General features: G+C 33.2%; 4 protein-coding genes across 10 annotated transcripts in view; 3 read left to right on the top strand and 1 right to left on the bottom strand.

The window, feature by feature from the left end:
* Nucleotides 1-631, top strand: part of LOC126659621 (probable RNA-binding protein ARP1) — a 3,255-nt gene extending 2,624 nt beyond the window's left edge. The window contains exon 6 of one of the 2 annotated variants that reach the window (XM_050352932.2): nucleotides 214-631. In XM_050352932.2, the coding sequence (XP_050208889.1) occupies nucleotides 214-233 (20 nt within the window). In that variant the 3' untranslated portion in view covers nucleotides 234-631. The remainder of the gene's footprint in view (nucleotides 1-213) is intronic. The other variant, XM_050352933.2, reaches the window with a different exon arrangement.
* Nucleotides 632-13,824: 13,193 nt separating this feature from the next.
* Nucleotides 13,825-19,643, top strand: LOC126661264 (uncharacterized). 4 transcript variants are annotated; one of them, XR_007635594.2, is made up of 4 exons: nucleotides 13,825-13,981; nucleotides 14,159-17,912; nucleotides 18,591-18,685; nucleotides 19,099-19,643. XR_007635594.2 is itself a non-coding variant. In XM_050355090.2 (4 exons), exons 2-3 carry the CDS (start codon nucleotides 14,172-14,174, stop codon nucleotides 17,883-17,885), a joined length of 3,603 nt encoding a protein of 1,200 aa, XP_050211047.1. In that variant the 5' UTR covers nucleotides 13,825-13,981; nucleotides 14,159-14,171; the 3' UTR covers nucleotides 17,886-17,912; nucleotides 18,591-19,003. The 4 variants fall into 4 exon arrangements, 3 of the variants coding, with proteins under 3 accessions (XP_050211047.1, XP_050211048.1, XP_050211046.1); XM_050355090.2 differs by lacking the exon at nucleotides 19,099-19,643 and having other exon boundaries at nucleotides 14,159-15,303; nucleotides 15,415-17,912; nucleotides 18,591-19,003; XM_050355091.2 differs by lacking the exon at nucleotides 19,099-19,643 and having other exon boundaries at nucleotides 14,159-15,612; nucleotides 15,757-17,912; nucleotides 18,591-19,003.
* Nucleotides 19,644-20,336: 693 nt separating this feature from the next.
* Nucleotides 20,337-25,573, top strand: LOC126661265 (uncharacterized). 3 transcript variants are annotated; one of them, XM_050355094.2, is made up of 8 exons: nucleotides 20,337-21,107; nucleotides 22,063-22,176; nucleotides 22,616-22,807; nucleotides 23,269-23,538; nucleotides 24,037-24,071; nucleotides 24,212-24,365; nucleotides 24,445-25,064; nucleotides 25,134-25,573. In XM_050355094.2, the coding sequence occupies exons 2-8, from the start codon at nucleotides 22,092-22,094 to the stop codon at nucleotides 25,383-25,385; spliced, it is 1,608 nt and encodes a 535-aa protein (XP_050211051.1). In that variant the 5' UTR covers nucleotides 20,337-21,107; nucleotides 22,063-22,091; the 3' UTR covers nucleotides 25,386-25,573. The 3 variants fall into 3 exon arrangements, with proteins under 3 accessions (XP_050211051.1, XP_050211050.1, XP_050211049.1); XM_050355093.2 differs by lacking the exon at nucleotides 20,337-21,107 and adding an exon at nucleotides 21,535-21,862 and having other exon boundaries at nucleotides 24,037-24,065; XM_050355092.2 differs by lacking the exon at nucleotides 20,337-21,107 and adding an exon at nucleotides 21,538-21,862.
* Nucleotides 25,574-30,583: 5,010 nt separating this feature from the next.
* On the bottom strand, nucleotides 30,584-34,750 carry LOC126661266 (uncharacterized). The gene is made up of 7 exons (XM_050355095.2): nucleotides 34,089-34,750; nucleotides 33,673-33,790; nucleotides 32,919-33,040; nucleotides 32,447-32,532; nucleotides 31,649-31,745; nucleotides 31,540-31,572; nucleotides 30,584-30,856 (listed from the first exon to the last, which is right to left on the bottom strand). The coding sequence occupies exons 1-6, from the start codon at nucleotides 34,658-34,660 to the stop codon at nucleotides 31,557-31,559; spliced, it is 1,011 nt and encodes a 336-aa protein (XP_050211052.1). The 5' UTR covers nucleotides 34,661-34,750; the 3' UTR covers nucleotides 30,584-30,856; nucleotides 31,540-31,556.
* Between the last annotated feature and the right edge of the window lie 37,339 nt (nucleotides 34,751-72,089).

The following is a 72,089-nucleotide window of genomic DNA, read 5'->3' as shown; positions in this document are numbered from 1 at the left end:
ATCAAACCAAGTCACGTCAAATTTGTTGGTTTTGGCTCGTTTTTTTTTTTTTTGATCGGTTTTTGTTCACTTCTAGCGGCTGCCTACCATACCGCTTTCCGCTCTTATTCATAATAATTTATGCTATTTTTTTTTTGGAATTATAGCAAATATATAAACTATGTTAAATTGATGATTAATTATAGTAAATGTGAACTGATGTTACAGAAACAGTTTGTTTGGCTGTTGAATAGGTACAGTTGGCAAGCTTTAAAAAGGATGGATAAAACCAATAAAAGGAACAAGAAAGCAAAAACATAGTTGGCAAATGGAAGAAAAGCTGCTGCACAACAACATTATTTTCTTATCTGTTGTCTCTTTTTTTCCAATTTATTATTAATTTTAATTTTAATTTAATAATTCTTTTCATAAATTATTAATAATTTAGGTGTTTCATCAGATTCTTTTATTTACATTATCTATCTTATCTCTAACATCTCAGCTTGAGCTGTGAATTATTAGAAAAAAAGACAAAAAAGAATTAATTATTTATTTGTAACTGAGAAATCAGTGTACTCTAATGTATGTTTGCCCATTTCTTATGGGTGGCTTTTTATGGTATATCAACCAACTTTGCCTGCCTGTTTATTCATATTATAATGACTCCTGATCTTTTTCTTATAAGCATATGTACTTCACTTTAATTAATTTTTTCAATTTAAGTACCGGAATTCGACCCATCGCTTTTGAAATGGGTGATTAACAATTCGGTTTAACTAAATTAATTGAATTAACCGGCTAATTTGGTTAGTCCGTTTTATAATTTTAAGAATTTGATTAAAGAGAGATGATAATTTGGTTAGATTTGTGGATTTTTAAACCGAATCAACCATACTGTATGTATTCATTTTACTATATTCTGTAAATATATTCAATTTGTATCACTAAAAGATATTGTTTCAGAAAATACTATTCATCGTCGTGATAGAATTTGTAGGCGGATGATTTTTGAATAATTTCTCCATTTCCGAATAAATTTAATAAGTTATTTTCTTTTAAAGTGAGGCTATCAGTGAAACTTCATGCTACTATGCTTTAAAATTGTGTAAATGGAAACTATATAAATTTTAAGAAAAAACTGGTACACCAAGTCATCTGTAAATTGAGTTTATTATTTTAAAATATATTATGAAATATATAAATTTTTTGACAAAAATTTATATTAATGCCATTATTTAAGGATGTGTTTTAAAATAGAGTTAATGTCATAAAAATCCATCAACTTTACACGTTTTCTCAATTTAATCACGTTCTTTAAAATTTCTCATAAATATACACCAACTTTTATTTTTTCCCGAATTCATACACGGTGCTGACGTGTCACTCATTCATTGGTTAAAAATGACTTACTTCTCAGGAAATTATACCATAGAATGAGTGCCACGTCAGCACCGTGTATGAAATTTGGGAAAAATGAAAGTTGGTGTATTGTTATGAGAAGTTTTAAAAAACGTAATTAAATTGAAAAAACGTGTAAAGTTGGTGAATTTTTATGATATTACCGCTTTAAAATAATTAAATTTGTGACTGAATTTACAGATAACAGAACCCCCCCCCCCCCCTAACTCATCCGCTAATTCTTTAACATCAGTCGGTTTGAACCTTCACTTAGTTTCACCCAAACTTCATCCTGGTCATGGATAGATCACCAAAAAAAAAAGCAATGATGAAGTGGGTCTTATTTGCTGCACAAAGAGGAAAGTGTTGAAAGAATTTAATTAGCATGATCCAAAAATGGTAAAATAATTAAAAATTAGATTAGTTGGTTGCTATGTCGTAGCTCACTTAGGTGGAGAATTAATACATTTTTGTGGTAGATATGTCTTGTGACATCAAAGGCATGAAAAGTTATGGGATTACAAGTTCATTAATTAATATGATTGTATACTTTCATATCAAAGTATAAAATTAAAATATAAATTGTTAATTAATATGATTGTATACTTTCATATCAAAGTATAAAATTAAAATATAAATAAATTATATTTGGTCGATGCAAGCAATGGTAAGTTGTTTAAGTAAGAGCCAATTAATAAAAAAAAATCTAATTTGAGAATGTTATTTTTTCAGTCTTTTTTCAAATTTTAGGGTGTTATTTTAATAGTCCTATTTAAATGTTATAAATAAATTTTAAATTTTGATATTAATTTTTTTTATTTTGACAATTTAAAACACAGACTATTAATTTTATACAATTCAAAACAATAAACAATTGTTCCATGTAAACATACTAATGTGAACGTGACAATAAGCAATCAACCTTTATTTTGCAATTTTTCGTTTTGGATTTCAAATTGGGTAATTCCAGCATTTGGTTCAACTATGGGCTGGATTTACCAACTGTCATATTTACGCGTAGAGCCCAAAGAGCTAGGCATCATTGAAAGCCCATTGGACTACGAGCACACAAGACATTTTGGAAAAATTACAAAAAATTCAATTTTTTTTTACAAAAATACATACTTTCTAAAATATTTACATTTAATACATAAAAAAATTACAAAAATATGAAATAGATTTTCACTCTTTACATACTGTATTAGAAATGTTTTGATAATGTATTAAATATGTATCAAACATGTATTAAAAATATATTTTTTTATAATAAAAAAATACATAAATTATATAAAGTTTTTTATTTTTTTAGATAAAATGGAATTTTTTTTGACTGAATAGGTACTTTTATAAATTAAGTAATTTTTAGAGTAGTTTTGTAGTTGTCCCAAGCATATTTTAGGTTCAATGTATTTTCAGGACTAAAATTGACCTCTTTTATTAGTTTAAAAGTTGTTGTTTGGGAGCAATCCCGTGTATGGGCGTTTGGGTTTTATATGAAATCGAGCAAAACCAACAAACTAAAATTTATTAAAATTTTAAAGTAAATTATGGATTATAGGTTCAAATTAAATCAAACTAAACTGGTCTCACTTGGTTCGTTTTATAGTAATTTTCGAAAAAGTAACTTTCCGAAAAATATAGTTTCTGAAAAATTAACTTTCCATAAAGTTTAATATATATTTTTTGTTTCGATTTATACTTCCATAAAATATAAAGTTAATTTTAATGTAATGTATCATATTTTAATTAAAAAGCATAAATGTCCTTTTATAAATATTATATCGTTAAATAGATAAATATTATCTTTTTTTAAGTACAACAATGACTAAATTTATCATTGTTTATTGACTCTTATCTTACGATCATTTGAGTGAGTTTTTAAATATTAAATTAAAAAATTGAAAATTTATAGTTTGGCTGTACATATAATATAAAATTTGTCTACAATAATATTAGATAATAATATTTAATTTTATTATGAACAGTAATTATAAAATAAAATAGGTATATTTTATATAAATTTTAAAAAGTTGAAAAAAATTTAGTTAATGATAAATTAGAAAAAAATCATAAAAATGCTAGATACGTTTTATTTATCTGAATTTTGTTATGGAAGTCACTTCTCTAATTAAAGAGAAATCAGACACTTAACTATCCGGTCTTCGGAAAGTAAAATTCATATATTGAACCAAGTAGGAAGTAAAACTTTCCTAATTTATTTATCCTCAACTAAGCGAGCCCTGATTTTTTTCAATTTGTTCAGTTCAGTTGAAAAAACTCATTAATCATTTTATAATTTTAATTAGCGTTAAATAAAAATATTATTTTTTAAATATATATGAATTTTATTATAATATAATTAATCATTTTATTATTTAATTTTAAAATTAGTTTTAATCACCAAAAAATACCAAACCTATACATTTTGTGTCAATTATAGTCAAACCTTTAAAAATCACCAGATTTAGCCAAAACTTATATGTTCTGTTTCTTTTTTAACCATTTTTGAATCGAACCGGTTTTTCTAACACCGTGTCGTCCACGTCACCGCCAACTAAGCAATTGGCTGGCATATCAGCTGAAATATTTTAACAAAGTTTGGCTATAAATGACACAAAATGAATAGGTTTGGTATTTTTTGGTGAATAAAACTAATTTTAAAATTAAATAATAAAATGATTAATTATATTATAATAAAATTCATATATATTTAAAAAATAATATTTTTATTTAACGCTAATTAAAATTAATTTATTTTTTACTAAATTTAAATAATTCTAATAATTTTTTTATATATTTGAGGGATATATAATTAATTTAAATTCTAATAAAAACAAAAAAATGTCATATTCATCTTAATTTTTTTTTAAATTCCAGTCGTCGGTTCTTTGACACCGCCGCCGTTTGAGACCCAATTGTTCGTCTTCCGACGAACAATCTGAGAGTAATATACACAACAAACATACGACAGTGTTCATAATTCAATTATACACACATAAATATAAAAATAATTACTGAATAAACTTTTTATTTAAAGAACGAGTTTAATTATTTTCTCATTTTTTTTCTTTAAAAAGTGAAAATCATTGTGATGTAATCAATATATATCATGATGTTTATAAGCATAAACGCATATGTCATTTTACTCGGCATAGCCAATAAATTATCTTAATTTACACATAACTATTTTATTTATTACCTAAACCCATTCATAACAAGATATCAACAACATTAAAAATAATAAATCAAGTTCAAAATCATCATGAACATTAAATCCTTTCACCAAATTTAATTCTATATTAATTCCTAAGTAATACATTAATTCATTTTTTTAATATTTATTAAAATATATTATAATATAAATTTATTAGATTTAATTAGGTTAATAAAAACTAAAATTAATTTTAATTGGTATTAAATAGGAAATATTAATTATTTTTAAATATATATAAATTTCATAAATGATATAATTAATTTACTAATTATTAAATTTAAAAATTGGCTTGAATTTAAAATTAAGTTTATTCACCCAAAAAATACCAAACCTATATTTTTTGTGTCAGTTATAGCCAAACTTTATTTAAATATTTCAGCAGCCATGCCAGCCAATTGCTTAGTTGGCGGTGACGTGGACGACACAGTGTCAGAAAAATCGGTTCGATTCAAAAATGGCTAAAAAAAACAGAACATATAAGGTTTGGCTAAATCTGGTGATTTTTAAAGGTTTGGCTATAATTGACACAAAACGTATATGTTTGGCATTTTTTAGTGATTAAGCCTTTATTTATCCTCAACTAAGCGAGCCCTGATTTTTTTCAATTTGTTCAGTTCAGTTGAAAAAACTCATTTTTTTACCTTTTACTTTTAAAATTAACTTAAATATTAAAATGTTATCATCTAATAAGTTTTCTTATATGATTATCACATGTATGTGATTTATTTATTTATTTAGTATATTTAAAAATGACGACTAAATTTAAAATTTTGAATGTTGCTTATTTAATTAGAATTTTGAAAAAAATAAAAATTCCTTCATATTCCATAAATGAATAATTTATAATTTGAATTTCATAATTAAATATTGCAATGCGGGCATTACATATTAAGGCTGCAGTATTTAAGAAAAATATAAAAAAATCAACTTACTATAAATAAAATATTAGTAAACAATTACTTACATATTAGGAGTGAGCATTCGACCAGTTTTGTCAAAATCAAACAGGCAACTTTTTAACCAAATTAACCATTTGACTGAATATCCAAAAGTAAACTGACCGAATTGGAAAATTTTAATTAAAAAACTGAATCGACCAAATAAAAAAAAAGTTCAAAACTAAACTGAGCGAATAGGTTGGTTGAATTGGTGTAACCAACAAAAATATGAAAAAAGCATAAAAAAATTCAATTTTTTTGGTTAATTTGGATAATTAAAATTTAAACAGAGCCGGTAACCGAAAAATCAAGTTTTTTTATATTTCAAACCGACCAAACCAAAAAATTTAACCAAACCGACTGAAAGTCATCGGTTTAGTCGATTAATTCGGTGGGCTGATTTTTTCCTCACCTCTATTGCATATACGTTTTTAAATAAAATAGGGTGTTTTTAGAAAAATACCTAAAAGACATGAATAATTACAAAATTTAACTTTAAAATCAAAACTTGAAAGTTATACTCCATCATGTTTGAAGTTTATTTTTTCTTTATGCTTGTATTTTGAATTTTTACTCCAAAATCTAGTTTCATCATTGCTTTTTTTTTTTAAAAATGGTTTCAAATAGTTTTTAAAACCCAAATGATTAATAAAGGCCAAACCTTACATGAAAGTTTTAAAAGTTCAAACTTTTTAATTTTATCCGATTTATCCCGTAACGTGTGATTTCGTTTCAACTTTGTCGAATTATATAATTTTTCTCATGTGGTGCCTACGGTGCGCCGATGTGGCTATGCCACACATCAGCGCCACATAAGCAAAATGTGTAGTAGGACAAAATTGAAACGAAATCATGCGTTTCAGAACAAATTGGATAAAATTGAAAGATTTGGATTTTTGTGAAACTTTCATAAAAGATTTGACCTTTTTTGGTTATTTAGTCTTTTAAAACACACTTTAACAAATGTTTTCAAATATATTTTACAAAAGAACATCAAATGGAATCTAAAATACAGTTTTGCTACCGTTTTAAAAATAATTTATAAAAAGGTATCAAACAATTTTTAAAAATACAATAAATAAATTATTTAAAAAAACAGTTTGAAGCGGTTTTTAAAATACACTTTGACAACGCTTTTTAAAAGACTATTTAAAAAGTATTTCAAACAGTTTTTAAAATTCAATTTTACAACAATTCTTAAAAAACGGTTATCAAACAATTTTCAAAAACGCAATTTACAATTTTTTATCTAAAAATAGTTTCAAACAGTTAAATAAAAACAATTTTAAATAGTGTGCAAGAAGTTTCAAACAGTTTTTAAGTTTCAAACATTCACAAAAAAATAGTTTCCAACAACTACTAAACAACAACTTTCAATAATTTATAAAACAGTTTCTAAATAATAATTTTAAATAGTTCCAAATTGTTTCAAACATTTTAAACGTTGTAAATGATACGCTTAATTTGTATAGTACCTTTTCTAAGTATAATATGCGTATTTTATATTATTTTGAGGATATTATGTGTGGAAAGGTGTTATTTTGTAGGTGGTTTATGCAAGAAATCCATGAGACAAGAATCAAAGGAAATTGCAAAAAAACGAAGAAATTATATCAAATTGATCCTTGTTCATGAAGTAGTTGTTTTGTCCTTCTTCAAGACCTCAAATGAGAAAGAGTTCTTCATATGAATTGTAGTAGACATCCTAAACTTTCCAAAACATCAAGAGTTACATCATTCGGAGTTTTCTAGCTCAGATTATGAAGTTTTGAAGATTGACAAAACTGCACGTTGCTTTAGTTTACTTACAGATTTGACCCTTCTGCCTTTATTAGATATTTCGGAATACTTAGAGACCTCTGATGAATTTATGTTAGTAATATGAAATAAACTAGACATCTCAAGCTTTCCAATGAATCAGGAACCAACTCATTTGGATGTGCATGCAAAGAGTTATGGCTTTCCGAAGTTGCTGGTTGTGCAGAAATCCTGCCGGGCGGCAGGAATGAGTACCGCGGCAAAAATCACTTCTGGAAAGAGGTCCTGCCGAGGTAACCAGATCCTGCCGGGCGGCAGGAATGGCTTGGGCGGCAGGAATCACGGCTGAACATAGAAAAAGTCATCTGGAACGCGCTAAATTCATCGGGGATCGATCCTAGTTCGACCTGGACTTATTTTGCAACATGAAAGGTGGAATCTTCTACTTCTAGAAGATTGAGAGCATCAAAGATCAAAGTCCAATTGGATTAGGAGTGTTTCTCTACACATTCAACACCTAGTCTTAATCCTAAAAGGATATTGACTTAGGGCAACACTCAAGTTTCAAGACCTCTATAAATAGAGCTGAGCTCAAGGCTATTCATTCATTCAATTCATTATGTAAATACATTATTCTATTCTCTATTTATTAGTTTAGTTTATTTTTAGTTTTTAGAATAGTTGTTCTTTAACTTAGCTTGTAAAATCATCCAAGCACAATTTCGATTTCAAGATTTCATTGAAGAAGATTATTTTCAAACCAAATCAAGTTTGATTTCTTCTTCCTTCTCTTTAATTATGAAATTGTTATTTGTTTACTTGTTTTCTTTTACCATGTATAGCTAAATTTCTTGACTTAGAATATTATGAGTACTATGAATGCTAGGTTTAAATTCTGAAAACTAAGTTATATATCTTTCTTTGTTAATGCAATTCTTCGTTATTGAGAGTAATGCTTGTGATTACTTGATCAACAATCACATGAACTTAGAATAAATTGTGAGGAGGGGACTTAAGCAATTTAATTGGAAAAGGGTAACCAAGGCATAATTACAAAGTATTGTCCGACCACCATGTTTGCGTTATGTGGTCTATGTGGATAACTAATCGATAATGCGTTGATTATAAATTGCTGTTTATCTTCTATCGTTCTGTAAGCCGTGACAGTAAGGGTGATTCGGGGTAACGGGTTATAATCAATAGGCTAGCAACATTATAGGAATATTGAGCTAGTATCTTTGATCTATCCTCCATTGCATGTAACAATTAAAATTGATTGATATGATTTAGATTTGTAAGGCATCGATAATCCATATGAAAGCAATATTCTAGGTTGTTTGTTATTATTGTTAATTCTTTTTATTTAGTATTTTCTGTTTTCATAAGTTTAATTTAAAATACAAAAACACCTCGTCTTTGATTGCTCAAATAATAGTTTAGCTAATTATTTTGGCACTAGATTCATTCCTCGTGGATTCGACACTCTACTTACTCTATTACTTATTCACGATATTGTATACTTGCAATTTTGTGCATCAGTAAAGGTTCAAACAATTTATAAAAAAATAGTTTCAAACGGTTCAAAACGGTTTCATAAGATTTTTAAAATTATTTTCAAAAACGTTTCTAAACCAAGTCAAAGCGTTATTCATGAAAAAATGACGACTTCATAAAATATTTCTTGAAAATTTGTTAGAGAAGCGCTGATATTTTTCAAAAACGACACTAGAACAATTGAAAATAATATACTGATTAATTTTCACGAAAAAGGGTGAATCCATCGATTAAAAAAAAAGAAATATGAACAAAATCATTAATGATAATTGATAATTAACAGTTAAAAAAGTAGAGGAAGAAAAAGATCATGAATAAGAGGATGCAGCGATGGCGATAACTGATTTTTTTCTGTCTCAATTGCTCTGAGCCAGATGCGCTAAGATCTTTCATCAGCGATTTTTTTGTCTCATTGTTTTCATTGTTTGTGTTATGGATTGAAAATATTAAAAAAATTATAGAAAAATTACAGAGTATTTGCGAAGAATTATCATTGAGATGAATTAAAAAAAAAGAAAAAGAAAAAAGACGAAAAAAAAGAAAATACATGTATTTAAATACAAAAAATTTACATGTTAATAAGTTAGATTTAAATTAGAATATTATTCAAAATAATAGGAAAATAAAATAAAATTATAATTTTTTTAAAAATGAGATAAATATTAAAAATACTATTAAAAAAAATATTTTATGCAAATTCTTCTATAAAAAGATACAGTTAATATATGCAATTGTTTTTTAAATTTTTACTAAAACTTACATATGCATGTAATTAATTTTTTTTTAAAAGTAATTTCTCTCTGAGAATTAATTAATATTTTGAAAATTTAATTTAATTTTTTCTTTGAACATTAATTAATATTTTAAAAATTTTGGACACTTCAAATTCTTTTATTGAATATCGACCAATTACACTTGAAGACTTGGCCCAGTTGGCCAAGCTCTAATGATATTTGTATGAGGTTGAGGGTTCGACCCTCAACACTCACGGGCAGTGTGCCTATTTAAAAAAGAGGAAATTACATCGTATATCTCAATTTTTCTAAAACTATACATTAGTGACTCAACAAAAAAATTTATGCAGAAATCTCTCAATTGATTTTAAAACTTTTCATTTATACCTCAAAATAGTTTTACCCCTATTTTACCCCTTGTTTGTCATGCATTACACTTGTTTATAGTCATCTTCTCTTCTGCCTTACCTGGGTTCATAAACCAAAATTGATTTAAGCGACTAACCACCACTACTACCATCAACAATCACCTCCTTCATCATGTTCACGACCACCGCCATCATAGTCCGATCCACAGCCTAACCCGCTCACAACATCAAAGGGTCTCCATGTTCTCCACCACCACCGCCGACAACGTCAAAGTAGACGTTAAACACTACTGATACTAAAACAAAAATTGGTGGCTGTTTCTTTTAAATTATGCAAATTCTAGGTCTCCGGTTATTGGGTACGTGAGAGAGCTTGACAAATTGAAGAAGATCTTGGCAAGTTGGCTTTTTCTTTTTTTATTTTTAAATTCATGATTCTGCAAATGCTTTTGAATCTGGGTTTTGTGTTTTTTGTAGGTTGATGTGGTTTCTTTTGATTAATGTACCAATAGTCTTCAGGTCCAATTTCAATATGAATTCGAACTCGCATTTTATGGGTTTTTATAAAAGGATAATGCTAAAGCTAAGGTTTCTTTGATCAACGTTAAAAGTTTGGTTCTATTGATTTTATTCTTTTATGTTTGTGTACTGATTTAATTCAATGGTTTGATATAATTCTTCATTTAATATGTAAAGAAATAAGCTTGGATTTGTTAACCTCTTCAGTTTTAATTGTTGATTACTGTGTTTGATCATACTGTTATTTAAGTTTTTTTTTATTATATTGTTAATTATTTATGATGTTGAAGTTTAATGTGTTTTTAATTAAGATTTTTCCATTTTCTAAATGGGTAGTGAAGAATGGAGATGTTGGTGACCCTTGAATGTTTAAATGTTGTAGTTGAGATTTCTAGAAAAGTGGCACGTGCTTCTAATTTTTAAAATTAAAATTTATTTCAATTTTTATTAAGGATATTTGAATTTGCCAAAAAAAATTGTTATTGCATTCTATTCTCTACACAAAAACCTCACATCTTCAATTGGAGGTAATATTGCATCCATTTAATGGTTGGATGTTGTGGATGAATTAAATGACGGCATCACTTGCATCATCCCTTCAAATTTATATAAAAAAAGTACTCATCAATGAATCAAACATGAAAATGCATATTACATTACAAAAGTTTTTTTTAGAGATGTATAAAATTTATTATCAACCATAAATAAACTTTAAATCAACTCTTATTTATTTACTATTTATAAATAATTAATAAATTTCAAATCAATTAGACATCAAATTGAAAATCAATCAAATATCAATCAATTATCAACTAAATATTAACTAATTGACTTTTATTTTTCTCCCGCGATACGGTTCAAAACTGTTATTACCATTGTCTCCCTTCTTAAGATTGACAAATGTCGATTCTCACTATTTTAATGAGTTCTATTTAATTTGTTGAAACTTTTACTTTGTAATTTGGCCAAATCTTAAATATCAATCAAATGTCAACCAGAAATCAACCAAATGTCAACTCATTATTAACTGTAAAATATACATAATTAGTGTTCATGTAACCATGAATCAACTTGTTGTCAACTTTAAATTTTAAATATATATTTATTAGTTTATCATGCTTTTTTGTAACCATGAAGCAACTCAATATCAACTTTAGATTTTATATATACATTTACTAGTTATTCATTAATTTTTTTAACCATGAATCCGCTTATCACTACTTAAAGATTGCATACTACCAGTATCACCACAATCCATATCGAGTAATCAAGATTGTCACAAAAATCATATATAGAAAAAGAACTAAATCAAACATTTTGTTGTAACTTATTATCAACCTTATATAAACTTTAAATCAACTCTTAGTTATTTATCATTATAATTAATAATTTTTGTTTCTATATTTTATTTGATTATACTTTAAATAAAATTATAATAACTAGTTTTAAAATTGACTTTAAATTCTATTGAATTTTTTTATTAGAAGTAACCATAAATCAACTCGATGTCAAATTTAAATTTTAAATAGAAATTTATTAAAGTAAATTAAATATAAAATTAAAGTAAACTACACATAAATTTGACACACACTATAAATTTAAATTAACTCAATAATTTAATATAAACTCAATGTAAACTGAATCTAAATTTAAAGTAAACGAGCCTAAATAAAATTCTTAATAATGTGATTATGAATCTAAAATCAATTTTGTCTAATTAAAATAATTTATTAAAATTTTATAATACCAAAAATGGTGGATAATTTACATACTTAAACTCTCAATAAATTTTTATTATTATTATTTATTTAATTAGTCTATAGATGCAATAATGTTTAATTTTATATAAATTTGATGTCAACTTGAACTCAACTATATGTAAATTTGATATACGCCATATATAACATCAAATTAAGTTTCAATAATTCAATATTACAACTGATTAAGTTTTTTTTAATAATAAAGTAAATTTATTTTAAAATTAATTAAAGCAAACTTCAAGTAACAATGAAAAAATTAATCGAGAATTTACATCAAGTATGAAGGTAAACTGCTATAACAGATCAAGGCATCACCTTAATCAAATCAAAGAAAAAATATTGCATAAATTTTCTTTCCATGCTTAGCCATTTTTCTTTACCACATAATGCATAAAGTGGACTTGACGCAGAATGGATTTTAAGGCTAGAGCCAATTATGCATAATATCTCATTATTGTTGTCTCATATATGCGCCTAACCCATCATCCCACCATTAGAACTGACCCTAATTTCTGAAACCCATTTAAAGCGGCAAAAATGTCACCTTGAGGAGCTCAGATGACGGGAAGCCTCCAAACCACAAGAAACACCTCTCAACTGGGTAAAGATAAGGCAAATCCTAAAATAAATCAAAATACAGATGGCATAAAACATAAATTTGAAGGCATCCTTACTACAGTTTAACAGATTTTATAAATTCAACACCCCCACCACCAATCACTCCCAAAATTTCCATGAAAATAACTGTCATCAAAGCAACATCCTCTACTATCCCAACCCTACCGTCTTTTAACAGCCGTCGTCGAACAATTGACTGTTTGATTGTCGCCGGCGGTGGAGATCTCTCTCTGCAAAGTCGTGCAGTTAATAAAATTGAACGGTATTAAAGGAAGAGAGGATATTAAATAAGGGCTAAACTTGTCCTATTTCAATATTAAGTTAGCTTATTTTGAGCGTGAGGTATATATGAAATTTTTATTTTCTTTTGAGAGATTTCTGCATTTTATTATTTTGTGAGGCATAAACGTTAATCACTTGACCTTTTAGGGGATTTGTGAATTTAGCCCTTTAAAAAATGTCTAACATTAACTCCCGCTAACCCCGCTAACAATTAGAGTAGGCTATCTTTGAAAAAAAAAATATCGACCAATTCTTTAAAGGTAAAAATACTGAAAACTCTCCACCTTTGATTTTTTTTTCAATTCCACCACCACCTAGAAAAATTTCTCAATTGTACCCTATTTAGGGTTTTCAGTTTTCATATGTACCCCAAAGTAAAGAAAATTGATAATTTAATTAATTTAATGATAAAATTATTAAAACCAACTAAATAGAGGGATTGTATCATTATTTTTTCCATTTGAAAAAAACAAATAAATTAGTATATGAAAGATTAATTTAAACTTTTTTTAAAATAAAAAGAGGTCATTTTAGTCAATTGGGGTACAAACGAAAACTGAAAACCCTAAATAGGGTGTAATTGAAAATTCTCCTACGTAGTGGTGCAATTGAAAATAAAGTCAAAAGTGGGGGGTTTTTAAATATTTTTGCCTTCTTTAAATAAAAGAAATGCTGACTCTCGAATGAAAAGTGAAAAAACGACAACAACCCCATTACATTCGGCTCTTGTGTACTTCCTTAAACTAAAAGAACTCGAACTTGTTATGTTATGCCCCAAAACTAACTATTTTTCTCTCTAAAACCCAATTTTTTTTGAACAGAAAACCCTCAGTTTCAATTTCTTGCAAGATCTGTCCAGGTAAATTAACTTTCTTTTAATAATTTAATGCATAAAGCTTGTTTCTTTATTATCCTATTTATTCATGGTTTTATTCTGTTCAGTTTTAGTTCTTAGGGTTTATCAGTTTCTTTATTTTTTTAGTTTCTTTTTTTGTGACAAAAGATTGTGTCTTTGTTGAATTTGAAATTGAACCAGATAAAAATACTCCATGGATGATGTTTGTGGTGGCACTGTTGTAGAATCTTGTATAGAGACAGTGGTAGGTGATTTTGTAGTGAGTGGGGAGAGTGCGAAATCCCAAGTTATTGAGAGAGTTGGGGCAGCAGAAGGTGGGTCTTGTAATGGGGAGGAAGTTATGGTTGCGGCTACGGGTTCTGATGGACATGTGGATGGTGTTCGTATTCCTGATTCCGGGGATGGTGGCTGTGGGGGAAATTCTAGTCAGGGTGGTCCGAATGAGCGGGATTCAGAGAAAGATTGGAAGGATTTAGGTGTTGGAGGCCAGTCTGGCGATTCTGATTTGGTGGCGTTGGATTTGGGAACTGGTAATGAGGCTGGGAAGTCTTCTGTTTTTCCAGAATTTAATGAAGGGAAATTGGAGGAGGGTGCGACAGCAATTATGGAGATTAGTGATGTTGGTAATGGCACTGCTGAATGTAGTACCCCCCGGGGAGTTGAGGGTGGGGATGAGTCGGACGTAAGAGTTGGAAGTGCAGTTGAAGGTTCCATTAGTGGTGACATCCAGGCTGTGGATGAAAAAATGGAAATAGTTGCGGAGGAAGGAAGTTTGGAGGGAGAATTGGAGAAGGAGGATGTAATTACTCGGGAAATTAAGCCATCAGAGAATGAAACACAGGATCAAAGAGTTAAACTTGAAAACGGTGTAGGAGGTTCTTCAGCAGTTGTTGATTCTTTAGTAGGTGAAACACAGATTTCTATTGCTGCAGAGAATTCTGAACTGGCTGAGACGGCTACTAATCAGCCTAAGGAAATAAATGGCAATGGTGGGAATGCCCTTCAGGTGTTGGAGACACAAAAGGTTGGTGTTTTGCATGATGAAGTTTGGAATCCAGGAATTGAAATTACTGATGCAGCAGCGTCTTCAGCTGTGGTGGAAGATTTACGTGCAGATACCCAAATTATTGAAAAGGAATCTGCAGTTTCAAATCCAAAAGTTGAAGAAGCTTTGGAGGAGATTCACAATGATAATTTGGTTTCAACGGAAAAGGATAGCATTGCTGATGCAACCTTCAAATCCTTAGATGGGCAAACACAAGTTGCTGTCGATGGAGAAATTGCATCAATGGACAATGAAGATATTGGGAGTCCTAACATTGAAGGTATGGGCACTGATATTTTTAATGAAAATTTTTGTTTTTCAGTGGAAGAACTGCAGGCAACATTTGAGACAGCCAACGGAAGCACTGAAAATCACTATGATGCATTTGCAGATTTGCAATTTTCACAACAGCCAACTCAGGTAGTTGGAGGTGACATAATGGGCACAGAGGACAAGTTGCATCTGAATTCTGAAACAGATATATTAATATCTACAGGCTGCTCAGACCAGAGACAGTCTCATACTTATGCTCGGGTTCATTCGGATGTAGGATCAAAAAGAGCCGAGCAAGCTAGTGATGCTGAGCAAGGTAAGCTTGAGACTTATTATGATAGTACTATCAATCAAAGCAGGATATGTTCAGATTTGACAACTTCATGTCAGCCTGCTCAAAGTAACGAAGGTGCATATATGGATGAGAAGGTTCAATTACATCCTAATTGTAAGGGTTCAGTTCACGTGCAGTTGGATGGGACATTATCTTCCTCGAGGGATAATCAGCACTTAAAGACAGGGACGGAGTATCAGGAAACAAATACCCAAAATGCGTCAGCCAGTGCAGATGCCCCTCAGATTGGCTTGCACGAAGAGCAAGAAATTGAAGCTGAAGAACATGACTCTGAATTTGAACAGCAAAAAACCACCGATCGTAAATCTGCTAAACAAGCAGCTCTAAACTCGGGAGATACAGTAAAAGCAATTCAAGCTAGGTATCAGTTCCCACTTGATGATGAAGGTGAATACGGTGTATCTGATTTAGTCTGGGGTAAAGTGAGGAGCCATCCATGGTGGCCTGGACAGATTTTTGATCCTTCAGATGCCTCTGAGAAAGCAATGAAGTATCATAAAAGGGACTGCTTTTTGGTATCATATTTTGGGGATCGAACATTTGCATGGAACGATGCATCCCTGCTAAAACCTTTCAGGTCACACTTCTCCCAGGTTGAGAAGCAGAGCAATTCAGACACATTTCATAATGCTGTTGACTGTGCTTTGGAAGAAGTCTCAAGAAGGATAGAGTTTGGAATGGCTTGCCCATGCATTCCAGGGGACACATATGAGAAACTTAAATTTCAGATAGTGGAAAACGCCGGAATCCGACAAGAATTACGTGTAATTGAGAGTGTGGACAAATCCTTGAGGGCTGATTTATTTGAATCTGCTAAGATCGTGGATTATATAAAAGCATTAGCACAATCTCCAGCTGGTGGGGCTGATCGCCTGGAGCTTACAATTGCTACGTCTCAATTGCTTTCATTTTATCGCTTGAAGGGTTATTCTCAACTGCCTGAATATCAATCTTGTGGCGGGTTGTTAGAGACTTCGGACACTTTACACTCTGAGGATGCTACTCCTGATAACAAGTATGATGGGCAAAGTTCATCTGCTCAGGAGACGTTACAGACTCGAAGAAGTTCCTACCACAAGCGTAAACATAATTTAACGGATACTAACCACCATAGGAAGAAAGAGAAAAATGTGTCTGAATCAATGGGTGACCCATGGGACTCTGTAGATGATGAATTTGATCCTGATTGGAAAGCTAACAGTAAAGTAATATCACCATCTTCTGGGAAGAAGAGGAGGGTCTCTGATTCATTTCCTGATGACTCGTCTATGGTTGAAGGTAGGAAAACTATCTCTCTAGCAAAAGTGTCCACGCCTACTCTTCCTAAGCCTTCCTTCAAGATTGGTGACTGCCTTCGTAGAGTTGCTAGCCAGATGACTGGGTCCCCCTCTATAATGAAATCTAATAGCCAGAAGCCAGATGGAGGCGTTGATTCACGTGTTGTTGAAGGATCTGATGCCGCGGTTCAGCAATCTGAGGATCCTGACACGAGGAGAATAAATGATCCAGAATACTCGTCGTTAGATGAACTACTATCACAGCTTCAGTTGGCAGCTCTAGATCCCTTGAAAGGATATAATTTCTTGACTGTCATTGTTAGCTTTTTCTCTGATTTCCGAAACACAGTGATTATGGAGAAGCATGATAAAGTAGGTGGTAAAAGGAGACAAGATTCCCGTATACTTGGTTCACCTGAAACATTTGAGTTTGAGGATATGAATGATACTTATTGGACAGACCGTGTTATTGAAAATGGTTCAGAAGAGCAGCCACCGCGTAAAAGTAGAAAAAGAGAGAATCAGATTAGGTCCGATGACCTGGATAAGCCTTCTAAAAGATCAAATTCTAGGAAGCGTTATTCTGATGGAAATGGTGGTCTGTTAGCAGAGAAACCAGTTACTTATATAGATGAGAATGCACCAGCAGAATTAGTAATGCATTTCCCCGTGGTGGATTCTGTTCCTTCAGAAATGAGCCTCAATAAGATATTCAAGCGTTTCGGTCCTTTAAGAGAATATGAGACGGAAACAGATAAGGATACCAACCGCGCCAGAGTTGTTTTCAAAAAGTATTCTGATGCAGAAGCTGCTTATGGGAGTGCGCCAAAGTTCAACATTTTTGGTTCAACTCTTGTAAATTACCAGCTCAATAATACTATATCTGTGCCATTTAAAACTCAACCAGTGGCCACGTTCTTAGGAGTGGAAGATGAATCACTTTTTCTACAGTTTTGAAGAAGTGGGCCTGACTTGAATATTTAGGTAAGCGTTTTCACGAAAAGAATATTCCAACATAATGTCATTAGATTTTCTTGATTTCACATTTACATATTTTTTACTTGTAGCTTACAGCTATTTTTGGGTTTTGATGTGAGGTTATCTTAATGCATGAAATGTAAAAAAAGAGGGTTTTTGATACATTTTTATATTCATTTTTGGCTCGTTAAGTGGTAATAGTTGAATTTGTTGACAAGGGTAGAGGAAGTATTGAAAAGCTAAAAATGGATTAAGGAAACAAAAATAGGGGCTGATGGAAAATACTCTGATGAATATGAAATAGAAGACTTTCGAGTGGAATCGTGTTTGTATATATATACTCAAATTTTCTTTCTAGATATGCTCTTAATGTGATGGGAAGTACCATTTAGTCGTCCAAACTGGGGATCTTTTTAAAGTCACGACTCTCCATTTGAATAAATGTAATTCACTTTTTTCTCGGTTTGGTTTGCAATCAAATTATTATTACATCCTTATGAAATCGGCTTTAGGTATAGTTACAACCTTCTAGGTGTTACTAGTATATCTCAACTAGCTCTTGAAGTTAGATTGCACCACCGTTTTCCATTATCTGATGCTTAAATTCTTTTATATTTCATGTGGTCGTAAAATTTGGAAGCTGTACAGGTATGTCGTATGGTTACTATTTTCTTTTCATGATAGGTGACTGGAGAAGTTGAAATATTGGGGCAGACACAATACGCTTGCGCTGTTGCTCTTATAAATGTTCAACTTGTAGCGTCGCTTAAGGAAAGAAGGTAACCGAGCTGTCAATCCTTTTAGTTATCTGGCATTATCTTACAAAGGAGGCTTTTTTGCCGGCCTTTATGCAGAGGGATACTGCTGTTCTGAAATCTCAGTAGGCTCAGTTAGTGCATTGTATAGTGACATTCGCTGATAATTTGTAGTTGCTATCCTCGATGAGAATGAGGTTTAATCCCTCAATCTCGTTTCTTTTTTATTATATATTATTCAACCATCTACTAGTTTCCAAATGCATTTTATTCTGTATCAAATCACAAGAAAGGTAGAAAGATTGCTTTTTTTTCCATATGCCGAAAGTGTCGGCAAGTTAACCTTGGTGTTATTGAGGCACACTCATCAACATGTGTCTTAGTCTTGAGATCATTCACATTTTATCATGGTTTCTAATGTTTTGCTTTTTTGATAGTCTGTTACGCTGCATTACCCCGGTTCTGTAAAGAGCTCACGAGGTTGGTCGTCGGAACAGTCTTCTCAATATCCATGTTTTGTTGATGCTGTTTGTATAGATTGACTTGCCAGGGGAATAATTCTTTTATTCCTCTTTTTTTCGCTGATGCAATAGAAGGAAGTTGTCTATGTATGGTGAATGTTACTACCTATTAGTTTATTTAGATATTTTGCATGATTTTTTTTTTTGTCAAAATAGCTTACGACTCTTAGAGTCTCAATTTGTTAGTTGTTAGTTACGGTTACGGAGGCAGGATTCAAACCCATGACCTTTTGATGCACTTGGAGACGCCTTAACAATCTGGGCTAGGCCCACACAGGCATGTTTTGCATGATTGATCAGAGCAATAATGAATCTCCAGAAGAAGTAAGGGTAAGAAAAAATCTGTTGACATAACCTTCAGTAGTTGCCTGTCTGTAGTTTGCCTTGAGACTATGGCTTGTTGGAAGATGATCTTCCGGAAAGTTTGGTATTTCTTTAATCAGAACAAGGTTCGAATCTAACATTAACATTTATTATTCGTTTATTATTAGGGCATGCATGCAGTAACTGAAAAAAGTTAATTTTCGTCCGGTTCTTTTGGTATGCGAGTATCCTCATGTTTACCATGACCAGATTATCATTTTTTTTTTAAGATGAAATTATCAATCAGATTACTCTGAATAGTATTGTGTTTGATATAATATTAGCTCTGACAGATAGTGTCAAATATATGCCCATTCTTTCTTGTAATATACTGAAAAAATAAGTGGCTTGATTGCCTGCTATTTGCATATCAATATCATTACATGTCACATTAATAGTGGGGCGATATTTTTAATTTTTATCAAAATTCAAAACTAATTTTAAATCATGTCAATTTCTGTTACATGGTAAGAAATGCCTGAAAAAACATCAAGCTATAGGAAATTGGTAAGAGATGTATGAAAAATGTCAACCTATTTCTACTGGTATGATATAGAACGATATATCGTTTTATAAATTGAAAAGATAAGTTATTTAATTGTTTTGATTTTTTTTAATTCCACCATTATCTTCATTCTTTATGGAAAGCATGCTACAGGATAACGATTTCATTGAGAAATTTTTATGTAGACTCGGTCTACCACGTCATCCGTTGACTAAGCTAATTATATCATAACACCTCATTAAAATGAGGGTATTCTTGTAATATTATTATTCAGAAGTGTATGCAAATAAATAATAATATTACAAGAATATCCTCATTTTAATGAGGTGTTATGATATGATTGGCTTAGTCACGGATGACGTGGTAGACCGAGTCTACGTAAAAATTTCTCCGATTTCATGATATCAACTATTCTTTGTCAAATATTTCCTAAAGCGAATTTTGAATGAAGCAAGAAGAAAGTATTCATACGAGGAAAGATTTGTGAGATCATGTCATTTAATTTAAGTAATGCTATATAACCCAACTCTTTTAACCCACCTTCTTGTACCGCCTGACGTGTCAGTTAAAGAGTGGATGCATTAAATTTTATTTCTTGAGATATACATTTTTGGGTGGGTATTGGACGAATGAAATCCTGCCACGTAAGGTGGGTTAAATAGGTGGGTTATAAAGCATTTTCTTTAATTTAATTGACTTACCCTAGTCTTTGAATGAAAAAAAGAATTTTCAATCGACTTTTAGATTAAGCAAGAGTGTAACCCATTTTAAAGTGTAAGGAGATATTATTAAAAATAAAAATAAAAATAAACATTAATTAATTATTTGTTATTTGTTGGTTTTTTTACTATATTTAAAGTAAGAGTGTTGAATTTTAAATAATACATTTTTAGTAACAAATCTATTTTTGTGCTGACATTGCCAACTTTTTGAACTACCGGAGGAGAAAGGGCAGAATGTGAGCTCTCGAGTTAGAGCACAAGCTAACTAAGAGAGTATTTCATTTGAGGCGAAGCTGAATGGACGGGCACAAGCAGTCTAGTGTCCGAGCTAATAGGTCGGGACGACGACTACTTCACTTATTAGATTAGCAGTAGTTATCTACCCAAAATGAAATTGGACGGAACAAAAAAATGCAAAACGCTAGCATTAGAAATACTATTGGTTTAGGGTTTCTTCACAAATTTATTTCGACTATAATTTATAACTACCGAATCTCCCGGTCTGTCTAAAATTTATGCGGATTTCGGCTCGAGATGAATGGGGTAAAAAAGGTTGAACCCCACCCAATAGTAATGCACTGAGTCTAATATTTTCACTCACATGTTTTATATTTTATTCTATTTTATAATAATTACTTGAGAATAAAAATAATATACTTAATAAATAAAGAAACCGTAGCAACTACTTTCTGAGGTCATACCATAATTAGACAAACAAAATCCCCCTAATTAAGTAACGCAATGGAAATCCAAAAACTAGTACTACTACTAATATTCTTTGTAGGTGATGAATGTTATATCACTGTCAGTCTGTCTCAGTCTCTGATAAAGAAAGAAAATTAAATTTGATTGGAAAATTAAAACGCTCCAAAAACAGCACAAACATAACAGTCGTTTTAAAATTACCATAATTAATCAATTAATTCCTATTTTGAATTTCTCATTCGTTCCTCTCAAATTTTAAATTTTCCCTCCTCTGCCTACATTTTTATTTTTCTTTATACAACAACAGAATCTTGATTCTTCAAAGAAAAACAATTTCCGACCAACATGTCATCTAAATTTGATTTTCAAGAATTTCAATTCCCAGGTAAATTTTCCATTTCCTTAGCATCAAGAAAATTCGAAAATTCTTTATAGTTGATTCACGGAATCAAGAATTTGTTTTGGAATTTCTTTGAAGATGATAATTTTAAATTGTGTTCTTGAATTGTTTGTTTCAAGAAATAAACAGTTCTTGATTTTAATTAGAACCCGTTTTAAATATGAATTTGATTGATGTTGAAGCAGACAACAGAAGGAAGGTTGATTTTCAGAACATGGAGAAAGGCTCGTTCAGATGTAAACCGGTTTGCGATTTGCGCAAGAGTTTGGCTTGGGATAGTGCATTTCTTAATAGTCCAGGTTCGGTTTATGGTTCGATTCTTTTCGGTTTGATTTGATCATATTTAAAACATACCATTCTTGCAATTTAATTTGGTTGACCAGAATTTATAATCTTTGTAGTTTAATTTGGTTCCATTCATGTAAATAATAGAATTGCAAATGATAATTGAATAAATAATAGATATGTAGATTATTTTAATGTACAATATATATGTTGAAATGGTGTATTTTTAAATTCGGTTTTTAGTCGGTTTGGTTAATTAATAGTAGAACCAACCAAACCGAATTTTCTACTCATTAACATCCGAAATAATCTTTACTAACTGTTTTAACAGAATTAGAATGAATTTTGGTTTGATCTGATTTGGAAAAAATGATATATTTCAGCTTAGTCCTATATATAGTATGAATTTTTAATTTTTTTAACTTGGTATTGATATGTTCTGCTCTTGTTCAGGAGTTCTTGATCCAGAAGAGTTGTTCGAGACTCTTAATTTACAAGTAGCAAACGATGGAGAAGATTTGAGTATGAGCATGGACAGGAAACAAATGCCATTACATTCTGAATCCATAGAACCAGCAAGAGCCAGTGGAATCAGTAATATGCGCAAAAGTTTAGCTTGGGATACCGCCTTCTTCACAAGTGCAGGTACTTTTACTTGCTTTACAAGTCTTATGATTTATCATCTATGTCGCTGGGAAACAGAATACGCTTAATTGGAAAACATTGCCACGGAAAAAAACTGAATAACATTTCTATGTTGCATAGAGATTTTTCGAGTTCTACCTTCCATTGTTTATCTTTCATTTCTGAAAACATTTCCCAAAACTCGAAAACTCTATCTTTATAACACAAATTTGCAAAAACATAGTTTCGACGTTTCTTATTTCAATAGTTTTCATTTCGGCTTTTCTGTTTCGGTGTTTCATAGCAATTTTGTTTGACAAGAATAGGTTCTAGCTATAAGTTAACAAATAGGAACGGAAGTTTAAATGTAGGACTAGACAAGTTTCCATGCAATATGGTATATAATTATTACCTTCTTGCGGAGAGTTTGTGGCTGTTTGGTTCATGTAATGTTTAAAATTGTTAAATTTTGTATTCCTTAGGAGTTCTGGATGCTGAAGAGTTGTCTGTTGTAAATAGAGGATTTAAAAAGTCTGAAAAGTTCTTGCTTCCTGGGGTTGAAGAGGATAATATCTGGAGATCTGCTGAATCAAATTCTACAGTAACTAGTGATGGTTACTCTCTTGCTAGTCTCGAACTTGATCTTTTCGACGATATAAGAGCATCTATACGTCAGAAACGTGACGCTTCATCAAATGAGCCAAGTTTAACTCCCAAACTGAATAGAGAAAAAGGCAGGCAAAATGGCTACGGTGAGTGTAGTTTAGTTTTTTTTGTAAGTTTGTTGTTTGCTGTGAATTTATGCTTCTTAATTTGTTGTATATATAGATCATTTGTGCTTGAGCTCATGTAGTAGCAATTTTAGACACGGATTCGAACATGTTTAGATTTGATATAAATAGACTTGATATAAACATGTTTAGATTTAAGCTTCTTTTTTGTCTATATAACTCCCGAACTCTATGTTTTAGATGTTAATGAGTCAATTTGTGTTATATTAAACTTATTTACTACTCAAATGAATCACCGAGTTCAAACATATTATGTTAAGGAAATGTTTATGTTGCATAATTTGTGTCATAAGCATGTTGTATTGTAATTTTATAAATCAAATACGATTGTCAATCGTGTTCGTGTTTAGACTAATCATGTCATGAAAGTAGATCCACACGATCCATTTATGATATGTATAAACGAAGTGCGAGGTCTAATGTCTACTCTTTCATCTAATTCTTTTGTACTCTTTGCAGTTTCTAGAAGACCGGATGATTCATCTCAAGTAAGAGTAAGCTCTTGAAATTTTCTTTCTTTTAATTTTTTTCACAAATTGCGCTTGTGCATCAGCTTCACCTGAATTTGTCTTCACTTAAATTTTCAGTAATACTAACAATCTGATAATGCTGAAAAACTTTTGGTCATTTACAGCCTTCGGCTTCAGGAGGAGGATCCAATCCTTCGTCGCGTAAGCCACCGAAGATATCGAACCGTGCTAGTCCTTTACCGATACTTCCTTCCAAAAGAGCTTCTTTAAGTGCAAGTCATGTTAAAATGGATAATAAATTTACAAAATCTGCTGATGGTGAAATTTTAGACTCATCTTCCACTTAAAAGGTTTACTTTTTCATTATTGTCGACATCTAAATATATGATTGTTACAGGCAAAACTATTGGCATGTCAAAGAAAATGTGTTTGCGGAATTTGCCTTCTTCAGTTTTGCCTGCTGCAGTTGATGAGTATGCAAGGTTTTGTTCTGCTTCTGCTGACTTCACTGGTAAATCTCCTTCAAACTTCGCAAGGAGAACGAAGGATTCCCGTCCAGGTGCTTCTACTTCTTCTACTTCGACCTTACGAACCCCTCTGAGATACTCAACTAGAAACAAAACCGAGTTGGTAAATTCCAGTGCTTCTATTCGTTTCTTCTCAACGCCTGATAAATCCTCCATTTCTAAATCTCCTTCTAGTTCCTTTGATGGATGGTCCTCAGGATCATCATCATACACATCTCTCAAGCAAAGATACAATAGCTATGCTGCCAGTCCTTTAAATAGTACTCCTCTGAAAGAGATTTTTGACCGTGATTCCTTCAAATCATCGTGTTCTGAGAGGCATCGTTGTGGTCAATCCTGTTCCGAACATGAAATTTCGGAATTCAAGTTATGGAATTCACATAACTATGATATCCCAATGTGCACCACTCCTGCTCCTACCGATGTTTCAAGAAAACTGAAACCTTCAGGTCTGAAGATGCCATCACCAAAAATAGGATACTTTGACACGGTGAGTTACAAAATAGCATTCGTTTTCGCTCCATATTTTTGATGGTACTGATAACCTTTCTGTTTGCAGGAAAGTTCCACAGGTCCTGTCAGCAAAGCTAAGTTACCTGCTAACAGAACGAAATACGGAAGGCATCGATCAGCAGGAGGCGTAGCAGGATCTGTGGGTAAGTCGGGCTCGAAGAAGCAACCTCTGAGGGAGCTGAGTTATATCAAGGGACATGTTCCTGGTGAGGGTAACAAAGAAAATATAATCAGTTTTGAGAATCAAGTTGATGATCTGAGTAAACGTATGGGAACCATTGGTTTTAGTAGGGTCTAAAGGAAACAAAAGGTTTTTTTAAGCTTAGCTATGTAGAATGTTATTAAGTTCATCTTTAGTGAATGAACTCTTTTGATAGTACTCATGTCGTTTTAAATTTTTATATGACTCGTCAATTTATATTTAATTAATTTATTATAAAAATTAAAAGTAATTTAATAATCTTATGATCTAAAGTTATGGATCTATTTGACTTTCTTCTGAAAAATAATTTAATAATATTATGATTTAAAGTTATGGTTCTATTTGACATTTTTTTGATCAAAGAATGCCTTTCTTTAAAAACTCACTCTTGCTTATAGGCGTTTGTACACACAATTTGCTGGCTAGAACGGAAGTGTTTAAATATAACCAAAAAGTTCAGTTTAGGTGTGCAATTATAAACGGTTATGTCAATATTAAGATGTTTAAGTGATTAATCTATTAAGTTCAAGAGCATAAATGATCATTTGTCTTATAAGATACTAATACAAGGCATACTTGCAAAATAAATCTAAACCTTTTGCGGAGTGTTGTAACTTTTAATTTTTGCAATAATGTCATGATTATATTATTTCGATGTAATTCTAGCCAATTTTTTCTAATCAATTTAGTTGTTCCAATTTTTAGTTGAATTTATAAATTAATTTCATAATTAGTAAAATTCATTTTTCAAGATTTTTAAAATTTAACTTTTACTATTATAAAAAATAAAAATATATTGTTAAAATTTAATTTCAAATTCTCTAATTTTTTCAGCGTGGTCTAGCAAAAAAAAAATGAATTTGAAGTTAAAGATGACCAAAAAGTCAAATAAAAGCAGTTGGTATAGCCTTGTTTGGCTAAAACTATTTTAAGGTCCCTAAACTATACATTTTTTGTTCATTAACTCCCTCAACTTTTATTTGGCTTCCTCAAATCTCTAAACTTATATCTTTTGGTTCATCAGGTCCCTCAACTTTTATTTGGCTTCCTCAGATCCCTAAACTTTTGTTTTTTGGTTTCTTAGATTCTTAAACTTTTGTTTTTTTACTTCATTAAGTCCTTAAATGGATCTTCCTTAAAAGACCTAATGAACCAAAAAAACAAAAGATTAGGGATCTGAGGAAGTCAAATAGAAATTGAGGGACCTGATGAACCGAAAAATAAAAGTTTAGGTATCGAAGAAAGCCAAATGAAAGTTTAGAGATCTGATAAACCAAAATAGTATAGTTTAAGGATCTCAAAATGGGTTTAGCCTTGTTTTTTCGCTGAGGTGAAAATAACTAAAACCACGAAGGTTTAAGTGTCAAAAGTAAACTAAAAGAATTTAAGTGTTCCTCTCAAAAGAATTATAAAATGTTTTTGCAACGTTGAAAAACGTTAAGGACTTAAGTGGTAAAAAATACTAAAATAATTTATATGATCCTTTTTAAATAACTTGAAAGCTATATTTAAACCTTTGGCCATAATAATAGATCAACCAGAGTTTGTACAAGTCATAGAAAGAAAGCAACAAAGAGTTTACTGATCATATGAATAAGTCAGTGAAATACAATCATGCATATATTTCTCTTAAAAGTTTCAATGCATTCGTACATACATGTAAATCATACAACTAAGAGATGCTAAGCCGGACACAATCTTGGTAGGGCAAGTCCTTGTAAATCATCTATCACTAAGTCCAGGATATTCTGATTTAGAGGATGATCAGATTCAATTATATTACCGGGAGTGAGACTGACTCCAAAATTAGCTAAGCCATCCGCAACCCTATTTCCTTCTCTATACTGATGTTGCACTCTCACACACCATTCTCTCCCTAACATCTCATCGATTGAGCTAAGCAAAATGGCCCGCTTCTCATCTCCGCCACAGTTCTTTCGCCGGCGACTGTTAATTGCATCGACCGCAATTTTACAGTCGCTCTCGAGAATGACAAACCTGTAGCCCTTCTCCCATGCAACCCTCAAGCCCGTCATGATTCCACAAAGCTCAGCTAGAATGGCAGAGGAACAGTCGGCAAGGTTCATTGCGAAACCGAGCCGCCATTGTCCAGCGCTGTCGCGTATCACTCCGCCTGCGGTAGCAATGCCCAAGGATGGTTTCCATGCGCCGTCAGTGTTTATCTTGACCCATCCGTGCTGCGGACGATGCCAGGAAACCATCTTCAGAGTCTTGTGTTGATGGTTGTGGATCGGTGAGTAAAGAAAGTGTTGGGTGGAGGGAGGAAAGGCAAGAAGGATGGGTGTGGGACTAGCCAACATTATTCAGTGACTAAATTCTTTCTGATTATCAAAGTATGAAAAGGTGAGTGGGCAGTGGAGATTGTGGAAGGTAAGAAAGAAGAATAAGTATAAGAAAGAAGAGTGAACAAGTGATGATGATGGGTATTTATTTAGGTTTAGGTTTAGGTTTAGGTTTTCAGTAGTCAAATGTATTTCTTATACGGAAAAGGATTTTGTAATTTAGGAAGCATATGTCAACACAATTGTTATACAATAATTTAGGAAACACATTTTAATTTTATATATCGTATTATATGACATGTCACTTAATTTGAACCTCAATATTTATTTACACATCTTCGTAGAGTTATAAGCTAAGATATTATCTTAGTGGCCAATTTCTAATATTTGAATTATCTTCTGGACCGACCTCAATAGTGCTGAATGGTTCGGTTCAATTTGGCTTGATTTGATCATATTTAAAACATACGATTCTTTCAAAAAATAGGATGAGAATCTAACAAAGTTAGATGTTTATATAAAATGTCAGTTTGCTAACCAAATTAACAGTTTTGCTTGGGACAGTGCCTTCTTCACAAGTGCAGATACTTTTACTTGCTTTACAAGTCTTACAATTTAAGGATAATTCAAATCTATGTCAAAGTTTGCAAATAACGCACCGAACTGAAAAATTGAAACGAGTTGACAAAATCTATTTGGTTCGGTTTGTACCGACCGCTCACCACAAATTTTCAAGAAAAAAATATAAAATATTCTTAATATCTAAATACTGCTTTAAACAATATTATCCTTTTTATTAATATAACATAATAACTTACATGGATTTGTAAGATATATATTAATATTAATAAGATATTTATAAACTGTTACACTAGTAAAAGTTTCATTGATTTATATTTAGAAAAATAAAAATTTATAGAATTTAAATTGTGTTTTCTTTGAAAAAATTATGTTATTTTTAGAAATAGTAATCACCCCATTGTTATAATAAAAATTAAATTTGAATCTAATTAACCTCATTATAAAAAGTTATGGAATTAATCACCTTTTTTCTGACAAAAAAATTGCATTATTTAAGGACTCATGACTTGCTTATAGGCTGTTTGAATTTGATGAAAATATGATGAAAGATAAAAAAACGGTCATTGTCGAAATTGAGATGATTAATTGATTAATCTATTATGTTCAAGGGCATAAATATTCATTTAGCTTTGCAAAACTCTATTTATTTTTCCATGAAATAAAATTTATTAAATTTTTCTGCTCAATTAGATGTTTAGGGGCATGTTCACCAAAATCTGAATTTTTTCATCAACATGTTCAAGACAAGATGTATATAATCGCAATATAATCACAAGTATTAGTGATTTGTTCACAAGTGTAAGTACTTTTACTTGCTTTACAAGTCTTACGGTCATTTATCATCTATGTTGCACGGAAATAAAAACGCTCAAGCAGAAAATGTTGCTATAGAAAACGACCGAATTATATTTTTATATTGCATAGAAACTTAACGAATTCAACAATTCGGCGTTTTGATTTTGTTTCTGAAAACGCTTCTTAAAGCTTCATCGATCTTTGTAACATATTTTCTCAGAAACTCAATCTTTAGAGTTTGCAATAGTTTCACAGTTTCTCATTTCAATCATTTCGGCTTTTCTTTTTCAGTGTTATATATCGATTTTTATTTACAAGAATATGTTATTGGGTTATAGCTATAAAAAGAAGTTAAATGTAATTGACACGTTTCAGTGTAATATAGTTCATCGATGAGAGAAATTGATGATGATGAGAGAGAAAATAATTTTGTTTATGAGGATTGGTTTGAGAGGAGAAGTATATATATATCCGTATAAAAATTATAATTTAGATAGTGTATGGTAGTTTTGATAATGGAAACATGTGTCTGTATAAAAGCAATAATATGATAAATGTTGGTTGTTTATGAAAAAGCCCTATTAATATTGAATGTGTCCTTATCATATATTCAAAAAAGATTAAATATAAAAAAAAAAGGCTTAATCACCAAAAAAACCCTCACCTTTTAGCCCCTTTTCAAATGCACCCTGACGTTGCAATTTTGTCAGTTGCACCCTAATTCGCACCTTTGGTTTTCAATTCCACCTTCAAGTACTAAATTGATCTCTTTTTCATTTAAAAAAAGTTAAAATAAGTCATCAACTTTTAACTTTTTATGTGGAAAAGAGTTCAAACGAGTACTTTATAAGGGTTTTTATGAATTTTTTCCGAGTGAAAAAAGTCCAAATTGATTTTGAGGGTGGAATTGAAAACCAAAGGTGCAAATTAGGGTGCAACTGACAAAATTGCAACGTCAGGGTGCAACTGAAAAGGGGCTAAAAGGTGAGGGTTTTTTTGGTGACTAAACCAAAAAATAATATATATATATATATATATATATATATATTACATTTTGTGCTATCGACAACTTTGGCTATGTGTAGGAGTGTAATCGCTCTCAAATATAACTCAACAAATAACCACAAAATCTTCATATTATTCAACAAAATAATTGTACCACATCATTCATGCAACAAATTAATAAGACATTCGTAATATTAAGATATTTATAAAAAAATAAACAATAATCAAATATTATCACAAACATTCACTGCCTTATAAAAATAACGTAGCATAACCCATTATATAGAATAATCAACTTCTTTTCCAAAATAATTTCATAACAAACATTAGTAGTCTTTTTTTAATTATTAATAAAATTATGCTAATTTCCAAAAATAAAATAAAAAATAAACAGTTAATTATGATATTGTAATTTTGTATGAAGAAAGTTCACGAGTGATATAAATACTTCCTTAAGCTTAATTTTTATTAATTCTGATAATTTTAATTTACTTTTATTTTTCATTTTTGAAAAAAATAATTTATGTTTATAATATTTAAAGATTAAAAAATTACTAATTACTACCTATAACTAGTGCACCCTCAGTTATTATGTCTATTAAGTAAAAATGATAAATTTGAGGATGAATAATAAGCATTTTAATCATCAAATGGCAGACAAATAGAACTCTAGATTTGAGCAGGATAAGTAAATACATTTTGCTCATAACTGCAGTCTGCAAGGCTTTGTAAACATTGTTCCATAAACATCATACACAGCTGCAAAATACTCTACCTAAGAGACCTAACCAGCCGAAATGGTATAAAATGCCAAGAACCATTCATGTGCTAAGAGAGCTATAACAGATATCCTTCAAGACGAGCCTTCTCCATAATCTCTTTCTGAACAGAAAAAACGTAAATAAGCGGGAGAAATCATTCCAAAATTCCCATATGATAATTACACTATATAGCATGAGATATGGAAGTAAATATTCTTGCGTTTATTGCAACTGCCTCATTCATTCCTGTTCCAAGATAATCTTCACCAACATCCCTCAACATCTTTTCCTCAATAAAAATTCTTAGTCGACAGTCTAACTGTAATTTTGGATTACATGGCGATCTATTGAACATGAAGTCTATATGAATAACAAAACTATTTTTTTAATTTATATATCAGCATGTCTCATATTAAGACCATGTGACGCCATATCAGTCGGTGATGATGTGGCGCCACGTGATCTTAATATGTGACAGGTGATTTGATACAATTTTTTTAAAAGATATTATCTATGTCGAGCTCATAGTCACGTCGTCTAAACTTAAGTAATTAGAGCCTACAAGAACTTTTAGGTGCTATAAAATCAAAGTTGGGGCATTTTATTGTTACATATCAAAGAAAAAAGGACACGATGAGAGATGGAAGTTGAAGGACTGTCACTGTAAATTACCCCGTGAATCCGGCTATATAATTTATTACGGTATCCCAAAATTACTTTCTACAGAAACCGGCTAGCTATAAAAAAACAGTTCCTCTATGCGCACTAGTTGGATGCGAAAGAAATTGCAGAACATGACATTACCTGGATAATTGCTGTAATCATCCCAGGATCCTCCTATAAAGAACAAAAGAGAACTGCAGTCAAGAAGAAAATGAGACTGATTGAGTCAATGAGCATTAGATTCACTCACCAAAAAATGCTTCTCCTCTCGAAAGTTTTTTGTTTTATTAATTCCCATGAAGTTGGAACTTGAATTTTCTCCACATGCTGTACAATTCTCAAGCTATCTGCAATGTAAAACCTCTTCAGTAATATACTTGAATCAAAAGGTAAAAGAAATTATAATAATTCCAACAATCATGGTAAAGCAGCCTTAATTACAAAAACATTCAAAATTGGAATGGTTAGCAAATCAAGGTCATTTTCCACTGGTGAAAAATCATTAAATAACACATGATTGAGGCTCTCATGGTGACATTTAAGTTGCACCACAACCAAAATGCCCAGAGAATAGTTTAATCAGTGTGAGAATGAACTTAAGAAACATGAGGCAATGGTAGAGTCTTCTGCAAACCATGAAAAAAAAAGGATAGCAAATGACCGGGAATTTTCATCCTCTTTTTCACAAGAAAACTGGAATAAAAGATTTACATCTATGTTTAACGAAAACGAAAAATGCTGATATGGAAAATGGAGAATCAACATTTTTAACAGGAATAGGTTATAAATATAAAGTTCGGAGTTTTAGAAGCATTTTCCAAAACAAAAATGGAACACCGAAAACATAACAATCAATAAGTTTTCATACAACATAGATCTACATGAATGAGACTTCCAGCTTAAACACCCAGGAAGTATAAGATTTATCCTCAGCCAAGGCCAAGATTTTATTGCATGCGGAGCTTGAATTCTTTAGATGCAAAATTTATTTATTTAATAAAAAAATAATCTCAGCGGTCAAAAGAACAAGAAATAGTCAAGGGCTTACTTGTAATAAAAGCCTCTTTCCAAGAATCCCGCGCAGACCACGATGGTGCAACTTCCCGAACAGGAATTCCTTTGCTTAAACACACTCTGCACCAGAATGCAAATGCCACAATGAACCATCTTCAGATAAAACTAAAAAGTGTACTGCTTCTTTCAGCTAATCAAATTGGGGTACATTGCTTTAAATCCCGATAGAGTTGAACAGTGAGATTGAAGAAGTCGAATTAGTGCTGTCAAAGTTCCTAACTCTGTAACTTTACTAGATGCATGCATTTTCATTCAATGATTAAATCATGTTTCAGGCAATTAAATGGAACAAACAATCAGTTATTATCCAGTTTTGACTAGATGCTAGCAGAATAAGTTCATGCAAACTTATCCGTAATAAAAAATGGAACACTAAAATTGCATAAGGGAGTGTTACCAGTAGATTTCCATCCCACTTCCAACGTATTGAAGGAGGAAAAACTTACTCAATGACCAGTTGGCGAATAATTCCAGGAAGGACACCATCGCTAATTGGGGCTGTCTGCACTTCAAATTGAACTTTATTGCCATCCTCGTAAAAGCAGTCCCTCTTGACTTCCTTGCTGTCCTGAAATCACCTAGAGCAAACAATACTTAGCAAATCAACTATAAACACAAAGGAACCCAAGTAAATCCAGAAGAAAAAAAAAAGCAATGCCGTATGAGGATTTAAAGAGCCCCAATTCCTTTATAAGACTCGTATCAAAGAACACATCAATATGCCTAAAATTACAATGTTGCTTCTAAAGCTTGCTAAAGTTTATAGTTGTCCTCTGCCGGTTGACGAGCAGACACAAACCAGATATAAAGATAAATTCTTGTAATGCACAAAAATGTAAAAGACGCGGACTAACTTTTTTATGAAATTTCATGCTAACCATTAACGCAACTCAAATTAATAAATTTAAAATGTTAATAGACAATATTGCATTGCATTGTCAACTAAGACGTTAACGCCATATTTTAAGATTTTCAGTATAGGGGCCACACTCCTAGTCCTACTAAAACTAATTTTGTGCATGCAACCACAAGGACGCAAGTTTACAATTATAGGAATAGTTTGAGATACCTAAACCAAAACCATAGGAATTGGCATTCATAGAAAATAACTCGTCAATAACAAATAAACCAACCACATTCAAATTCTAACCCATTCTCAAGTAGATTATGTGAAGATTGCAAGTTAAACATTTCAGATACCTTGTAGCAAACGACAAAGAAATTGGTGACACAACCTTCAAGTATATGATCACCATCGTCGGATAACAAAAGCTCAGTCACTGAAGGAGGCCTCAATTTCTCCAAAGGGTTCCTTAACCTACACATAAAACACAACAGAATAAAATCAACCAAGTCACATAATGAACAAAAAATAGTAATCACCACAACATCACTCAAAATCAAAAAACATAATCAAAACCAAACTAAAATGGCCACACTTGAAATTTAAATGATCATATAAACAAATACTTATATTACCCACGAATTGGGCAGCATTCTGCCAAAGTCGAGAGTTTTATTCCTCTCACGAGCGCTCTCCTCCAGTTAACTTTATATAAAAAAAAACTTAAATTTCTCAAAATCATAAAAAAATTCTCAAAACAAATTAAACTAACCTTACCCAATGAGAATATTTAGCTTGAGCAAAACTCCTACCATACCCAACAACAGCTAAATTAGCACCATTTCCTCTAACACCAAAAACAAAAGGAACATACTTTCCAATATGCAAACACACATCAAACAAACCAACATCACAATTTTCACAACCCAAGTCCTCAATCTTTTCCAATTTCTCAAAATCCCCACTAACAAGAGCAGTAATTGCCAATTCCTCCCCAAATTTTCTCTCTTCCAAAGCCAAAGGCAGCACCTTTTTCACTGAATCATTAACCATAGACTTGATCTTGGACTCCCAAGTTGGTCTAAAAACTGGGCTGTTGGGATTAAATTTAAGGTTTTTGAAGAAAAATTGGGGGGTTGAAGTGATAAGAATTGAGGTGGAATTTGAAAGTCTTTGTAAATGTTGGGGCCAAAATAGGAGAGAATTTGCATTGTTGTGAGTTCTTGTTGTGGTGTATGCGCCTGGGTTGGATTCTAGGAATTGGGTGACTGATGGAGTGGTTGTGGAGTGTGAAATGACGCCGTTTTGGTAGAGGAACGGTGAAGGGGAAGCGCCGGTTGCCATTTTCTGGTATCGTTTTGGAGTTGCAGTGTCGGAGTTCAAGTTGGGGTTGTGGTAGTTTGTGTTATCTGCTATTGAGGGCCTAATTTGTAACTATATTCGATTGAATCCCTTAACTAGTAACTACTGTTAAATTTGGCCATCTTAGTCCTAATGAAAGGATTTAACATTCTTTTACACCATATGGAGGCTTTTTTTAGAGTTATTTTATTTTTAATCTATTTAATTAATTTTACTATTGTATAAGAAGAATAATAATAATAATAATTTATCCGGCAGTAAAAATAAATTTTATTTTAAAACTCTCCATATGAAATTCATTAGTGAAAATAACTCTGTTATTTGAGTGTTTGAAATTTTTTGACTAACATTTTAATTCTAAAATAGAAGTATCAAATAAGCATTATTTATTAGAAGCATTAAATCATCAATTAATAAAATTAGATATCCTCAATTATTTAAAAATCGCTTCTGTATTAGTAAAAAATCTTATGATTGGTGATAAAACTATACATACAAATTGTCAAATTGCATCTAAAATTTATTGAAATAATTCTTAAAATATCATATGTTTGGAAAATAATTATAGAGGTATCCACCTTTTATAGATAATTACATCTCATATTTTTATTTCTCAAATTTCCTTTTTAATTTCAAAAATACCATTTTGGTGTTTTTTATTTTTGTTGTTGGTATATTTATAGTAGCGATACTGACGTGCAAATCGTTCGTCTGACTTGGATATAGGAGCGAAAGACTAATCGAACCGTCTAGTAGCTGGTTAAAATATATATTTTTATAAATATTCTATAAAATTGAGTATCAAATGTAATTTGCAATTCATGATCCAAATTTCTGTAATTATTTTTTAAAAATAGGATAATTTGAGGATGTAATCTCAAATTTCTTTTATCATAGTTAGTATGATCGGAAATACTTAAATATTTTATTAGGATATTCAAATATTAATTGTTTAATCATTAAATATTATAAACATAAAAAAATGATTTATGTTTATAATATTTAAAGATTAAAAAATTACTAATTACATAACTAGTGCACCCTCAATTATTATGTCTATTAAGTAAAAATGATAAATTTGAGGATGAATAATAAGCATTTTAATCATAAAATGGCAGACAAATAGAACTCTAGATTTGAGTAGGATAAGTAAATACATTTTGCTCATAACTGCAGTCAGCAAGGCTTTGTAAACATTGTTCCATAAATGTCATACATTCATACTATTACTATATTACCTTTTTCTAAAACCTCAGCAAGAACCGAAGTCCGCTTTCAAGCTCAATGGTGTATTCAATTGAATCTAATTAACATGTTCTAGACAAGATGTATTCAATTGCAATATAATCACAAGTATAAGTGATTTGTTCACAAGTGCAGGTACTTATACTTGTTTTACAAGTCTTATGACCATTTATCATCTATGTTGCACGGAAATAAAAACGGCTCAAGTAGAAAATGTTGCTACAGAAAACGACCGAATTATATTTTTATATTGCATAGAAACTTAATGCATTCTACAATTCAGCGTTTTGATTTTGTTTGTGAAAACGCTTCTTAAAGCTTCATTGATTTTTATAAGATATTTTCTCAGAAACTAAATCTTTAAAGCATATTTTTGCGAAAATATAGTTTCGCAGTTTCTCATTTCAATCATTTCGGCTTTTCTTTTTCGGTGTTATATAGCGATTTTTATTTACAAGAATAGGTTATTGGCTTATAGCTATACCATATATAAAAAGAAGTTAAATGTACTTGACAAGTTTCTGTGTAATATTGTTCATCATCATTATAACCTTATGGTGGAGAGTTTATGTTTGTTGAGTTCATGTAATGATCAAAACTTGTTAAATTTTGATCCGTAGGAGTTCTGGATGATGAGGAGTTGTCGGTCGTAAATAGAGGATTTAAAAAGTCTGAAAAGTTCTTGCTTCCTGGGGTTGGAGAGGATACTATCTGGAGATCTGCCGAATCAAATTCTAGAGTAACAAGCGATACGTTACTCATTTTCTAGTCTCGAACTTGATTTTTTCGATGATATTAGAGCGTCTATACGTGAAAAACGCAATCCTTCATCAAATGTGTCAAGTTTAACTCCCAAACTGAACAGAGAAAAAGGCAGGCAAAATGGCTACGTACGGTAAGTGTAGTTCAGCTTTTGTAAGTTTGTTGTTTGCTGTGAATTTAAGCTTCTTTGTTGTATATATAGATCATTTGTGCTCGCGTAGTAGCAATTTTAGATATGGAATTAGACATATTAAGATTTCATGCAAATAGATTCGATACAGTTAATTATTTTGTGTCTAAATGGATAAAGTATATGTAACCCATTTAAATAGGATAAAACACTAATAAATAAAATGTTGTTTAATTGTATTTTTTATATTAAACTTATAAATTATTTAAATAATTTAGTGGGTTCAAACATACTATGTTAATATAATGTTTAATTCAGCGTATTTATACACGTCATGTCGCATAATCTGTGTTATAAGCAAGTCGTATTTAGACTAATCTGTCATGAAATTAGATCCACACTATCCATTTGTGATCTGTATGCACGAATTGTATGTGAGGTCTACTTGTTCTTTCTTCTCATTTTTTTCCTATTCTTTGCAGTTTCAAGAAGATTGAATGATTCTCCTCAAGTAAGAGCAAGTTCTTGATTGTTTATGAGCTAATTTCAAATTCCGAATCATGTCGATGCATAAGCTAATAGCCGAATACTTGGTGTTGTAAAATGGAGACCAACTTTTGATTATGTATGAACTAACTTCAATTTCTTTGCTGCTCATAAACAGCCTGCTTCTTCAGGAGGAGGATCTATTACTTCATCGCGTAAGCCATGAAAGGTATCAAACCGTGCCAGCCCTTCACCGATACTTCCTTCCAAAAGGGCTTTTATAAGTGCAAGTCATGTTAAAATGGATAATATATTTACAAAATCTGCTGATGGTAAAATTTTAGACTCATCTTCCACTTAAAAAGTCTACTTTTTCATTATTATCGACATATATGATTGTTACAGGCAAAACTATTGGAATGTCGAAGAAAATGTGTTTGCGGCGCCTTCTTTAGTTTTGCCTGCTGCAGTTGATGAGTACGCAAGGTTTTGTTCTGCTTCTGCCGACTTCACTGGTAAATCTCCTTCAAACTTTGCAAGGAGAACAAAGGATTTCCGTTCGGGTGCTTCTTCTTCGACCTTGCGAACACCTATGAGATACTAAATTAGAAACAAAACCGAGTTGGTAAATTCCAGTGCTTCTATTCGTTTCTTATCAACGCCCGATAAGTCCTCCATTTCTAAATCTCCTTCTAGTTCCTTTGATGGATGGTCCTCAGGATCATCATCATACACTTCTCTCAAGCAAAGATACAATAGATCTACTGCCAGTCCTTTAATAGTACTCCTCTGAAAGAGATTTTTGACCGTGATTCCTTCAAATCATCGTGTTCTCAGAGGCATCGTTGTGGTCAATCCTGCACTATTCCTCCTTCCATGGTGGAAGGAGGAGCAATGAGATTTAAAAAAAAATTAAATTATAAAAATTAACAGGATCTATTTGAATTTTTTAAAGTTGAAGGATTTTTTTTGTATTTTTCCAAATAAAAAAAAATAGGACATAACTTCTATTTAATTGTTTTTAATATTTTCATTCTTATATTAATTAAACTGTCATTTTTTTAAATTTTGAGTAGAGATGAAACATAAAAATCAAAAATAGGGCACAATTGAAAATTTTCCCAAGTTATGATATAAATGAAAAAAAACTTAAAAGATGAATGGTTTTTTAGTAATTAGGCCGTTACAATATATCATTCCTTTTCATTTCGAGGACATGTTTTTTTGTTTGTTCTGATACATTTTCTGTTTGCAGGAAAGTTCCCCAGGGCCCAGGTCCTGTCAGCAAAGCTAAGTTACCTGCAAACAGAATGAAATACGGAAGGCATCGATCAGCAGGAGGCGCAGCATGACCTGTGAGTAAGTCGGGTTCGAAAAAGCAATCTCTGAAAGAGCTGAGTTATATCAAGGGACATGTTCTTAGTGAGGGTAACAAAGAAAACATAATTAGTTTTGAAAATTAAGATGATGATATGAGTAAACGTATGGGAACTATTGGTTTTAGCAGGCTCTAAAAGGAAACAAAGTTTTTTTTCTTCAATTTTTTAAATTTAGCTTTGTGGAATGTTATTAAGTTTAATAAAACTGGCATATTCATCTTTGGCGAATGAACTCTTTTGACAATACTTTTATTGTTTTGTGTGACTCGTCAATTTATATTTTATTAATTTATTATAAAATATGTTAAACATAAGTTATTTAAAATTTTATTTTAATAATTATATTAAAAATTATAGCTAATAAATTTAACATAGGTTGATCTCAAAATTTTATATATCTATATGGTATCTTTTCAAAATTAATTACATAATTCTATTTCAGTTTTTTTTTTAAAAATTCATCAAATTTCATTAAATCGAATATTAAACAGTAACATTTGTAAGAAATTCGGGAGAATTCGAAAACAAAACCCGATGACCTGACATGGAAAAGACAACATGCTGTCTGATTCACAGATCTTACTTACGAAAACAAAAATAAATTATTAACTGTTTCGCTAATTAAGCAGTTTTCAATCAATTTTCGATCAAACTTCATCTATCACCCATCACCCGCAAATTTACATCATCCGGTTCAACCACCACTTAATAACTCATTCATAAAAAAGAGACAGCAAATTTTCCACAAAAAAAGGACAACAAACCTTTCACAAAAAAAGGACAAAATAAAACATTCAGAAAAACAAAACAAAACAATGAAAAATAAATAAATCTCATGTAGCTCATAAACGATTTCATTTTGTTGTTCATGATCTTCAATTTATCTTCGCTTCTTGATAACTCATTCATAATATCGTTTTTCATATCTCGCTACAAAAATGCCTCAATTTTGTTCTTCCTTTTTTTACGCTTTTATTTTATTTGTTCACTGTTCAAATTATTGAAAAATACGATTTGTATTGTTAAGAAGAGAAGAGCCTCTTCGATGATACAGATGGGAATCGAGCAGTGATGGATCTTTTTGAAGGCTAGAGCAGAGTTGTCCTCAGAGAGTCGGAGGAAGAAGACGACAAAGAGAATGAAAAATTAAGAGGAAGAAGATATCAAAGAGGATGAAAGAGTGGTGATTTGCAGGTCTGAGTTGCGTTTAAGTTCTATTTTTTTGCTTAATAAAATAGAAGAGTGTGAGGCTGAAATTAGAGGCGGTTGAATTTTGGTTTTGGTTGAGGGTGATGATGGCGGTGGCCTCAGAGGTGGTAGTGGAAATGGTGGTAATGATGAAAGTATAGATCTTTACTATTAAAATATAATTGAAGCTAATTTTGGAAATTCTTTGCTTCTTTAAGCACCTGGATAGCAAAACAAATATGAAAAGTGCTTCTTTAAATGTTTGGTATTCAATTTTGATTTTTGATAGTGAAAAGAGACATGCAAATATGAAAATTGTAGATTTTACTTCAAATTAATGGAGAAGATTTACAATTTTGGAGTAGTAATTTGGTTTGGCTTAATACATTATTTGACCCTTAAACTATACACTTTTATTCTCTGACACTCTTAAACTAATTTGATATTCTATTAAACCTCTTAATTTTATTTTTTGTTCTATTTAACCCGTCAACTGCAACTTTTTTGCCGATCTGACCCTTTTCCTCCAACGTGGCAAAAGCGCGTGTTTTCAAACGCTTTTAAGCGCGTGAAGGATAATTAAAATGTATAAATTATTTTATTGAACCCCCGAACTACACTATTTTGTTCTATTTGACCCCTGAATTTATATTATTTTCCTATTGCACCTTCAAACTTTTAATTTTTACCTATTTAACCTTCTCGAAAATACAATTATTTAATTTTTACCCATTTAATCTTCTGAAAAAATAAAAAAATATTGAAATTTAGTCAAATAATCACATAATATAACTTCTTGTACATGTAAATATTTGTTTACATTTCAATAATGATAAATGAAGTTTGTGTGTGTTTAACGATATTATAGAATATATAAATTTACTATACTGTGATCATATTAAAAAAAGACTAAATATTTTAAAAAATTATAATTTTTAGTGTGTTTCACGAATTTTCAATTTCAAAATTTTTAATACACCAGCTTTTAATTTTTTTGCAATTTCACACTTTTCAAATCAATTCTGAATTTTCAAAATTTGTGTTAAAATTGAAAAACACGCTAAATTTCATGATTTTTAAAGCTTTAAATGATTTTTTCAAATAATACGTAAAGTACATTACTTTTTATTTTAAATTAAAAAAAATATTTAGGCTTAATATATTTTTTGACCCCTAAACCTTACCCTTTTATTCCCTATGACCTATAAACTATTTTAGTGTTCCATTAGACCTCTTAACTATTATTTTTATTCTATTTAACCCCATGTCAGCAAAGCCATGTCAGCAATTTTATCCACGTCATCGCGTGTGGTGTGCACATTCCGAATGAGGGGTTAAATAGAATAAAAAAAAAGAGTTTAGAGGTCCAAAAGAACACGAAATTAGTTTAGAGGTCGCAGAGAATAAAATGGTATAGTTTAAGGGTCAAATAATGGATTAAGCCAATTTGGTTTACCAATATTTAGTAATAGTACACCAATAAATTTAATTTTAATAATACCATTAGCAAAACTTGAGATAACTGTTGGTAAATTTATAATTATTATTTTATAATGCTCTTGAATTTTTATGTAATTTTTTTTCGCTTTGTATATCTTTATTGTTTTTGTTGTAAAAATTGTTTTAATTTGTCTTATTCTTAATTTGGCTTTTTGTGTTATTTCAAAACTACACAAATCCCACATGAAAAATGTAGAGACTCTTTTATGTGTTGTGGATTGGGGTTCGGGATGAAAGTCGAGTGGGCTTGTCCGAGACTTGACTAATCTTTTTGCTACCCGTTTTATTATTATTTATTAAATAATAATCATAGCCTTATGTGAGAAGGCCCTATTTTAGCATGTGTAAAATTATTTTTGCATGAAGCCTAAAAATCCGGGAACAAACTTTGACTAAGCTTTATTACCTTCAGTTTAATTAAAACGTTTTATTTTAACTTAACCATGTGTTGATTACTGGTCCTCCACTAAAATTTTCGGTTTTGTTTAACTTAACCAATTTTATGTCTACATTCATTTACTTGATAATTAAGTTTGATTTTAAACTTTAAATCGTGGCTTGCTGGATTAGGGGAGATACTTGATTCGTATCAAATATTTAATACTGCTTCTCATGCTTCCAGTTTTTTTAACTGAAGAGCTTGTTGTATCCTGGGAGATATCGCACATACTGCGAAATATTTCTTAAGGGCAGTGACATCACGCCTCAAGCAATAATCAATAACACTCTGTATTTCTGTTTTACACAACAATCTTAAGAAATATTATGTCTACTGAAAATATGAACACTGGTGTTGCTGATGCTGAGAAATCCGACGCTCCTCCTACGGTTACATTTCCTACTACTGTCGTTCCGCCGACGTTGATGGCTGCTGTTCCATACGCCAAACCATTCCCAGACATCTCAAAGATACAAATCTTTGATGGTGAAAACTTTCGGCGATGGCAAGAACGGATCTTTACTGTTCTCGACATGCACGGTGTTGCCTCTACACTAACCGAGGCAAAACCACTTCTTACTGCTGTCAAGGAATCCGAAACATGGCTTTATGCCAATAAGGTTTGTCGACACACAATAATCAGTACATTATCTAATGAACTTTTTGACGTTTATTGTGCGTACAAGGAAGCAAAACAGATATGGGAGTCCATGATCAGCAAGTACACGGCTGAGGATGCTGGCAAACAGAAGTTTGTAATTGGCAACTTTTACAAATGGACAATGGCCGAGGACTGTTGGCAAATAATCGCAAGTGTACGATATCGCGCAAGTAATATAACTTGGAAGACCAAGTATCGATCCCACAGAGACAATGGACTTAATCACTAATTTCAAATATTCTTTAATCGGCTAACTACAAAAATCAATAGGATTTGTAATTTAATTAAACTAATATAAACTGAAAACAAATAATAAAATATGATTTAAAACAATAAGATTAAAAAGCTCAAGGATTGATAATCCCAAATAAATAAGTAAAATTATGGAATAGGATTTTTTAGTGATTTTATCGTGAATCGAGCTATTCTAAAGCACCGAATCCCGCCCTCTCAAGCCTCAAAGATCCGAATAAAATCACAACCTAATTAACTAACCAATTATTAACTCGCTCTCACGATATTAAAACTGAATTAAATAATCAAATTATAATTATGAAGCAAACTCAATGACTACCTAAATTCCAACCCGCTCTCACGGCGTTTTTCTCTAAATTCTTAATTATCTATGTCTATTTAATTAACAATCTCTCAATTAGTTAATTAAACACAAAATCATGAACTAAGTAGCTAATTTAATCCAAGCAATAAGATTAATAATTAAGACACGAATTAACACTAATCCATCCAATCCAAGTAATTACCAATTTATAAGTTCATATCAACCCTTGAACAAGGGTTTTAGTTACTCATATTAAAACTGAAACAAAACAAGAAGGATGATGAAGAAGAAAGCATAATTAAACAATAAATACCGGAGTTGTCAATTTCGGAGAGAATTGTCTTGATTAAGCTTGAAATCTTCAACAATCGTCTTGCAAAAACTAATTATAAACTACTTATAAACTGCTGGAAAAAACTAAACTAAAAGCTATTTGATAAAAACTAAATTATAACTAATGTAATCTAATGTCTAATCTATTTGATTGATTTTTTAATTAATGCTATTACAATGCCTTTATATAGTAGAGGTAGTTCTGGAGTCTTCAAATTCGTTTTACAAATCAAATTTATAATAGGAGTTTCGGTTGGAGTCGAAGTAGGAAAAATATCCAAATTCAACTCGGATACAGCCCTTTTTGCATGTCTCGTTCGAGAAAATGCATGTCTCGTTCGAGACATGCCTCAAACTGAAATTTCGATGCGTTTTTCGTTCGAAAAACAACTCTCTGTGAGTAAATTTCGAAGGTCTCGTTCGAGACCTTAAATTCTCGTTCGAGACCCAATTCCAGCTGCAAAACTACCAACTTCAAAACTTCATAACTCGATGTAGAAAACTCCAAATGAGTCGGTTTTTGAACCGTTGGAAAGCTTAGGATGTCTAATTTATTTCTTATGAAGAACATAAAGTCATTTAAAGTCTTTAACTGCTCCAAAATTGTCAATGAATGCGTCGAGGTCAGATTTTCATGTGTACAAATGTGCTTTCTTCATTCCCAAGCTTCACGACTTCGATCTAATCCACGATTTATACTCTTTATTGCTCAAAACGCTCCATAATCACTAAATAATCCTTGAAACACTAACACACACCATAAAGCTTAAAAATACTAAATAATGTAGAATAATACGATAAAAGCGATTGAAGATGCGTAGAAACGACTCGAAATATAGGAGTAATTTTACTCCTATCGAACATCCTCACACTTACCCTTTGCTTGTCCTCAAGCAAGAAATAAATTTTATTCTACAAAACATGTTAGAACACTTAGCACAATCTTAAAAATATATCAATAATAGAAATCCCCAACCCTATATGAATAATATGAACAATCAAAACTTCTAAATCCGACAATTAAATAATGATGCAATCAAATAACAAATATAACTCAATAGCATAACTCAACACAACAATGGTTACTAACTCATTAGAATAAGGTCAAATTGAATCACACTTCAAGTTTCACTATCACGTGCGGGACATGGAAAATAATCAATTTCTCACTTTAGGCGAATCATAGCACAAATTAGTAAAAACCAAGCTAATGGCATCAATATTTCAACAAGTAGGGTATACAACAAAGAAAAGCTCACAATTTTTTTTTTGGCAAAATAGCAATTGTATTAATTTCGGTAAATAGAAGTACATAATGTTTGTGAGAACTAGATAACAGAGATTACAATAATAACTCCTAAAAAGGAGGCTTTAAGGACTTTTTAGCCACTTCATGGGCCATCCAAGTACACATTCGCTTAACATATGCAAAGTAAGCGAACGGTATAAAATTATGACTTCTATTATTGATAGAATATCTTGCTCGACTTATTTCAGTGTCTTCGCAATTTCGGGTGATATTATTCCTGAAAGACAATGAGAACCACAATAAGTGATAAAACTCAAAATTTTCATACAAATCATACCAACAACTGTTACTATAATATAACTGTATCAGAACTTATCTTGAACATTGTAGTAGAGGCTTTCATCAACGTACTTTAACCTCACACGGAGTATAATATCCTCACAAGGAGTATGAAACCTCACAAGGAGTACTTTAACCTCACAAGGAGTACATTAACTTCACAAATTGAATATGACAAATTTTATGTATAATTAATGAGATCTAAATAGAGTAAAAAAATAACATATAATTATACAAATATTTAAAAATAATATATAGTAAATAATTTAAATAATAAACTTTATTATAATGGATTCTATTTCAATTGAGTTTTTAATAGTTAGAATCGCTATATTTGAACAAATTGTTACTTTATATCATCAAATGAAGAACTTTTTCAAAAATAGTTAAAACTGAATTTGTATGAATATCTATTTTTGACAATATCATTGACAAATTCAGTAAATGAAATTAAAGAGAGTTATAGTTATAATTTAAAATAGAAAAGATTACAATTTTTGGAGGTTAATAATGAAATTAAAATGAGAAAAAGGAATCTTTTCTGGAAAATCAGAGGAGATATTTTCATAAGTGGGTTTCGAATTTCAAAGTCAAGAGTTAATTTAACTGTTGCAAATGAAAATTAAAAATATATTTAAAAACAAATCAACCAGGAGCAATATATTTAGAAGCAAATCAACCAGGAGCAATATAAAATATCAAATATCTAAATAAGAAACATACCTATCAATTGTGCCCTGATATTGATGATTATCCCAAGTCATTTGCATGTAATTTCATTGAAGGCTTAGAAATACATACCTTACATCTAGCATTCCTTTTAGCACTCTTTGTTGATTACCAACATCATTTCAAATTGTTGAAGAAATAGTGATTTGGAAACGAAGAATAGATAACAGTGGTGAACATATTTATTAATAAATTTTATCCATACAGGAATTACTAATTAGGATGTTTGTTTTGTGGTGGGTAAAACAGGGCATGGAGGAATAACAAATCATAATCATGAAGTAAAATGAAAATGTCATTTGATGATGGAAAAGACGATGACAATGTCAATGGTGAATCCGCTACCAGATGATTTTGAAACAAGAAAAAGTAACACTAGAGATGGAACTGCTTCAGCCCCATATTTGAAAATAGTAACCAATCCAACTAAAATCTGAATTTAGTTAACTTTTATTTTCAATGGGGAAAACAATGTATGATGCAATTTGATTTGCGTTGCTTAAAGAAACAATTAATTGGTTTTGAACTTGAAAAGATAGAAAATGGATTTTCATACAATTCAATACTTATAAAACTAATACTACAAACATATTAATCATAAACATATAGAACCAATTACTAAAGAAACTAACATGTTTTTGTAATCTTAATACATGTACTTGATCCTAACTAACTGAAATAAAAAATAAGAAACTAGCAGGACTTGCGAAAAATTTCTACCAGTTGATCATATTATACTTAAATTTGAAGACAACAATTTGTTCCATTAAGAAGATGATGAATGAGAACAGAAAAATTGCTAATTAAATTAGATCTCCATAAATATCATCACTAAGTTATAACGTTATGGAAACTTACCTCTCTTAATCGCCCAACTGCCCCTTCGCTACCATCATGCCGGTCTTCAAAAAACTGTCAAAACCGTCTCCATTGTCCATTAAAACACCACTCAACACGGCAAGTTTGGACGGCGAGGCGGTGGAGATCGGTGGCGGAGACGACAGGACGTCGAGAAAAGGACAGTGCAGATGAACGTCGGAGGCGGAAGGAGGCGACTGGAAGCGAGAAGACAGTGAATAACGGCGAGCGGCGGTTTTTTTGGAGATGGCCAGTGGGTTTTTTTGAAAGATTCATGAGCTCTTGTATGAAAAGCTCACAATTGAAAACATGAATACTCACCATAAGCTTGCTCATAGTCCCGGACTCCGCTACTTGATTCGGTAATCAACAAAAATCATATGGTCTGTTATGGGGTTGTAATGTGGTTAAGGTAAAGGGTAGGTAAAAAGGTTAAATAAAGGCTAATTATCAACTGAATAACTATTTATTACTATTATTAACTTCTAGGTTGATCTAACTCCGCTTTTGCGCTTATATCTGAACTCATAACTTTCTTTTCTTTTTGAATTACGCTCTACTCATTGCTTTTTTTTTTTTTTGCAATCTCGGAATTTTTTTTTCTTTCTTTTGAGCTATTACTTGCAAATTTCTATCTCTTTTTTTTCTTTTTCAATCTTTTTCAAGGCGTAACTTTAATCTTTTAAGCACAATGTAGTTCACTTTCTCTTTTCACTAATCTTGAGTTATTAATCACCTATATTCATCATAGTCATAACAAATAATATATCAAGTCGATAAGGTAAACAAAAGAGGTAAAACATAGAACGGTAAAAGGGTAAAATATGGTAAAAACAATAAAAAGGCTTAAGGCTCAAATTGGTGTAATCTAAGGGATAAAGGGTAGTCTATTTAAGTGGTCTAAAAGAAAGGGGTATACCTAATTGCCATAATCATTTAATTGTTGAAAACTCAATCGTGTAACTTTGAACGGACACCGAGCAAGTTCTAGGAATAAAACACGAAATCAACACTCACAACAAGGAAATTAAGATCAAAACTCTCAAAAGTGTGTAGTGTCATGCCATAAACTCAATTCCTACAAGAATTATGCTACTTATGCCAAAAGTTTGAAAACGACTATACAAATAAACAATCGACATGTCATGAATCCGCATCAAGTTATTCAATTATGTTTCAACGATTTGAACAAGTCTAAATTTCGAATTCACCCTTATTTCATCGGATTATGTCAACGAATTATTAAGTCATGAATCAAGCATCACTTATCAATTGTCGAATTAAGAAGTCGTGTTCATACATTCATCGATTCGGGAAAATCTAAAATTGACAAATTAATTTAAGATACACACCAAATCAACTAACATTTTTTTCATAATTGAAAGACAAAGATTTAAAACGATACAAGGCATTGAAAATAAACTACTAACACCCTAACAACACCCTAAAACAATCTACTAAAGCATAAAAACACATGAAAAAAAAAACAAAAAACAAAAAACAAACACAAACTAACCCTAAGAAAATATAATAATAATAAAATAAATAAAAAATCCTAACTAAACGATATGTTTTTCCCCCATCCTCACACTATTTCATGCAATGTCCTCAGTGTAATGAAATAAAAAAATTGAAAAACATGAGTGTAAGATGAAAGGAAAATAATACCTCTTGGGATTGCCTCCCAAGTGCGCTTTAGTTAGAGTCTAAAGCTTGACTCTTCGCATAAGGTTGCTAAAAATAAAACCTAACATGAGGAAGCCGTCTTGATAGCATTTTCTTCCTCTTTTTCCTTGTTGGCTCCTTCAAGAAAAACTCGGATGATATAGAGTATGCTTGTACTCTATAGTAGAGAACATGAGGAGTATGAAGCATATTCATATGTTTAGTATTATTTCCATCATACTCGGAATCAAACCCTTCTAAGAATGGATCTTTGAAATCAAAGGTTTTATTAAATTCCTCATAGAGTACCGTAATACCAAATTGCTCTCCACTTTCATTATTTAAACTCATGGATGTTGTAATTGGGTGGAAAATCGGAGTTTCAAGTTCACCATCCTCACACTGTTCTTTTTCGACCTCTACATGTACCTTTGTTGGATGATGTCCAACTAAGGCATTGACATATGAAATTTCAGCCATCTCATCCTCACTATTGATCGGCACATCGTCAACTTGAACCACCTTCGTAACATGCGGATTGTCAAGTGATTTTCCGCTTCGAAGCTCAATTACTTTTACTTGCTCTTTTAGATTTGATTCTGTTGTAGATGGTAGACCATCTTGAGCTATATTTTGAATCAAAATAGCCAATTGAGAAATTTGCGTCTCAAGACGGTGGTTGACCGCGGCTTGATTTTGGAAACCGGTTCTCATCTCCTCAATGAATTCGTCAATCTTGCTTCCTTCATCCACATTCCAATTTTGCTGAAAATCCGATTATTGTTGTGGTTCATTATCAAAGTTGGAATTGAAATCCCATTCGTTTTTATGTGGGTGATAACTTGAATTAAAGTTCAAATTTTCATTGAAGTTCTCCCAAGTATCGTTCCAACCATAAGTTTCACTAGCTTGCTATTGATCACCCATATAGTTGGCATGTCCATTCCAATCTGGATAGAGTACATGACAGTCAACTCGAGTATGACCAAAATCCCCACAAATTTCACAATTATACTGAAAATTTTGGTACTGCATATAATTTTGATTCCATGCCATTACTCTTTCCAAAATAGGTACACCAAAAACAAATTGAGGATAAACCAACAAATATCAAATTTCCTGCACACCCAAAAACAAGAACACCCCACGTAAAATCCAATAAACACAAAAAAAATAAAAATAAAAAATAGAAAATAAAAGCTAACACAATCAAGAATATAATACTCTTAATTTATTAAGTACGCAATTGTCCCCGGCAACGGCGCCAAAAACTTGTTGGCAAATAATCGCAAGTGTACGATATCGCGCAAGTAATATAACTTGGAAGACCAAGTATCGATCCCACAGAGATAATGGACTTAATCACTAATTTCAAATATTCTTTAATCGGCTAACTAGAAAAATCAATAGGATTTGTAATTTAATTAAACTAATATAAACGGAAAACAAATAATAAAATATGATTTAAAACAATAAGATTAAAAAGCTCAAGGATTGATAATCCCAAATAAATAAGTAAAATTATGGAATAGGATTTTTTAGTGATTTTATCGTGAATCGAGCTATTCTAAAGCACCGAATCCCGCCCTCTCAAGCCTCAAAGATCCGAATAAAATCACAACCTAATTAACTAACCAATTATTAACTCGCTCTCACGATATTAAAACTGAATTAAATAATCAAATTATAATTATGAAGCAAACTCAATGACTACCTAAATTCCAACCCGCTCTCACGGCGTTTTTCTCTAAGTTCTTAATTATCTATGTCTATTTAATTAACAATCTTTTAATTAGTTAATTAAACACAAAATCATGAACTAAGTAGCTAATTTAATCCAAGCAATAAGATTAATAATTAAGACACGAATTAACACTAATCCATCCAATCCAAGTAATTACCAATTTGTAAGTTCATATCAACCCTTGAACAAGGGTTTTAGTTACTCATATTAAAACTGAAACAAAACAAGAAGGATGATGAAGAAGAAAGCATAATTAAACAATAAATACCGGAGTTGTCAATTTCGGAGAGAATCGTCTTGATTAAGCTTGAAATCTTCAACAATCGTCTTGCAGAAACTAATTATAAACTACTTATAAACTGCTGGAAAAAAACTAAACTAAAAGCTATTTGATAAAAACTAAATTATAACTAATGTAATCTAATGTCTAATCTATTTGATTGATTTTTTAATTAATGCTATTACAATGCCTTTATATAGTAGAGGTAGTTCTGGAGTCTTCAAATTCGTTTTACAAATCAAATTTATAATAGGAGTTTCGGTTGGAGTCGAAGTAGGAAAAATATCCAAATTCAACTCGGATACAGCCCTTTTTGCATGTCTCGTTCGAGAAAATGCATGTCTCGTTCGAGACATGCCTCAAACTGAAGTTTCGATGCGTTTTTCGTTCGAAAAACAACTCTCTGTGAGTAAATTTCGAAGGTCTCATTCGAGACCTTAAATTCTCGTTCGAGACCCAATTCCAGCTGCAAAACTACCAACTTCAAAACTTCATAACTCGATGTAGAAAACTCCAAATGAGTCGGTTTTTGAACCGTTGGAAAGCTTAAGATGTCTAATTTATTTTTTATGAAGAACATAAAGTCATTTAAAGTCTTTAACTGCTCCAAAATCGTCAATGAATGCGTCGGGGTCAGATTTTCATGTGTACAAATGTGCTTTCTTCATTCCCAAGCTTCACGACTTCGATCTAATCCACGATTTATACTCTTTATTGCTCAAAACGCTCCATAATCACTAAATAATCCTTGAAACACTAACACACACCATAAAGCATAAAAATACTAAATAATGTAGAATAATACGATAAAAGCGATTGAAGATGCGTAGAAACGACTCGAAATATAGGAGTAATTTTACTCCTATCAAGGACAAGGATATGATTGCTCAGATTAATGAATACCACAAACTGCTGGACGATCTTAAAGGAGAATCGATTACTCTCCCTGAGGAATTTGTTGCTGGAATTTTGATTGAGAAACTGCCTCAATCATGGAATGATTATAAGCAGAATCTGAAACATAAGCACAAACAGCTTACTGGTGCAAAACAAAGGGAGCTTCAAGAGGTATGATTAAAAACCCTCTGTAGTTGTTAATACTGATTACAAACCCAAGGTAGCTAACTCCACTACTTTCAAGAAAAAGAGTACTTGTTTTGTGTATGGAAAACCAGGTCACTTTGCATCTCAATGCAGGAAGAGAATCAGAAATGGCAATCCTCCTAAGCCAAATGCAAATTTGGTCGAAGGAGATGATATTGTTGCTGCTGTCATTTCTGAAGTGAATCAGGTTGCTGATGTGAAAAATTAGGTGGTAGACTCTGGCGCTACCAGACATATCTGTGCAAACAGAGATGCTTTTACCTCCTACACACCAGTAGGGGATGGAGAAGAATGTGTGTTCCTTGGTGATTCCCGAACAACCACTGTTCTTGGAAAAGGAAGGGTTCTTCTCAAGCTCACATAAGGAAAGACATTGGCCCTAAATGAAGTTCTTCACGTGCCAAACATTCGAGCTAATTTAGTGTCTGTTGCACTAATGGGAAAAGGTGGAGTTAAGGTGTCATTTGAGTCTGATCAGATTGTAATGACAAAAAATAATGTCTTTGTGCGAAAGGGTTATTGTAATCAGGGTCTGTTTGTATTGAATGTTGCTGAAGTAATAAAAGTGACTGCATCTTCTTTTGGTTATTTGATTGACTCTATTGATTTATGGAATGCTAGATTAGGACATGTGAATGCAAGTTACATTAAGAAAATGCAATCAATTGGTATAATTTCTGGAATAATTAAATCGAATCTGGATAAATGTCAAATATGTGTTGAAATAAAATCAACTAAGAAAACTTGCCATTCAGTAGTTAGAGAATCTGAATTACTTAGTTTAATTCACACTGATTTAGGAGACCTAAAATAAACCATGACTAGAGGTGGTAAAAAAATATTAATAGACATTTATAGATGACTGTTCAAGATATGCTAGAGTTTATTTGCTAAGAAATAAAGATGAAGCATTTGATATGTTTTTAATTTATAAAGCTGAAGTTGAAAACTAACTTAATAAAAAGATAAAAAGAATTAGATCAGATAGAGGAGGTGAATACATAGCATTTAATGACTACTGTGAAAAAGAAGAAATAATACATGAAGTAACCCCTCCATATTCCCCTGAATCTAATGGTGTAGCAGAAAGAAGAAATAGAACCCTAAAAGAAATGATGAATGCATTATTAGTTAGTTCTTCTGCTAGTGATAATTTGTGGGGTGAAGAAATATTAACTGCCTGTCATTTACAGAATAGAATACCATATAAGAAAACTGGTAAAACACCTTATGAACTGTGGAAAGGTTATAGACCTAACCTGAAATATTTAAAAGTGTGGGGGTGCCTAGCTAAAGTAATGTTGCCTGACCCTAAGAAAAGAAAAATAGGTTCTAAAACCTCTGATTGTATGTTTATTGGGTATGCTGAACATAGTGCTGCATATAGGTTCCTTGTATTGAAAAATGATGTACTTGATTGCAAAACTATTGTAGAAACTAAGAATGCTGAATTCTTTGAGAATGTGTATCCACTAAAAACTGAGTCAATTTCTCATATGCCAACTGTTAATGAAAATGAAACTGAAAATATAACAGTAAACTCTACTGAGGAGTTGAGACGGAGCAAAAGACAAAGAACTGAAAATTCTTTTGGAAATGATTTTTATACGTATTTGGTTGATAATGAATCTTTAACTTTTAATGAAGCTGTTTCTTCTTCTGAGTCTGTTTTTTGGAAAGAAACTATTAAAACTGAAATTGATTCAATTAATCAAAATAATACTTGGGTTTTAGTTGATTTGCCTCCTGGCGCAAAACCCATTGGCTGTAAATGGATTTTCAAAAGAAAAATGAATCCTGATGGTTCAATTGAAAAATATAAAGCTAGATTGGTTGCAAAAGGCTTTTCTCAAAAACCAAACATTGATTATTTTAACACTTTTGCCCCTGTAACTAGAACTGCTTCAATTAGAGTTTTTATTGCCTTAGCTTCAATTCATAAACTTTTTATTCATCAAATGGATGTTAAAACTGCGTTTTTAAATGGCCAGTTAGAAGAAGAAATTTATATGACTCCACCCGAGGGTTGTATTGTTTCAAAGCAAAAGAACAAAGTTTGTAAACTTTTGAAATCATTATATGGTTTGAAACAAGCTCCTAAACAATGGCATGAGAAATTTGACCAAGTTGTGATTAGTGATGGGTTTTCCTATATTGATGTCGATAAATGTGTTTATACTAAAGTGATTAGAAGTGATTCTGTCATCATTTGTTTGTATATGGATGATATGCTTATCTTTAGTACATGCCTTGGTATAATACACGAGACAAAGTCTTTTCTTGCTTCTCAATTTGATATGAAAGATATGGGTGAAGCAAATGTGATTTTGGGTGTTAAAATTATAAGGAATGGTGATAGTATTATGCTATCACAAGGACATTATGTTGAGAAACTTCTTAAGAAGTTTGGACATTTTGATGTCACACCTGTGAGTACTCCTTATGATGCTAACACTCAGTTAATGAAGAATAGAGGATATCCTGTGGCTCAAACTGAGTATGCTCAGGTTATTGGGAGTCTGATGCATCTGATGAATTTTTCTCGACCTGACATAGCTTATGTTGTGAATCCCAACCGTGATCATTGGAATGGCATTGTCAGACTAATGAAATATTTGAGAGGAACCATGAATTATGGTATCCTATATAGTGGATTTCCCGCTGTACTAGAAGGGTATAGTTATGCTAACTGGATCTCTGATTCAGATGAGACAAAATCCACTAGTGGTTATGTATTTATACTTGGAGGAGATGCGATTGCTTGGAGATCATCTAAGCAAACGCTAATTGCCAAATCTACTATGGAGTCCGAGTTTATAGCTCTGGAATTAGCTGGCAATGATGCTGAGTGGTTAAAAAACTTCTTAGTCAGTATTCCTTTGGGAATAAAACCCACTCCTTCAGTGTCTATGCATTGTGATTGCCAAGCGGCAATAGCCATTGCTAAGAATAAGGCTTACAATGGAAAGAATAGAAATTTACGTCTAAGACATGATGTGGTAAAGCAATTGCAAAAGGATGGAATTATGTCCATTGACTATGTGAAGTCAGAGCTGAATTTGGCCGATCCTCTGACTAAACCTTTGGGAAGGAAAATGATTCTTGAAACATCGAGGGGAATGGGACTTGTGCCAATTTGAGTATTAACCGTGATGGTAACCCGACCTCTGTGATTGGAGATCCCATGAATTTGGTTCATACGGGTAATAACAAGTCATGTGTTAGTCCTGCTAGTACTAAAATACAATTTAGTTCATTCCTATGATGTGAGTTGTGCTAGAAGCAACTATTGTGAGGATGAGTTTGTAACTCTTAATGATTTCATATTCCTTACTGATGGTTTATATATAGTTGCTATATAAACTTGATGAAATCACCTATATGAGTGTGGAGTGGGGCCGTTCCTATATGACTTGTGGCTAAGTCATTAGAGCACTCATGAATAAATAGGTACGCGCACGGCCTAAATGCGCACAACCGCGTTGAGTAGCAGTTTGTGAAAGTATAATGTGATTGTTGAGAATTATAACTTACGAATAGAATTCTTGGTTCATAGAATTTAAAACTTCACCAGGCTTACCGTGGGTTATACCTCTTCAATTCAGGTTTTGGTTCATAGTCCAAAAGACACCGAAACTATTGCATTTATATTTATAAGAGAAACTAATCCAGCTAGTATTTTTATGTTTTGAAATAAGTGGGGGATTGTTGTAAAAATTGTTTTAATTTGTCTTATTTTTAATTTAGCTTTTTGTGTTATTTCAAAACTACACAAATCCCACATGGGAAATGTAGAGACTCTTTTATGTGTTTATAAGGGCTAATGCTTTATAGGCTAATAAGTGTGTTTAGGGGGAAGTAATGGGCTCGCGCCCCCCCCCCTTCTGGAGTAGGCTTGTGGGTTGGGGTTGATAGGAGTAAAATACTCCTCTCTTTAGGATGTCTTTTCGTATGCTTTTATATGCATTCACCTTGTTTTTCATTGGAATTGTATACCTTATAGAGGGTGTTTATGTTTCAGGGAATCAAGAGCATTACGGAGAGTTTTGAGGCCGGAATATTGGAAAATGAGCGGAAGCGGAAGTCAAGCGCGAAAGGAGCTAAAGCCGGAAGCAAGCGACGTGATTCCCCCCCCCCCCCTTGTTAAGAGGTGTCTCGAATCGAGACACCCCACTTATATGTGTGTCTCGATTCGAGACACTAGAAAAGGAGAAGCAGAAGTAATTGCAAGATGTGTCTCGAATCGAGACACATCCATAAGTTGTGTGTCTCGATTCGAGACAAGAAGAAAAAAAAGGGGATTTCAGCTTTTGGACTTTTCCTTATTGGGCCAAACATCCAAGATTGGGCTGTACTTCATTCCTTGTTTTGGGTAGTACTATTTAAGGACACCTTATTTTCCTTTTTAGGGTTATGCACTAGATTTAGATTTATAGCCCCCATTTCCTTTTACTATTCTCAGCTTTTTGAATTACACTAGTTCTTAGTGATATTTTGAGTTTTTGTTATGGATCGAAAATTATTATTATTAATAGAAGATTATTGGTTTCTTATTATTGTTCTTCATTATCTCTTTTATGCTTTGATCTTCAATATATGCAAGGTAATTAATCTCTAAACTATGTTTACTCCTAATGCTTACTTATTAGTTATTGCTATGATGTTTGTGATTAGTAGCTAAATCCTTAGTTTAGGGGTTGTTGATGAAGTTTGGTTGTGATTAGTTGACTAGGGTTTGGTTTGGGTATTAGGGTTTGTAGTGATTTGTATGCTTAATGCCTAGGATATATTGATCTCCTAATCCTAGGTTAAAAGGGTAATTAATTAGGCGAGAGTCACTTAATAACCCGGAATTAGCAATTCACTTAATTAGGGCTTAATCACGCGAGAGCGGTTTAGGGCTTAATCGGTTATAGGTTAACTTCGTGATTGGATTAAATTGGTATAATCGAAATCTAATTACGCGAGAGCGATCTAGATTTCGGGGTATTAATTTAATTACAATTAGTTCTAATTGCGGACTCGAGAGAGCGGATTAGGCATTTTAGAAAAACTTGACCCGAACTAATTACCAAATCAACCCCGGTTAGCTAGAACGTTTCAAATCGAATTAACAACCTCTAAACGCCTTTTACCTATTGTCTTATCCCGTTTATTATTTAATTGCTTTAGTTTTTAATTGCTTCAAGTGTTAAATTCACTAGTTTTAAATTCCGCAATCATTACTATAATTCCAATTGATCGTTGCTTTCCGAATTGAACTTCAAAATACGTGTTCGCTCACTTTAAACCTCTTGTCTTCGTGGGATCGATTCCGTATTTTCGGATTACTACAAGTTAGTATTTTTGCTAACAAGTTTTTGGCGCCGTTGCCGGGGACAAGGTTGCGTTTAATTGATTGAAAGTATTGTGAAATTCGGTCGAGTTAGCGTTATTTTCTGTTTTTGGTTTTATTGTTTATTAATTGTCTTTCGTGGTTTACACTCGGTTTTCTTGTTTTTGTTTGTGTAGGGAGTTTGATTTTCGTGTATGCACAATACGCGACGAGCCAATCTACCACTAGAACCGTTCTAAGATAATCTCGGTAATTACGAAAGAGGTGTAAGAAGAAGAGCCCGTATACCCGAAGTTATGAATAACGAGGGAAACAATTATGATGAAGAGGGGAGGTTCATTCCTCTAATGGATGGAGGAGAACAACAATATCCACCCGCTCCTCCATTAGGGAATGTGAACCGACCAAGGCAACAAGACCACCCAAGGGATGATCGACCCCAAGCGCACGCACAAGTGCCAAACCAACAAAGACAAACTTTGGGCGAGTTTTTCTTGCCGGATGTGGACAATGCCACTTTTGGATGCTTCGCAATGCCGGTTCAAGCGGCAACTTTTGAGATCAAGCCGAGTACCATTCAACTTTTGGAAAATCGTTGTGCCTTCTTTGGGTTGAGTCATGAGGATCCTAATGAGCATATCGCCAAGTTTTTGGGTGTTCTAAACACATTCAAGTTTCATGGGATAACGGCGGACCAAATTAAGCTTCGGATGTTCCCTTTTTCCTTGAGGGACAAGGCTAGCATTTGGTTGCATTCTCTACCTAATGAGTCCATTCACAATTGGAGGGAGTTGGCTCAAGCCTTCCTTAACAAATATTTCCCTCATGGCAAGACTACAAAGTTGACTAAAGACATACTTGAGTTTGTCCAATTTGAAGGAGAATCACTTCATGAGGCATGGGAGCGGTTCAAGGATTTACAACAAAGTGTACCCCATCATCGGCTCAATAGAGAGCATGTTATACAAATCTTCTATGATGGGACAAATGTCACTACCCGAGCTACTATCGATGCGGCTTTGGGGGGCTCGCTTATGCAAAAGACCTATGAGGAAGCCCTTGAATTGGTGGAGAAATTGGCCGTGGTTAGTAGTACTTGGGGTCCTATGGAAAGAAGAGCGCCACCTACTCAAAAGTCACTCATGACTCTTGATCAAGTGAGGGAGATGGAGTCCATAAAAGCCGCAAATGCTTCGCTTCAAGCTCAAGTGGATGCTCTCAAGAAACAAGTCGCTCCTATGCAAAGAAACGCTCCGGTGGCTTATGTTCAAGTAGGTTGTGAATTTTGTGGTGACTTTGACCATTCGGGAGGAGAGTGCCTAGTTACGGGTCAAGCCTTGAGTGAGCAAGTCAACTACATTGGGGGACAAAGGCAAGCTAATGACCCCTACTCTAACACCTACAACCCCGGATGGAGGAATCATCCAAACTTCGGGTGGAGAAATCAAGAAGGGCAAGGCAATGCTCAAGGGTCTAATCAAGCGGGTCCAAGCTTCCAAGGTGGAAATAGACCACCCCAACAACAAGGAAATTACCATCACAATCAAGGTCATGGCAACAATACGGGTGCTAGACCTCAACATCCTCCCGGGTTTCAACCTCAAAGAAACATGGATGAAGGGAATATGCTTGCTAAGTTGATGGATGAGCTTAGAGAGATGAAGCAACTTCAAAAGAATCAAGCCGCCACTAATCAAATGCTTGAGACTCAAATCTCTCAACTTGCTATCAATCTTCAAGGTAGACCACAAGGGGGATTGCCATCTACTACGGAGAACAACCCTAGAGAACATGTTAAGGCGGTAGAGCTCCGAAGCGGGATAAACCTTGAGAAAGCCAATGGAAAGAGGCAAGTTGTCGAGGAGGATGAGCCTCAAGTGGTAATTGACATAGCGAGTTCAAGTCAAGAGTTGCCAAAGGAATGTGAGGAAGTGGTTGTCGAGGTTGAAGAGCCCTATGTGAGGCCACCACCGCCGCCACTGTTCGTACCACCGGTTCCATTCCCAAGCCGGTTAAGGAAAGCTCAAGGGAACGAAAAATTTCACAAGTTCCTTGAGATTTTCAAGAAATTGCAAATCAATCTAAGCTTGGCGGATGCACTTCGGGAGATGCCCCAATATGCAAAATTCTTGAAAGACATAATTATGAACAAGCGTAGTTGGGAGCAAGGTGGGACAACACCGCTCACGGAGCATTGTAGTTCCATAATCCAAAGCAATTTACCGATAAAGCTTAAAGATCCAGGGAGTTTTTCTATACCTTGCACCATAGGAAATATGAATGCTATAAATTGTTTGTGTGATCTTGGGGCAAGTATTAACTTGATGCCATTGTTTCTTTTTAGGTCTTTGTTTGGTGATCAACCGGTAAAGCGCACCTCGATGGTATTGCAACTTGCCGATCACTCTCTCAAAAAGCCGTATGGGATAGTGAAAGACGTACTCGTTAAAGTGGATAAATTCATCTTCCCGGTGGATTTTGTGATCTTAGACTATGCGGTGGATAAAGAATGTCTTATGATTCTTGGTCGCCCTTTTATGAACACCGGGCGTGCTCTCATCGATGTTCATGCCGGCAAGCTCACCTTGAGAATTGATGAGGAAAGTGTGGAGTTTGATATGAAGATAGTGATGCGGAATGCCATCGAGGAGGAAGATTGCATGAGGATCGATTTGGTTGATGAACTTGTGAGGGATCAACTTGAAGCGAGTATGGAAGAGTTTAATCAAGACGGAGTGACGAAAAATCAAGTTCTGGGTTCCCTACATGAGTGTCTCGAATCGAGACACCCAACTAAAGAGAGTGTCTCGAATCGAGACACTAATGAAAAGGGAGCAGAAGCTCCCTATAGTTTTGTCTCGATTCGAGACAGTCCCATAAGTAGACTGTCTCGAATCGAGCCAAGAGCAGAAGAAGGGGAACCACATTTTTCTGAAATTTCGAAAGTCACCTTCCATTCCGATAATCCGAGTGATGAGTATTCCGAAGAGGATGAACCTAAGCCGGAGAATTTGAATAAGAGTAGTAGTGTGACTCCACCATCTTTCGAGTTGCCACCACAAGTTGAGTTGAAGCCACTTCCATCTCATCTCCGGTATACCTTTGTTGGGGAGAATGAGACCTTGCCAATAATCATCTCGAACAAGCTTTCTAAGGAACAAGAGAGGAGGGTTGTGCAAGTGGTGAACGAGCATGTGTTAGCAATAGGGTGGAAATCTCCGACATTCGGGGAATAAGTCCGCAAATTGTTATGCATAAGATCAACCTTGAAGATGGGTCGAAGAAGTCAACTCAAAGACAACGAAGACTAAATCCGAATATGAAGGAGGTGGTCCACAAAGAAATTGTAAAGCTCCTCGACGCCGGAATAATCTACCCTATTTCGGATAGTGAGTGGGTAAGACCAATTCAATGTGTTCCTAAGAAGGGAGGTATGACAATGGTGGAGAATGAAAAAGGAGAGCAAATATCCACAAGGACGGTAACCGGTTGGCGAGTATGCATCGATTATCGGAAGCTCAACGAGGTAACCCGAAAGGATCACTTTCCGCTACCATTTATCGATCAAATGTTAGAAAGGGTAGCGGGACACAAATTTTATTATTTCCTTGATGGGTACTCCGGTTACAATCAAATATTAATTCTCCCGGAAGATCAAGAGAAGACGACCTTCACATGCCCCTACGGTACCTTTGCATATCGGCGAATGCCCTTCGGACTATGCAACGCGCCCGCCACATTTCAAAGATGTATGACCTCAATTTTTAACGACATGATTGAGGATATTATGGAGGTGTTCATGGACGATTTCTCCGTGTTTGGCGATTCGTTCGATGGTTGTTTAGCGAACTTAAGGCGGGTTTTAGCAAGATGTGTGGAGACAAACTTGGTGCTAAATTGGGAAAAATGCCACTTTATGGTGGATGAAGGCATTGTACTCGGGCATAGGATATCGGAGGCGGGAATTGAAGTGGATAGGGCAAAGACGACGGTTATTGAAAAATTAGTCGCTCCGGCTACGGTCAAAGGAGTTCGGGCATTTTTAGGCCATGCGGGTTTTTACCGGCGATTCATTAAGGATTTTTCATCTATTGCACGGCCTTTGACGAGATTGCTAGTTAAAGATGCGCCGTTTGAATTCACAGAGGAATGTCAAGGTGTTTTTGAGAAACTTAATGAGGCACTTGTGACCGCGCCAATTATATCGTCTCCGGATTGGAGCTTGCCCTTTGAGCTCATGTGTGATGCTAGCGACCAAGCTTTAGGGTGTGTTTTGGGTCAAAGGAAGGACAAGAAGGTCCACGTGATTTACTATGCGAGCCGGACTATGGCGGGAGCTCAACTCAATTATACTACCACCGAAAAAGAGATGTTGGCGGTGGTATTTGCTTTAGACAAGTTTCGGCAATATTTGCTCGGATCGAAGGCCATCATTTATACCGATCATGCCGCCTTGAGACATCTTTTTGCTAAGCAAGACGCAAAACCAAGGCTTATTCGATGGATTCTTTTAATGCAAGAGTTTGATGTAGAAATCCGAGACAAAAAAGGAACGGAGAACGTTGTGGCGGATCACCTATCACGGTTAGAAGTTCCGGAACCTATTCCAATTGGTGTTGATATTAATGAACGGTTCCCGGATGAAATGTTGATGGTAATCTCGGAAGTGGAGACACCTTGGTATGCGGATATAGCTAATTACTTGTCTTCAAATATCATGCCACCGGATCTATCGCACCGTCAAAAGAAGAAATTTTTGAGTGATGTGAAACGTTTTTTATGGGATGAGCCATATCTCTTCAAGATATGTGGTGATGGGATGATTCGAGGTGTGTACCTTTGAAGGAAATGATGCCAATTTTGAGCCATTGTCATGAGGCGGATTACGCCGGGCATTATGGGGCGTCAAGGACCGCGGCTAGAGTGCTAGAAAGTGGTTTCTTTTGGCCTACCCTATTTCGAGATGCCAAAGAGTTTGTGGGGCATTGTGATCGTTGTCAACGAGTAGGGAACATTTCCAAACGAGATGAGATGCCATTGACCTCAATCCAAGAAGTAGAGATCTTTGATGTGTGGGGCATAGATTTCATGGGGCCATTTCCGATGTCTCATGGAAATCTTTTTATCTTGGTTTGTGTGGATTACGTATCAAAATGGGTAGAAGCGGAGGCTTTACCTACAAACGATGCCAAGGTAGTGGTGAAGTTTCTCAAGCGTCTAATTAACCGATTTGGGACTCCAAGGGTTGTCATTAGTGACGGGGGATCGCATTTTTGCAACCGGCAATTTGAAGTTTTGATGAAAAGGTACAATGTGTACCACCAAGTTGCTACCCCCTATCATCCTCAAACGAGTGGCCAAGTGGAGGTTTCAAATCGTGAATTGAAGAGGATTTTAGAGAAGACAGTAAATGGGACAAGAAAGGATTGGTCCCTCAAGTTGGATGACGCCTTATGGGCCTACCGCACGGCATTTAAGACACCTCTCGGTATGTCACCGTATCGAATTGTGTATGGTAAGGGGTGTCACTTGCCGGTTGAATTAGAACACAAGGCCTATTGGGCAATTAAAAAGTTGAATTATGACTTCAAGGCAGCCGGTGAGAAGCGTTTGTTGCAACTTAATGAGTTAGATGAATTTCGACTTGATGCTTACGAGAATGCCAAGCTTTATAAAGAAAGAACGAAGAAATGGCATGACGCTCACATCTCACCCAAGTCATTTGAAGTTGGAGCTTTTGTGTTGCTTTATAATTCAAGGTTGCGGTTGTTTCCGGGAAAATTAAAATCTCGGTGGAGTGGTCCGTATAAGATCCGGCACGTGGCGGTTCATGGAGCAATAGAATTAGAAAATCAAAAGGGGGAGACGTTCAAGGTCAACGAAAACCGTTGCAAGCCCTACTTGGGACCTTTGACGGGTCAAATAGATGACAAGATCTATCTTGCTCCCCCTTCAACTTAAGTGCCACGGATTGACGGTCGAGCTTTCGACCTTAAACAAGCGCACTTGGGAGGCAATCCCAAGAGGTTTGAATTTTAATGCTTTTAGTTGTTGTTTTTTTTGTTTTACAATTACCTTAAAGTTTTTTTTGTGTTGTTATTGATTTGGCGCATTTCATATGTTTATTTTGTTCGAGATAATTCGTGGTATGTTCAGTTTTTGGATGTGTAGGAGTTCGGTGAAGCGATTCTTCAGAAAAATCAAGGTTTCCTAAGAAAGGAAAAACAGAATAATCTGTGTTCCTTTGTCTCGAATCGAGACAAGCTTCTTAGGAAGCTGTCTCGATTCGAGACAAAAGAAGCAGATTATTCTGCTTTTCTTTTCTTGGTGTCTCGAATCGAGACACCTATTTAACAAGGGTGTCTCGATTCGAGACACTTGACTTAAGGGGAGAACTTTGAAATTTTCTCATTGGCTCTTATTTGCTTCACATGGATTGATGATGTGGCAGGATCCTAACCCTTCAAGATTCAATCTTTTGACATGGATCACCAACTTCCAACACATCTTGGCCCTTCAATCCATAGCTATGAATTTAGCCATAAAAAGGACTCCATCACTTCATCTTCTCCACCATTCCATACCTAAATTAGAAAACCTCCATATCCAAAAGCTTCTTTCTCTTTCATCAAGCCAAATCTTCAAGAAGCCCTAGCCATCATTCAATCTACCCAAATTCAATTCCAAACACACTTCCGAACACCCTTTACGCCACTCTAGCCATGTCACGAGTTACACGATCAAAGAAGACCGTCGCGCAAACATCGAACCCACCATCACCGGAGGTTGAACCAACGCTAGGGACCTTCCGTTCCAATCGCAAGAAAAGTGCTTCCGGGTCCAACATTTTCGGAGTTAACACTCCGGGGGCTCTTCGACACCGTTTTGATACGCCTTTTGATATCCGTACCAAGGCGGAAGGGAATTTGTTCAAGAGCCTTAAAAAGAAAGGTATTTCCGCTCCATACAAGATTTGTTGGGAGAGCATGACGAAGTTGGGAATCCATGGGATTGTAAAACCCTATCTCGCTTGGTTGGATTTCACAAAAATGGAGGCTTCTCCACATGAGTATTGTGAGGACCTTACCTATGAGTTCTTCACCACGCTCAAACCATCACCAACAAGCGAGACAACCATCACTTTCCGGCTAGAAGGAAAAGAGCGGGAATACACGTTGGCCAACTTGATTGAAGATTTTTCGTTGTGGGATATGGGATTGAAGTTTATGCCGGAAGAATTTGATGACAATTTGGCTTGGAATGGGGCATCGGGTAAAGCGGTCTTTGATAGCCACAATGCGAAGCTCAATGAAGTGAGGGATATCGGTGCCGTAGTCTTTCTCAAATGGTATGCTCATTCCTATGTCGGGCGCCATGAGTCCAATAAGGTAACACGATCAGATTTGCTAATTCTTCGGGTACTCAAGGATCAAACCAACCCGGATGTGCAAGTTAATGTGGGCTACCGATTCATGAAAATTTTGTTAGAAGCTCCGGAGAAAAAGAAGAAACTCGGCCATGGTTGGTTTGTAATGCACTTAGCAAGAAAAGACCCCGAGTTTGATGAAAGAAAATACAAGTTGTTACCTCCAAAGATGATCGATGTGGATCATCTCTCGCATGGGGGCTATGCAAGGAAACAACGGGTTGTTGGTAAATACGTACAAGATCATTGGGAAGACACCCATCCCGACGAACCTTTCCCTAGAGCGGGTTGGAGTGAGCCAAGAGAAGAGCCCATTCCGAGGCGGCCAAAGGAGCAACCTAGAATAAAAGATAAGCATATGGCCGACACTAGTGCCGAAGGTGGGGAACAATTTTCGGGTGTTCCGGAGGGAGTCCAATGGGAGCAACCGCCCCCATACGATTTCCAAGCGGATCAACGCGCTTTTATGGCGGAACAAAGAAGGATGTGGAAGAAGATGGAATATAGGCAAGAAAGGATGCAACATCGCATGAGGAGGCATGAACAAAAGATGCAAGAGTTTTACAATGCCCAAGGCGGTCCGCGTTTCCCGTCTCCTACACCTTCGCCGGAGCCACCCGAGTTCGATTGAACTCGAAGATTTGCTTTCTTCAACTCTAATTCATGCAATTTTCCGTTTTATTTCATTGCCATGGGGACATAGCATAGAAATAGTGTGAGGAGGGGTTGTTGAAAATATGAATGCGTTAGAGTCTCGGTTTTATTGTTTTGTTTTTAATGTTTGTGTGTAGGAGTCTAGTTGTTTGTTATTTTCTTTTATTATGTTGTTTGTTTTGAGTCACCTCGCACTAAATCTTTGGCTTGTGTTGTTGGAAGCATGATTAGTGGCCTTGGTGTACTTGTGAAAATTATTCCCGATCAATGAAGTTGTCAATTGCATTTTTCTAGCTTAATCAATCAAATGTGGATGTGTTTAATAAGATGCAAGTTGTATGACATGGTTCAATGAAGTTAGAATTAATTCAATGTGAATTCGTTTTGTGTTTTGACAAGTTTGTAGTACTTAATGCGGATTCATGATGTGTGCTTTTAAATTGACAATTTGAGCCATTTTTTTTGAAAATTTGAGTATGATTGGCATGTGTTCATAGGAATTAAGTATTTAGCATGACACCCTTTTATTGAGCGTTTATTGAGCCTATTTGTTGTGGTGAGTGTCGATTGCTTGCTAAATTCCTAGAACTTGCTTGGTGTCCGCTCAAGACTATAGAGGTTGAGTGTCAATGACTAGATGAGTATGGCATTAGGAATACCCCAAATTTTTTAACAAAATCACTTAAAAGCCTACCCTCTACCTTTAGAATCACCATTTGAGCCTAAGCCTTTCCTTGACAAACACAAATCACACAACTTTCCGTCAACAATTTACCTCTTAAAGCACCCAAATTTGATTTGAATAACTTAATAATGAGAAAAATGTGACACTAGCTTGATGACTAGAAAGAAATGTGAAAGTGCTAAAAGAATAGAAATTTGCCTCGAGAAAAAGAAAATCAAAAGAAAGAAAGAATAAAAACAATATCAAGAAGAAAAAGAAAACAAAAGAAAAAGAGGAAAATGAAGAAAAGAAAAGGAAGAAAGAATAAACAAAGGCAATAGGAAATTTAAAAGTTCACAAGTGTTGAAAATCCGAGCTAGGTAGAAAGTGTATTAGAAAAGAGTCGTTCAAATCAAGTTTTAGCCAAGTATCCAAATCTACCTACCCCTAACCCATAGCCAAGTTACAACCTTCACAAGTCCATATGATAGTTGTTGATTACCGAACCAAATAGTGGAGTTCGGGACTAAAAGCAAGCTTATGGTGAATGAGCACGATGTGAGTTTAAATGTTTACCTTAAACACTTGTGTGTTGGAGTGACATCTTGTGAGATTCATTTTGCTTTGCTTGATTTCTATGAGCATTATGCCATGATTTACCGTTTCTTTTTGGCCAATGTGTGCATGTCCCGTAGATGATTGTAACTTCTAATTTGCTTAACACAAATGCCTAACCAATAGTATTCTCAATGTCATTGGACTATGTCATTATAATTGCATTCATCGTTGGTTGCATCGCTTACGATTGATAATACTAGAAGTTTGTCTTGTGCCTTCATTGGTTGGGAGTTCGTATGTTGTCATGTGTTTACAATCACCAAGGTTGTTAATTGTTGTAGTTGTTAGTGAGATTCATTTCTTGCTTGGGGACAAGCAAGGTTTTAGTGTGAGGAGGTTTGATAGGAGTAAAATACTCCTATCTTTAGGATGTCTTTTCGTATGCTTTTATATGCATTCACCTTGTTTTTCATTGGAATTGTATACCCTATAGAGGGTGTGTATGTTTCAGGGAATCAAGAGCATTACAGAGAGTTTTGAGGCCGGAATAGACGTGTCTCGAATCGAGACACATCCATAAGTTGTGTGTCTCGATTCGAGACAAGAAGAAAAAAGGGGATTTCAGTTTTTGGACTTTTCCTTTTTGGGCCAAACATCCAAGATTGGGCTGTACTTCATTCCTTGTTTTGAGTAGTACTATTTAAGGACACCTTATTTTCCTTTTTAGGGTTATGCACTAGATTTAGATTTGTAGCCCCCATTTCCTTTTACTATTCTCAGCTTTTTGAATTACACTAGTTCTTTGTTATGGATTGAAGATTATTATTATTAATAGAAGATTATTGGTTCCTTATTATTGTTCTTCATTATCTCTTTTATGCTTGGATCTTCAATATATGCAAGGTAATTAATCTCTAAACTATGTTTACTCCTAATGCTTACTTATTAGTTATTGCTATGATGTTTGTGATTAGTAGCTAAATCCTTAGTTTAGGGGTTGTTGATGAAGTTTGGTTGTGATTAGTTGACTAGGGTTTGGTTTGGGTATTAGGGTTTGTAGTGATTTGTATGCTTAATGCCTAGGATAGATTGATCTCCTAATCCTAGGTTAAAAGGGTAATTAATTAGGCGAGAGTCACTTAATAACCCGGAATTAGCAATTCACTTAATTAGGGCTTAATCACGCGAGAGCGGTTTAGGGCTTAATCGGTTATAGGTTAACTTCGTGATTGGATTAAATTGGTATAATCGAAATCTAATTACGCGAGAGCGATCTAGATTTCGGGGTATTAATTTAATTACAATTAGTTCTAATTGCGGACTCGAGAGAGCGGATTAGGCATTTTAGAAAAACTTGACCCGAACTAATTACCAAATCAACCCCGGTTAGCTAGAACGTTTCAAATCGAATTAACAACCTCTAAACGCCTTTTACCTATTGTTTTATCCCGTTTTTTATTTAATTGCTTTAGTTTTTAATTGCTTCAAGTGTTAAATTCACTAGTTTTAAATTCCGTAATCATTACTATAATTCCAATTGATCGTTGCTTTCCGAATTGAACTTCAAAATACGTGTTCGCTCACTTTAAACCTCTTGTCTTCGTGGGATCGATTCCGTATTTCCGGATTACTACAAGTTAGTATTTTTGCTAACAGGGTTCGGGATGAAAGTCGAGTGGGTTTGTCCGAGACTTGACTAATCTTTTTGCTACCCGTTTTATTATTATTTATTAAATAATAATTATAGCCTTATGTGAGAAGGCCCTATTTTAGCATGTGTAAAATTATTTTTGGTTGAAGCCTAAAAACGGGAACAAACTTTGACTAAGCTTTATTACCTTCAGTTTAATTAAAACGTTTTATTTTAACTTAATCACGTTTTGATTATTGGTCCTCCACTAAGATTTTCGGTTTTGTTTAACTTAACCTATTTTATGTCTACATTCATTTACTTGATAATTAAGTTTGATTTTAAACTTTAAATCGTGGCTTGCTTGATTAGGGGAGATACTTGATTCGTATCAAATATTTAATACTGCTTCTCATGCTTCCAGTTTTTTTAACTGAAGAGCTTGTTGTATCCTGGGAGATACCGCACATACTGTGAAATATTTCTTAAGGGCAATGACATCACGCCTCAAGCAATAATCAATAACACTCTGTATTTCTGTTTTACACAACAGTTTTTGTTGTTGGTTGACCAATAGTTTCATAATAATACACCAATAATTTTAATAAATTAAGTAATAATTTATTTTAACATTTTATAATTTAAAAATAAAAAAATAGTAATTTGAATTTTAAGTAAACCGATAGTAGATCATTAGTAAAATGTTAGTGAACTTATAGTAAAAAGATGTTTAGTGAATTGTTAGTAAACCATTTGTAAACCGCAATCATATTTTTGCAAAGGTCTAATTACTTAAAAAATCCCCACCTTGTAACATTCTTTCGTTTATACCCTGATCTAGGAAAAAGTTTATTTATACCCTTTTTTTTATTTTTCGTTTTCAACTGTACCCCAAAGCATTAAATTGAACTTTTTTTATTTTGAAAAAAATATAAAATAGTCCTTCATTTTGTAACCTATATTCTAATTAGATTTTAATGTTATTAATGATACAAAAGTACCTTCTTCTTTGAAAAATTAACCTTATAATAATTATTCATTTTATATTAATTATCAATAACTTTTGCAAATTAAAAAACGTAAAAATAAATGCCTTCTACTTAAAAAAACCAATTTACGTTAATTTTTTTTTCCGTATTTCAGGCAAGGAGGAGGAGGAAATCCTCCTCCTCGCCTGAGAAGAGGAGCTGCTTCTCCTCTTCTCAGGGAGTAGCAGCAGCTCCTCTTCTCAGGGAGGAGCAGCAGCTCCTCGGAGCTGTTGCTCCTCAGGCGAGGAGCAGCTGCTCCTCGTTTTTTCGAGGAGCAGATCTGCTCCTCACCTGAAGCGAGAAGCAGATCTGCTCCTCAGGCGAGGAGCAGCAGCTCCTCGCCTGACTTTCAGGTGAGGAGCTGCTGCTCCTCACTAAGAAGAGGAGCAACAACTCCTCTTTTCAGGCGAGGACTGACATCCAGAAAAATTAAAACAAATTATTTTTAAAATTTTTTGTATTGGATTTTTTAGCAGATCCGTAAATCGAAAGAGTACAATAGTGGGTCGGAAGTTTTGTAAATAAATTTTTTTTAAAATGATTAATTTTTAGGATCTATTTGAAATTTTTTAAAGTTTAAGGATTTGTTTGTATTTTTTCAAATAGAAAAAAGTATAATATAATCCTTCTATTTAATTGTGTTTAATATTTGCATCCTTTAATTAATTAAATTGTCAAAAATTTAAATTTTGGGTATAGTTGAAAACAAAAAATCAAAAAAAGGGTACAAATGAATTTTTTCCTAGATTAGGATATAAACGAAAAAATGTTACAAAGTGGGGTTTTTTTTTAAGTAATTAGGTCTTTTGTAAATGGAAAAAGTATTTTTATAAAATAATTTTATTAAACTGTAAATTCCAACTAATTTTGGTCAAAAGATATTTTTGAAAATAAATAGGTGTTTGATAGGTATTTGTCTAAAAATCTCTTACTATTTTCCAACAAGTAGATAGAAAGCTCCATCTATTTTTCCGTAAAATAAAATTCATTATATTTTCTCCTCAATTAGATGTTTAGGTGCATTTTCATCAAAATCTGAAATTATTTAGTGATTTTGTTGTACAATAATAATAAACAGAAGATATAAAGAACACTTTAAGTTATTTTAGTATATAAACTCTTTTAGTTTTATTTAACCACTTAAACCTTGAATATTTTTAGATGGTGCAAATAAATTTTAATGCTCGAAAAAACCACAAAAATAACAAAAATTGTGAGGGGTTAAGTGTTAAAGAATAAATTAAGGCTTACATGTTCTCTTCATTTTTTTAAAAATCTTGCAACTTTTTAAAGAGTCAATGTTTAATAAGAAAAATAAAAAGATTTATATTTCTTATAAATAACTTGAATGTTTATTTATACCTTTACAAATAGGCCAATAAAATTGCCAATAAAATTTAATTCATAAATTCAATGAAATACAATCACATACTCTCTCTTAAAAATTTACATGCATGCGTACACGAACCTATTCCAGAAGCTTAATGTTATTGAAATAGGCAAAACCCATGCGGAGGCCCCTCTACTTTATCGGTTTTGTTCGAGAGGTCCCTATCTCAAAGTTTGTCACGTCCGAGTCCTTGTACTTGACAAAATCCCGATTATAACACCCTTACGTGGATAGAAAATGGCAAGTGTAATTCACTCTCCGTTAAATAACGGAAAAAGGTGACATGACATGTCCTCCTATTTATTGATGCCCACGTGGCATCACAAGTTAAGGACTTATTTTATATAAAATTACAATTTAATAAAAAATGGTAAAATACAATAACTTTGATGGCAAAATTAATATTTCTCCATCATCTTCTTCATACTTCTCTAACATTTAAGCTAAAAAAGTCCATTTTTTTCCAGACAACCACCAAAATCCATTTCAGATGACCAATTAACCAGACCCATTTTTCCTTTCATACATTAAATAAAGGTAATCTAAAGAAACTAATTATCCAACCCAGCTGTCATAGTTTATTTTTTTCTGAAATATGAACCAAATCGTAGTTGATCTAACTTTTTTTCATCATGTAAGATTTCTTTTGATCAGAAAAACAACAGAGGCACATCATTTTCTCATTTGTGGCAACGGCAGTGGCGGCGTTTTTGGAGGCAAAGGCAGCAGCGGCGGCGTTTTCTAGAGGCAACAGTAGCGGGATAGAAAATTTCCAACAGCAACTGAGTTTGTCTTTGTAATCTCGTAGCTTAGACAAAACCATCGGTCTTCCTCGTAGCTTTGGTTTTGTTGTTTTCTCAGATCCTTCAATTTTCGATCGTGTTCTTCAAGATCAAAGTTCTGTTGTTGGCTGTACTATAATGCCCCCCTCCTTTAAGCTGCTGAAAGTTTTGGTCTTTTTAGTTAATTTTGATGTTTTTGTTTCTGGGCATTGATTAATTTTATCTGTATTTAATTAGTTTTAATTTTGTTGGGTTGTTTATTTGTGGGTGATTTATGGATATTAATTGTTTTTCATTTTTTGGTCGAGAAAAAAACCAAAGCCTTTATTGCTCTTACCAACAAAAAGATGAAAACAAAAGAAATAAAGGGATGAATCTTTAAAGCAGCAAAATTAGAAGAACAGCTAAGAACATGGGTGTAAATTGCTTTTTATTAGTTGAAAGTTTTGGTCCTTTTGCATAATTTTGATGTTTTTGTTTATGGGTTTTTGTTTGGTTTCGAATGATTGAATGTTGGAGAAGAAAGGAGAAAATTCACTTGAGATCCTTTAATTTTATATGTATTTTATGGGGATTAAAAGTTTAAAAAACCATACTAATTTTCTTTTCACAGTCTCACATAACGAGAGTGAATTACACTTGCCATTTTTCATCCATATAAGGGTATTATAATCGGGATTTTGTCAAGTACAGGGACCTAGACATGACAAACTTTGGAGTAGGGTCTTCTCGAACAAAACCGGTAAAGTAGAGGAGCCTCCGCATGGGTTTTGCCATTGAAATATAACATCTGAAGGTTTGAAAAATAAGGCGGACACAATCTTGATAGTGTAAGTCCATAGTGTAAGTCCATGAAAATCATCCATTATTAAGTTCAAAATATTTTGATTAAGCAGATGATCTGATTCAATATATAATACCACCGGGGAAACGCCACCCCAAAGTTAGCTAACCCATCCGTAAGCCCATTTCCTTCCCTATATTGATAATGAACTGCTACGCAACATTCCCTTGCTAACATCTCATCTATAGAAATTCAGCAAAATCGCCTTTAGTTCATCTCCACGACATTTCTTTCGACGACGACTGTTGATTCTATCGACTGTGATTTTAGTTTAGAATGACAAATTTGTAATCCTTTTCCCATGAGACTCTTAAACCCGTCATAATTTTTCAAAGTTCGGCTAAAATGGCGAATGAACAGCCGACGAAGTTCTTTGCAAAATTGAGACGCCATTTTTCAGTGATATCGTGTATCACTCTGCCGGCTATAGTGATGCCCAAAGACGGTTTC

The sequence above is a fragment of the Mercurialis annua genome, linkage group LG8 (genome assembly GCF_937616625.2).
Source record: "Mercurialis annua linkage group LG8, ddMerAnnu1.2, whole genome shotgun sequence".
In the NCBI taxonomy this organism is placed as follows: Eukaryota; Viridiplantae; Streptophyta; class Magnoliopsida; order Malpighiales; family Euphorbiaceae; genus Mercurialis; species Mercurialis annua.
The sequence above is the reverse complement of the archived record's forward strand: the minus strand, read 5'-3'. Positions and strand labels throughout refer to the sequence as shown.

Excerpts from the sequence above, each read along its gene's own strand:
- LOC126661264 (XM_050355089.2), top strand. The coding sequence starts at position 14,172 with ATGGATGATGTTTGTGGTGGCACTGTTGTAGAATCTTGTATAGAGACA.
- LOC126661265 (XM_050355092.2), top strand. The coding sequence starts at position 21,823 with ATGTCATCTAAATTTGATTTTCAAGAATTTCAATTCCCAG. Across the intron at positions 22,808-23,268 it reads CGCCTTCTTCACAAGTGCAG|GAGTTCTGGATGCTGAAGAG; the intron begins GTACTTTTACTT and ends TGTATTCCTTAG. Across the intron at positions 24,072-24,211 it reads ATGATTCATCTCAAGTAAGA|CCTTCGGCTTCAGGAGGAGG; the intron begins GTAAGCTCTTGA and ends GGTCATTTACAG.
- LOC126661266 (XM_050355095.2), bottom strand. The coding sequence starts at position 34,660 with ATGGCAACCGGCGCTTCCCCTTCACCGTTCCTCTACCAAAACGGCGTC. Across the intron at positions 33,791-34,088 it reads AAATATTCTCATTGGGTAAG|GTTAAGGAACCCTTTGGAGA; the intron begins GTTAGTTTAATT and ends TTTTATGTGTAG. Across the intron at positions 31,746-32,446 it reads GAAAGAGGCTTTTATTACAA|ATAGCTTGAGAATTGTACAG; the intron begins GTAAGCCCTTGA and ends TTTACATTGCAG.